Source organism: Amblyomma americanum, chromosome 3, assembly GCF_052857255.1.
Source record: "Amblyomma americanum isolate KBUSLIRL-KWMA chromosome 3, ASM5285725v1, whole genome shotgun sequence".
NCBI lineage: Eukaryota > Metazoa > Arthropoda > Arachnida > Ixodida > Ixodidae > Amblyomma > Amblyomma americanum.
In genome coordinates this window covers 61,858,680-61,930,768 of record NC_135499.1, presented here as the reverse complement: position 1 = coordinate 61,930,768, position 72,089 = coordinate 61,858,680, and the positions used below count along the sequence as shown (strand labels likewise).

General features: G+C 48.2%; 1 pseudogene; it reads right to left on the bottom strand.

Moving 5' to 3' along the window:
• Window positions 1-39,213: 39,213 nt before the first annotated feature.
• LOC144126342 (uncharacterized) lies at window positions 39,214-52,144 on the bottom strand (annotated as a pseudogene).
• Between the last annotated feature and the right edge of the window lie 19,945 nt (window positions 52,145-72,089).

The following is a 72,089-nucleotide window of genomic DNA, read 5'->3' as shown; positions in this document are numbered from 1 at the left end:
GCAGCACACTTTTTTTTCCTTATTCATGATCAGTCTCCCGCCCTACCGCCGACGAAGGACGGCCATAAGCTCTAATCTACCAACAGAGATGTCACTCCCGCCCTACCGCCGACGAAGGACGGGCGGGAGTGACATCTCTGTTGGTAGATTAGAGCTTATGGCAGCCATGGAAGAATCAGGCGAAAGAAGAAAGCCGGGACATGACAACAATCACTACAAACTCTTTAGAAACATAGCAGGATAAGCTGTTGAGGCCCTTTCGGGTGTGGTAAATTAGGTACAGTAAAGAGGGCAAATCGCTCAAGCCTGGAAGCACTCCGTCGTATTCCTGGTAGAAAAGGCTGGAAAACATGCCCCCAGCATATTGTAACGAAGACAGGACCGGCACAGATCACAGTTTCAGCGAAGTCCAGCGCACAGCAGGGAACTCACAAGATGGCTGTCCGAACCACACACACACTTCGTCTTTGTCCACCGGCACACGCACACTTCGTCTTCATCGTCGGCGCGCTCCCATGAGCACGCGCCATTATCCCCTCCATCAAGGCGGCGGCCCGACGCCGGAAACGAACACGGACAGCAAAGGTAATGTTCGGTATAGACGGCGGACGGCAGAGAATACAGAGAGCTGTTAAGCTGGTAAAGCGGCGGGTTGCAGCCTGTCATGGTAGGGCTTCATGCGCACCACGTGGACAGTCTCGGTCGGATGGCGCCGACGTGGTGAGGAGGTCGTGTCCCGCGGAAAAACTTCGTATGTGACATCACGTATACGACGAACCACCTCGTACGGACCTAAGTAGCGTCGGAGGAGCTTTTCGGAGAGTCCGCGGCGGCGCACAGGTGTCCATACCCATACAGAGTCGCCGGGCTCGTACCGAACGCATCGGTGTCGGAGGTTGTAGCGACCAGCGTCGAGTTGTTGTTGATGTCGAATCCGGCACCTTGCGAGTTGGCGGGCTTCTTCAGCCCGCTGGACGAATGTGTCAACGTCAGCGTAGGGGCCGATGTCTCCGTCGTTGTGAGCAGCGGGTAGCATAGCATCCAGCATGGTAGTGACACACCGTCCGTAGACCAGCTGGAAAGGTGTAAGACGGGTAGTCTTCTGTTCTGCCGTATTGTAGGCGAAGGTTGCATAAGGAAGAACTTCGTCCCACGTACGATGCTCAACGTCGACATACATAGCAAGCATATCTGCAAGCGTCCGGTTGAGGCGTTCAGTCAAGCCGTTTGTTTGGGGATGATAGGCTGTTGTCTTCCGGTGACTGGTGTGGGTGAGTTCGAAGAGAGATTGCATTAATGCCACCGTAAAGGCGGTTCCACGGTCCGTGATGACGACTAATGGCGCACCGTGACGCAAGACGATTGACGTCATAAAAACTGAGCCACTTCTGCAGCACTAGCGTGGGGGAGCGCCTGAGTCTCGGCGTACCGCGTTAAGTAGTCCGTCACCACAACAATCCATTTGTTCCCAGAGGAAGACAATGGGAATGGGCCCAGCAAGTCCATGTCCACTTGTTGGAAAGGTGTTCTAGGCGTTGGGATGGGCTGGAGAAGCCCTGCGGGTTTAACTGGTAGTGTCTTTCGTCGCTGGCAGTCACGGCAGGTCCTCACATATTGCTGGACTGATGAGAGCAACTTTGGCCAGTAATACTTCGCACGAATGCGGGCATACGTGCGCGTAACACCCAAATGGCCAGCCGATGGCTCGTCGTGGCAGGCGTGCAAGATTTCTGGACGGAGTTCGGATGGCACAACCAGAAGGTTTCCGTGTTATGGGCGAAGTTCCTCTTGTAAAGGACGCCATCTCGGAGACTGTAGGAACCCAAACCTCGAACGAAAAGCCGCGGAACAGCGATGTTAAGGCCCTCCAGATGCTCGATGAGCGGACGCACCTCTGAGTCAGCCCGTTGACGCCGGGCCATATCGGACGACGTGACGAGAGCAAAAAACGGGAAGTCGTCCTCCGTTTCGGCCGGAGCAACGTCGGCAGGTGCACGTGACAAGCAATCGGCGTCATTGTGCTTACGGCCGGACTTGTACACTACCGTGATGTCGTATTCCTGGAGGCGAAGGCTCCATCTCGCAAGCCGTCCCGAAGGGTCTTTGAGATTGGCTAGCCAGCATAACGAATGGTGGTCACTGACAGCTCGAAACGGGCGACCATAGAGATATGGTCGGAACTTGCTAATCGCCCACACTACCGCAAGGCATTCCTTCTCTGTGGTAGAGTAGTTTGCCTCTGCTTTCGAGAGGGAGCGGCTGGCGTACGCTATGACTTTCTCGTTGCCATCCTGCCACTGAACGAGAATAGCGCCGAGACCAACATTGCTGGCGTCAGTATGAATTTCAGTGGCAGCTCGTTCATCAAAATGGGCGAGTATTGGGACAGTTTGTAGGCGGCTGCGTAGCTCGTTGAAAGCAGATTCCTGATCATCATGCCACACAAAAGATACATTGTCTCTAGTAAGCATTGTAAGGGGCTCGGCAATTGTGGAAAAGTTTTCAACGAAACGTCTGTAATATGCACAGAGGCCCAGAAACCTACGAACGGACTTTTTGTCGGTTGGGCGCGGGAACTGTGCCACAGCGGCAGTCTTCTCCGGGTCAGGACGGACTCCGTCAGCGCTTATCACGTGACCAAGAAAACTGAGCTCTTCGAAACCAAAGTGACACTTTTGTGGCTTTATCGTCAACTGTGCCGAACTCCGCCTGTAACACCATTCGCAGCCGGTTGAGGTGTTCCTCGAAGCTAGGAGCAAGAATGACATCATCAAGGTACACTAGGCATGTCGGCCATTTCAGCCCAGAAAGAACGGTGTCCATCATGCGTTGGAAGGTTGCTGGCGCAGAACAGAGTCCAAAGGGTAGCACTTTGAATTCATAAAGGCCGTCAGGTGTCACGAACGCTGTCTTCTCTCTGTCCCTTTCGTCCACTTCGATCTGCCAGTAGCCATTCTTAAGGTCGAGTGAAGAAAAATATTTAGCGTCACGCAGTCGATCCAAGGCGTCGTCGATACGTGGAAGGGGGTAAACGTCACGTTTCGTGACACGATTCAACTTCCGATAATCGACGCAGAATAGCAAGGTGTTATCTTTTTTCTTCACCAATACCACAGGCGAAGCCCAGGGGCTCGTGGACGGCTGGACTACGTCGTCTGCAAGCATTTCAATTCAATTTCAATTTCAATTCTTTTTATTATCATTTCTTCAGTACAGTACATAACATCACTGTCTGGATCCTTAGCCAAAGGCTAGTTATGGATCCATGCAATAAAAGCAAAGAGATTAGTGAGGACAAATGATTTCTACTGCATGCCAAAATAATACACATAAGAATGCACTTGCACTTGCACTTGGGATCGTATAGCCTCCCGTTCCACCGGCGACACTCTGTACGGGTGTTGGGATATGGGGCTAGTCTCCTCGTTGACGATGATGCGGTGTTTGGCTACCGGGGTGCGCCCTACCTTTGATGTCGTGGCGAAGCACTCTGCGAAATCGTGAAGGAGCTCCAACAAGCGCTGCTTCTGACACACCGACAAGCTGGGATTAATGTCCACGGTAGACAGAACGGTTGCTGCATCGCGTCCGTCCGGCGACGGTAGCTCCAGAGCACATATTTCTGCGGGCTCAACGAAGTCGGTAACGTATGCGACGGCCGTTCCTTTCGCAATAGGCTGGAACTCTGTTCCGAAGTTGGTGATCAAGAGTGTCGCAGAGCGATCCAGTAAGCGAACAAGCCCTCTCGCAGCGCAGATTCCTTTCTCGAGTAGAAGGCTGACGTTTCTCTCTGCCATAACGTCTCGATCACCGGGCGAGTCACTTTGCATGGGGACCATCATGCTGCACCGCGGAGGCACCGTCACGTCATCAGCAGCAATACGCAGGGCGGGTATCCTGGAGTCGTCTGGGTCGGCTATTTCAATTGCTTGCGTCGGCGAAAACGTCACGCGTGGCTCTTGTAAATTGATAACGGCGCCGTTAGCTTGTAAAAAGTCCAGGCCGAGAATGACATCGCGCGAACAGTGTGATGACCCCCATAATGCGCAGGTCCACACGGGACGGAGAGGCAAAGAGACACCGTATGGCTCAGTTTAAACAAACAGGTATATTCAATAATTACACATGATTAAGATTATACATCAGAGGCTGGGGCGTCCGAGCTTACGTGCCGACGACTTCATGGGGGCGATGGAGTGGCTCCGGAGTTGGGCTCGAGCGGTTGCTGGCAGAAGCTGCACGCCGTCGGGCTTCGGCGCTGAAGGCCCTCTTGGCGAACGATGTCGTCCTCAGCTCAGACTGGACTGCATCCGTTTACATGTGCTTTTAAGCACTTGATTAACAAAGGACTAAGGGCGGTCATTTCCAGTGGCCCGCCCAAAGCATCAATTCTCCAATCCAAAATAACATGCGAGATGGGGACAACTCCTTGGGTTGGGCTTAGCCTCGAACCCAGAGTCTGTTAACAATACAAACTAAATAAACAACAAAAAAGCCACCACTCTCTCTCAAGTGAGAGTATACACAGGCTCTCTCTTCGGAGCTAATTCACTAGCGCATGTCTTTCCACATTCTTGGCGAGTACTGCCTGTCCGCCATGACAGGTGTCCGTCACGGCCCTTCTGGGAATGCGCTTTTGTTCACGAGGCACGGCGGGAAGCTGTGGGTGCCTTCCCGGCGATAGCCCACGTCGAAAGGGGAAGGAGGGAAAGAATGTTGTCTTCGCGGTAGCGCATAGCGTCGGCTGTGGTACGGCGCGCTCTGGCCCGCTGACAGCTCCCTTGTCCTGGAATGTGCCCGGGAGGGCCGCACCTGGATCGGCCACGCAAATTGGGGAGGATAAAGCCTGTTTCCCCGCGGCGGCGGCGGCGGGTCCGGTTGTTCTGGTCGTCACTCAAAGAGCATGGCCGGGTAATTGATGATGCCGCTGTCACGGCGGCGGGTCCCTTCGTTCTGGTCGTCACTCAAAGTGCATGGCTGGGTAATTGATGATGCCGCTGTCATCTGGGTCTCCGTCTACGCCGCGCCGTGGAACGCGGAACCTCGCAGCACACACAAGGAATGCACCTCGCAGCACACACAAGGAATGTACCTCGTAGCACACAAGAAATGTCACACTCGCTCACCCTCCAGAAGAATGTTCTCCGAACATTTGAGTCCCTGCAGCTCCCCTTGTCTTTCTGAATCGCCTCGCAGAGTGCGTCCGACAAAACACTTTTCGCTGCACTCAACACCACTGCACAACACCAATGCCTCCGCTGTCATAACTGGCGTCTCCAGGGGCAGCACTGATCTTCTTTTACAGATAAACATGAAACTCAGCACCCAAGCCTCTCCTTTCTAGTCCAAACTGGACGAAATAAATTTACCACAGTTACAAAGGAGCTCCCACTTCTAGCACGATCACGGCACAGACAAAAATATAGATAACGAAAGGAAGTAGGGCAGGTTCTGCATGCGCTCCGCATGCTCTCCTGTGAAGGTGTTACTTAATGACAGAAAGGTTTAACTATTAACTCCGATAACTTAACACATACCCATATAGCAATGTTATGAGCTGCGGCATTACACAATTCTAACCAGTTCACAACTCCGCTCTGTTTACGCCATTATTCCGACTTAGCTTTCCGATTTCGCAGCGGATATCGGCCTTCATGAGTCATACTAAGTAAGTCTGTGCCCCTTTGTCAGCTTTGGGACTCGCGAGGGCTCGTGGCAGGAGCCTCTCCTGGCGTTATCTGCGCGGCAACCTCGCGCGCTTCTTCTTCTAGCAATGCATGAAGTAAATCCGGTGGCATTCCGGCCGTCACCTCGGGCGCCTGCCGAACAAATGCAGGAGAGGGCGTTCCTTGCGAACTATCTGCGCGCTCCGCTTCACTTCTGTCCCCATCAAAATCCGCGCTTTCCCTTTCCTCATTTCGTGAATACTGAACCGGTGCCGACTTGAGGCGATTTGCGTGTATCCTTATCAAACGCCGGTTCACGTCTCGGACTCTGAAGTTTACCGGAGAAAGCTTCTCGACAACCTCGCACGGTCCTCTCCACTTCGTCTGGAACTTACGAGCTAGCCCAATCTGCCTTTGGCAGTTTTCAATGTACACGCTGTCCCCCACATTAAACGGCGCGTCTCTAGCACTGCGATCGTGCACCTCCTTCCTGCGCTTCGCCGCTTTCTTTAAGGCCTCCTTTGCGATGTCCCTCGCCACTTGCAAGCGCGATTCTAGCTCCACCATATAGTCGTCTAGTGAAGCGTAAGGGACACGACGGGGGCCCTCTGGCACTTCACTAGGCTGGTCCGGGTCTCGGCCGTAGAGAAGAAAGAATGGCGATTCGCCCGTGCTCTCGTGTGCTGCGGAATTGTAGGCAAACATTGCATACGGGAGCCACAAATCCCAGTCCCGCTGGTCGCGCGAAACAAAATGCGACAGGAACCCGGCCACGGTTTGGTTCAGTCGCTCCACCGCGCCGTTGCAAGCCGGATGGTACGGTGTTGTCTGCTTCTTAGCGATCTTAAGCAGCTCGCAAACTCTCCTCATTAGCTGCGACACGAAGTTCGTTCCCCGATCTGTCAAGAGTTGCCTCGGGGGTCCATGTCGGAGCACGATCTGTTCGACAAATGCTCTTGCAACCGTGTCTGCCTTCTGATCTGGGAGTGCTACCGCTTCCGCGTATTTTGAAAGGTGATCGACAAATACAAAAATGTACTTGTTTCCGGAAGTGGTCGTGGGCAATGGGCCCATTATGTCCATACCTGTCCGCTCGAAGGGAGCCGAAACCTCAGAGAACGGCTGAATTGGAGCTGGTCTTCGTCCCTTGGGTGTTTTTCTTTCGAGACAGGAATGACACTTCGCACAGTAGTCTCTAACATCCTGTCGCATGCCACTCCAAAAGTACAAACGCTCCACACGCCTGCGTGTCTTCGCTACGCCAAAATGACCGGCGCATGGCGCATCGTGAAACGCGCGAAGAACCCTTTCTGTCCACGACCGAGGTATGACGACTCTCTCCCAAGCGGTTTTCTCTAATCTCCCTTTCCTGGTTGGCCTCGTGCGCCGACACAGGGTGCCGTCTTTGTCAATGAAATAACCTAGCTGTTCGGGGTGAGACGGTGCGCCCTCTAAGCTTTCGATTATTCGCTTCAGGTCAGGATCTTTGCACTGCTCTGTGCGTAATTCGGCGGGGTCGACTGCGGGGACAAACTCATCTATAGCTGCCACGGCAGCTGTGCGGCTGAGTGCATCAGCATTCAGATGTGTCTTTCCTGACTTGTGCTCAACTTCAAAGCAGTATTCCTGCAGGTGTAGATTCCATCTAGCGAGTCGCGAGCTAGGGTCCCTGACACTCATCACCCATTTCAGAGGATGGCAGTCTGTGACTAGCTTGAATTTGCGGCCGTAAAGGTAGCATCTGAAGTGCTTTACTGCCCAGACAACGGCGAGGCACTCCCTTTCCGTAGCTCCGTACTTTTGCTCTGTGGGGCTCAGCTGTCGGCTAGCAAAAGCAACGGGATGTTCTTTGCCCTCGATAACCTGAGATAGCACGGCACCAACTGCGAACTTTGACGCATCTGTGGCCATAACGAAGGGCAAACTAAAATCCGGGTGGCGCAACAGCGGTGTACTCATTAGCTTCCCTTTCAGGGCCCCAAAAGCATTCTCCGCGTTTTCGTCCCAGCGAAAGGCGACATTTTTGGCTGTTAAGGCGGTGAGCGGCTTAGCGAGCTTGGCGAACTCCTCTATGTGCCTTCGGTAGTAACCGATCAGGCCGAGAAACTGCCGGACCTGGCGGACGCTAGTCGGGGATAGAAAATCCGAGACACACCTTAGTTTCTCAGGGTCCGGTCGCACGCCGTCAGCTGAAACAACGTGCCCGAGGTATTTCACCTCGTTTTTGAGGAATTGGCACTTAGAGGGCTTCAGCTTGCAACGCACAACAGGGCATGCCTCGTCGGCCACACAAACTACCACCACCGCATCATCCACTGCTCCCTCCCCACGCTCCTCAGGCTGGGGAGGACTAACTAGTTTTTTGTCTCGGTATCTGGAGCCCCGCTGTAGGCTTGCTTAGGGCGTGTCTCGCCTGCTTCTCTTTGTGGCTCCCCACGGCGCACGTTTTGGCAGAACCTGGCGATGTGTCCGCGACCCTGGCAAGCGAAGCATACGATTTCTTCAAAATCTCGCATACCGCGCCTGTAGCTTTGTGGCGGTCTCCGGTTTCCAGCGAATGGGCGCTGTAGAGCGCGCGCTTCAACCTGGCATTCTACCTGCTGAGATAGCAGCTGTTCTAAGTGATCTAACCGCTCTGTCAAGAGAGCAACCTCAGGGTTGAGCACCGCTCTCTCTATGACGCGTACTCTCGCTGCGGCTGTCGTTAACGCCTCATTTTGTTCCTCATCCAATGCGGCCTCCACGGCTTGGTCGAAATTGCTCGGCTTGCGCGAGAGCACGAACCGGCGCACGGGGTCTTGCAGACCAGCCACGAACAAAGCGGTCATTTCCTCTTTAAGTATATCCTCCGCGTATTTCTTCTTAAGCTGGTCTCCTTCCTCCTCCCTGCTTAACGTATCGCGCGCTAAGCGCTGAAGCCGCGACGCAAACGTTCGCACGTCCTCCCCTACCATCTGTCCGGCGTCACGGAACCTCTGTACTCGCACGTGACGTGGTTCAGTGTCAAAATGCTCAAACGCGAGCTTCTTAAATTCCGCAAATGATTTTGTGGATTTTACTTTTTCGTCTCGCCATGCAAAATCATGAGCAGCTCCTGCCATCTTACACCTCGCCATTCCCAGCATTTGAGCACCGGACCATCCCCCCATTTTCCCAATCTCTTCTAGCATGGAAAAGAAATCGCAGATTGGAACCCTTGTCTTACCTCCCGTAAACGTCGGAATGACGCTTCCTAATGCCAGCATGCTTGCTCCGAGCGACGGCTGTGGAGTGGGAGCTCCCTCAGATAAAGACATTTTTTTTTCAAGCCCTCCGGTGCCTCAAGCCTCTCAAATGGGGGAAAAAGTCCCACAATCAGTCCCGTGATTCCCTTTTGATTACAATTTTGAAGTCATGAATGTCACAGCATTCAGAGGACATTTGCTTTTGAGACCCCACTTCTGACACCAGTGTGATGACCCCCATAATGCGCAGGTCCACACGGGACGGAGAGGCAAAGAGACACCGTATGGCTCAGTTTAAACAAACAGGTATATTCAATAATTACACATGATTAAGATTATACATCAGAGGCTGGGGCGTCCGAGCTTACGTGCCGACGACTTCATGGGGGCGATGGAGTGGCTCCGGAGTTGGGCTCGAGCGGTTGCTGGCAGAAGCTGCACGCCGTCGGGCTTCGGCGCTGAAGGCCCTCTTGGCGAACGATGTCGTCCTCAGCTCAGACTGGACTGCATCCGTTTACATGTGCTTTTAAGCACTTGATTAACAAAGGACTAAGGGCGGTCATTTCCAGTGGCCCGCCCAAAGCATCAATTCTCCAATCCAAAATAACATGCGAGATGGGGACAACCCCTTGGGTTGGGCTTAGCCTCGAACCCAGAGTCTGTTAACAATACAAACTAAATAAACAACAAAAAAGCCACCACTCTCTCTCAAGTGAGAGTATACACAGGCTCTCTCTTCGGAGCTAATTCACTAGCGCCTGTCTTTCCACATTCTTGGCGAGTACTGCCTGTCCACCATGACAGGTGTCCGTCACGGCCCTTCTGGGAATGCGCTTTTGTTCACGAGGCACGGCGGGAAGCTGTGGGTGCCTTCCCGGCGATAGCCCACGTCGAAAGGGGAAGGAGGGAAAGAATGTTGTCTTCGCGGTAGCGCATAGCGTCGGCTGTGGTACGGCGCGCTCTGGCCCGCTGACAGCTCCCTTGTCCTGGAATGTGCCCGGGAGGGCCGCACCTGGAACGGCCACGCAAATTGGGGAGGATAAAGCCTGTTTCCCCGCGGCGGCGGCGGCGGGTCCGGTTGTTCTGGTCGTCACTCAAAGAGCATGGCTGGGTAATTGATGATGCCGCTGTCACGGCGGCGGGTCCCTTCGTTCTGGTCGTCACTCAAAGTGCATGGCTGGGTAATTGATGATGCCGCTGTCATCTGGGTCTCCGTCTACGCCGCGCCGTGGAACGCGGAACCTCGCAGCACACACAAGGAATGCACCTCGCAGCACACACAAGGAATGTACCTCGTAGCACACAAGGAATGTCACAACAGTGAGGTAGGACAACAAGGTCACAAACGTAAATAAATCCGTCGATTGTAACTCTCCCCGTACACCGGCCAAAAGGGGTAATTAGGTGCCCACCAGCTGTGCGAATCTGAGGCCCAGTCCACGCGGTTAAAACTTTCCTCATTTCTTTTGCTAGCTCGTTGCTCATAACCGAATAGTCCGCTCCCGTATCAACCAATGCCGTAACCGCTAAATCGTCGATATCGACCGGTAAGTTCGAAGCTGCACATCCTTTGTGATCGTTACGTGTCCTCGTTTGATAGCCGTCGTCTGGTCGGGAACGCGATGGAGGATGTTCGGCTGTTCGCTCGTCAGCGGCCTTACCTCCGCAGGCCGCTGGGTCTAGTTTCCACGGCGAGGACTCGGTGAGCGGCTGAAACGGCTTGTCGGAGGACGGGGACTCGGCGAACGATAGCGGGTAGAGGTTGGTGGGCGGTAGTCACGGCGAGGGAAATCAGTGTGAGTGTGATCCCGGCGCGTTGACAGGTGCTCCTCAATTTCGCGGGACCGTTCACCATTGGGCGGACAGGGGACTCGCGGATGAAATCCGCGAATTCCAGCTCGGCGATAAGGGCACCACCGCAAGATATGGCCAGCCTCACCGCAGTGGTAGCAAAGGGGCCGCTGGTCAGGTGCCCGCCACACGTCCGTCTTCCACAGCCTGGCTTCGGGCAACACAGGGACAGGCAGGGGCCGCGGGCTGGAAAGCAGATGCAGATGGGCTGGTGCTCCAAGGGGCGAGGTCGCAGTTCTGTCGGAGTACCGACGCGTACGTCTGGCGCGGGGGCGTCGGTGTAAGAGCAGCAGGGGCAACAGGTTCAGGAACCACCTGCTGCACTTCCTCTCGGATAATTTGTGCTAACGATGGACACTGCGGCTGCGACTGGGCAGAGAGGCGCATTTTGTGCAGCTCTTCTTTGACGATAGATCGAACCAGCTCCCGAAGGGTGTCAACGGAGTCGCTGGAGGCTGGCGCAAAGTCGGCAGTTGATACGGTGTTCACGGCGTGATTGTAATAGCGGGCGCGTTGTTGCAGGGTCTTTTCGACGGTAGTGGCCTCCGATAGAAACTCCGAAGTGGTGTTAGGTGGGTTTCGCACAAGCCCAGCAAACAGTTCTTCTTTTATCCCGCGCATCAGGTGGCGCACTTTCTTGTCCTCGGCCATGTTTGGATCCGCCCTTCTGAACAGTCGTGTCATGTCCTCATAATACATTGCGACGCTCTCATTGGGTCGCTGGTTACTTGACTGCAGCGCCGACTCAGCTCGTTCCCGACGGTCGGTGTTGACGTAGGTCGCCAGCAACTGGCTACGGAACCGTTCCCAAGAAGGAAACGTTGTCTCGTGGTTCTCGTACCACGTCCGCGCCGAGTCGTCAAGAGCGAAGTAAACATTGTGCAGCTTCCGCTCTGCATCCCAGCCGTTGTACCTGGCAACGCGCTCGAACTGGTCAAGCCAGTCCTCCGCGTCCTCAAACACTTCGCCATGGAAGGTCGGCGGCGTTCGCGGCTGGAGGACCAGGAAATGAGCAGCTGAGTTCCCGTTGTCAGCCATAGCTGCCGCGTCTCCGTTGCTAGCCATAGGTGCCGCGTCAGTCCTGCGCGTCGCAGCTGGAGCCCTGGTCCTAGGGGATAACGGACCGTACTCTGGTGACTGACCTTGGATTCGGCGGCTCGTACTGCGATGAATCGGAGTCAAATCCGTGTTCATAGAGAGCCTTCGGGGCACGTAGATGTTGGAAAGTTCCCAGCCCCTCCACCAAAAATGTAACGAAGACAGGACCGGCACAGATCACAGTCTCAGCGAAGTCCAGCGCACAGCAGGGAACTCACAAGATGGCTGTCCGAACCACACACACACTTCGTCTTTGTCCACCGGCACGCGCACACTTCGTCTTCATCGTCGGAGCGCTCCCATGAGCACGCGCCAATATATTCATTGCGGCCTATATCATTACCGCTGGCAATTCGTAAAATCTGTGGTGAGACGGTAACCACGCGCTTATTGTGGCGCCATCCGCGGCAAACTAGGTTCAGGTCCAGCCTGGGTACGGAAACAGGATTTGCTGCACAGGCTGAAGGCATCGTACAAGTGTCGCCTCATAGCCAGCTTGTAGGCACAATGGTGACTACGGTACTGGGGAAGATTGTGATAACGTGTCACCCGCGAAGATGCATAAGAACATGAAACACTGGGGCATTCCTTTGTAGGTTACGAAAATAGTACACAACGCGCTTCAAGAGAAGACTTCCTCTATTCGGCTCAATGGAGAAGAAATCGGTCAATACACTTCAAATGGAAGAGTGCCACAAGGCACAGTCTTAGCCCGTTTGCTATTTATTATAGCTTCTATCCCATCGGCTTGAAAATTAGCAGAATTACCACATATACAGTTCATTATTTATGCAGATGATGTCACCATATGCTCGACTCAGAAACATATTGAGACACAGAATCTTCATTCACAACAGGCCTTAAACACACTTGAGGAGTACGTCCACGAAGCGAGCTTGTAAGTGTCACCAATGAAGTCCAGCAGCATTCACGTTGCTAACATTAACGGAAAGAAAGAAATTGCAAGCCACTAGATTCATGTTAAAGATTGGTAGCCAGGCATTTAAAGATGTGGATGAACTGAGAGTCCTCGGGCAGACATACAAACGTCAGGCAAAGAAACATTATGGCTGCATAGAACAAAGAAAGCAGGAGCAAATGCATTGCACTTCACCAAACGCATTTCGACCAGGGGTGGAAGGTCCCGGACTGAGATTCCCAGACGACTTGTAAGTTTGGTACTTCTCCCAGTATACTATACGAGGCTCACTTCCATCGACTGATGATACAACAGTAGGCGGCGCTAGAAAGAGTAAATAGGAACGCAGTGCGCACGATGTTGATCTTGCCTAAACTCACACCAATCCCAAGTTTCCAGAAATCTGTACAGTTGAAAGCACTGACTGGACTTGTTGAAGACCGAGAGGCAACAACAACGAGAGAACTGAAGAAAAAATTGCTTAGGCCCATGGCAACTTTATACGTGAGGTGACAGCGCAGTCATAAGAAATGATAGGACAGTCTCCATGGCACACACGAAAATAACCACAAAAAACACGCCACAGCTCCGTCGTGAAGCAAAGCCCACCAATCCGACGATGGTTAATTAAATTCCAGGAACGTGTATAGCTTATGCAGGCGCATCGGCAATAGAAAAGTACGGAAGGACGGCTGCTACAAATCCTGCACTTTCTGAGCTAATCACACGTCGGGAACACATCTCCGACCACCGTACCCGCTTGTGATGGAGCTCTACGTTATCCGTGACGCAATGAAATCTAGAAAAAATACCTTATATAAGAGAAGTCTATATCTACACGGTCGCCTTAGCAGCTATTAAACAACTGAAGAGTTGCAAAACCACTAGGCTTCACTCAAGAGGTATATGCTCTCTATGTAAAAATAACCGAATGCATCCGGGAACATTGGACACAAGACGATACTCAGAATGCTCACCAGAGGAAAGCAAACGTCCGTAGACCCCAAACCTTAAATACGAATGCCTCGCGCATTACCGTTCGTTATAAATTTAGATCCGCTCTTCCATCTTGTCGCCTTGTATAAGGAGAAGTGCACGTGCTTTGATTCCCCCGTGAACTTACTCCCATTCTGATAACTTAACGAGATGGAAGGAGGTAACCCTTAGAAGGATAAGAGCTGGGGCGGCCCTTCCGAGTCGGTGACATACCGATGGGACTCTATGATGTTGGGCTGAGCAGATGTGCCAAGTGTTCCATGCCGTCCACTGAGGTCGATATGCGCCACATTTTGTGGACTTGCCGAGGAATGCAGGACTGAAGAAGAAGGAGACTACTGGAAGTTGGAATCTCGGCTGAAAGAAAGAGACGCCTGTCCTTGTGGCTAACGGGCAAGGCTAAGAGCTGGCGCCTGCTAAGGTTTCGGGAGGAGGATAGGCTCAGCGACCTACTCTATATTTTTGACAGCTTGTTCTTATCCAACATAGCAAGTCTTCGAACTAAAAAACGATCTCAGGGAGACAGCACATCTAAAAAAAATGTTTTAACTTTTCAGGAGATGGCCCCTCAGCCGAAGGTAACCAAGTAACTGGGTTTGCTTCTCAGCGACATTAATGAGCCCTTCCGACACCCCTGTTGACTAAAATGCTCCGAAAGGCGAGAAAAGGGGTTCTCCTTGCCACACAAAGATTACGAGATCGAGTGGTACCTTAGCTGCATTGATATACGGTTAAGAAGCAAAAACCGATTACTGGTTACTTTTGGCAAAGGAGGTACATTAATCTGTACACTGGCAACGCCGCAGAACCAGCATTCGCTTTGATTCACCATCTATTTTCTTTCTTCAAGCAAACGCACTTTGTGCAGGTACATGGTGAAATATTTTTGTCACTGTGCGTTTACACTCTATCACTCGTGCGCACGAGCCGTAGTGTGCCGCGTAAAGATTCCTAAATATCCCTTGAACTTTTTACGTTGACGGTATTGAGGGGAAAAGTTCGCTTCATGTCGCGGCGCAGCTGCTTTCTGTATTAGGGTACGCGAAAGGTCAGCGCTAGTACAGCTGGAGACGTCGCAAGCGAAGCGAAACGATTTGAAACGCGTGGTCTCGGACAGAAAAAACGCATTTTTTGCCATCTATATGAACAAAACCACAGGTCACCATGGATTACTTTCACAGTAATATGAAGAGCGTGGTATTGCTAATGTAAAGGGTTCACATGAAAACTTCGTTCTTTTTTTTCATAAGGACGTTTGATTTTTTTTTTCATAACGACATCTCTGAATCACGCTTTCTAATTTTAAATGCTTGTGTGCAATGCTCAGCGGAAAATGTGCGGCCTGATAAAACCATCTCTTTGTTGAAAGATTGAAAAATTAGCTGATGTACGCATAAACTCGGGACATCGTTCCAGCGGACAGTGACCTGATGCTAATCGGGATGGAACCTTGCCTCTCCGTTTTTAGAACATAATTAGACCATCTTCGAGTAGTTCAAAATTCGTGATTTAAGTAGTCTTCCTTCTGCACTACTCCACCCTCAAGAGCTTCGGAGTCGCGAGTGACTTTGGTTTTTCGATCAAACTGGCTTTACGCACTAAAGAAATCAAGCAGGCCACATTCAAGAGGAAGCCATTGCAGGATGCGAGCCGCCATATGATAAACGCCCATAACAGTGTAGAGAACCTGTTTCTTCTCTCCATTTCGACGCGGCACCGGCACAGCACCGGCTAGGCGAGGAGAGAAGTCTCCCTCATGGGGGAAGCGGAAACAGTGACGGGAGCGCCACCTCGTAGGTTACGCGAAATTCTGCGGAACCGGAGAGGGCCTCTTCGGTTTCCGGCCAGCGTCGTGAGCGGTTGCAACCGCACACTCCTCCGCCTCAGCCGCACGGAGATCCGTCGTGCCTTGCCCCTGGACTTACAATTCCGGGCAGCGAGCGAGCGCAGCAAACGCGCGCTCCCGCCACTTTCCCCAGCAAATGCTCGGGGATACCTTTGCCCCAAGAATCCAGCGCGCACGGGGAAAACCCGGCTGCCATTGTCGGCGAATACAAATGTTCGCCGCCGATACCTCCGAATTCGCGCCCCTGCCCCATCCGATAAGTCGGAAGTCTTTCTTACGTAGCCTTCTAGTTCCGAAGAATGCCTCGTTGATGTTTTGTAGCTAGCTGGGCCGCTCTGTGTATTAATTGCAAGTGTAATAAATAGCATATGAGTGTTAAGGCTTTCCCGTACCTTGCCTTTGTACCCTCGAGCACGAACCCCTCCGCGGTTAGCGAGCGGAAATGCTGCGTCCGCAGAGTGGGAGTGCGGGGGGGGGGGGTGTGGGGGAGGGGGGCAAAAGGCTGCCCGCCACATATTTTCACAACAGGCACTCCGCTATTGCTTATGTCTTGAAGTAGGTGCGGGAATTTGCAGTATAGCCATGGCGGCTGAACAAAAAAGCGCCTCCTATACGCCGACCGCTTCCGCATGAACGAGTTCATGCGACCTTAATCCCTTCTTCCCTGCTCTTACGAACGATGGCGCGAAAGAGCCCATTCTGCGAGATCTGAGCTGCTTCTGGACATGTAAAGTTATACAGCATATAGCAAGAGAGCTTTCTTTAAGTTTCTGAGGGGGTTTCTTTTGTTAGTCGTGTGATGGAGTATTTACATTCATGTCCGAAGCCGAAAACATGAGGCGATCTCGGAGAGCATGGCATCGAAGGTGGCATCTTGTCTCACACTGACGTAGCTCAGTAGCGGCGATGTTATCCCGATTTCGCAGCCTCGACACCTTATTTAATAGTTCAAATCAACAGCTTGGTATGAAGACATGACTATAAAATTCGTCGGACTTAAGCTCGGGCAGAGGTGACAACTCGCCATGCCTCAAACCATCGACTAGGGCTAGTATACAAATTTAGTTCTTGCGTTGTCGAGGCGGTTCGCTTGTTTTTGACCCCCTCCAAAGGTCCCGGTATGCTTTTTACGATCCTTACCAAAGCAGACTAGTGGATCCAGTTTTCAAGACAGCACGAGGATGACCTTGGCACTGCACTACGAGTAGACCAGAGTGGTTCGCGCGAGCAATTGAGTTTTTGCATTACTGATGGCAATGTATTGCAAGGAAAGTTCTCCAGCTTTGAACACTTGTTTATTACACAGTAACGCTTCAAAATTGTATTCTAGGTTTTCAAATTATGATGAGCGAAGCTTTGAACCAATGTACACCAAATGCCGTGTCATAGAAAACACCGCGACGCACTAACAAGAGAGATAATACAGGCTTTTATGGTTGTAAGATTGCAGGACGACTGCATAAGCGCACCATCAGTGACAAGGTCCTAAAAAGAAATCAGATACCTATAGTGTGAAATTTGACACGTTCCAGGTAACCGCCGATTGCTTGTGCCATTCGCCCAAGTTTTTGGTTTTTTCTTGTATGCTTTTACTTCCTGGTCGCGAGATGGTATAAAATACTGCTGGCCCTTGCATAAAATTTAGTTGACGTAAGCGCCGTTGTGTCCTCCCCTTCTTTTAAGCCGTCTTTGCGCTGTTAATATGGAAGTACGTAACCAACTCGATTAGAATATTATATCATAGATTTTCTACTTTCCTCATTCCCGACTAAATATATTTATTAGTTAAATAAACTTTTGTGCGAGTCTGAAAATCTTTGATTCAGAGATTTTTGACCCTCGTAAGCAATGCATATCATTTGCTTTCGTTAAGTCAGTAAAAACGGAGCTACATTAGATAGACTATGATGTGTTGCAATAAAGCAGAATATTGAAAGTTTTGGAGGTATAAATTTTTACGCGCATGACCCTAAAATCGCATGCTGTTCTGTTGTATGGAATGAATTAAATCTAAACTAGGTCGCCACGGCGGCTCGGCGGTTATGGCGCTCGGCTGCGGTATCGAAAGGCGCGAGTTGGATCCTGGCCGCGGAGGTCGAATTTGGATGGAGGCAAAATTCTAGACGCCTGTGTACTGTTTGATATCAGGGCACGTTAAATAATCCCAGGGGGTCGAAATTTCTGAGACCTTCTCTACGGCGGCTCTCATAGCCTGAATTACTTTGAAACGTTAAAACCCCTTAAAGAAATCTAGACTAGAGATGTAAAACTTCGGGAAATTTTAATACCAGAAAAAACAAATGAAAAGACTCCGTTTTTTTTTCGGAAATAATAGAAACATTTGAAACAGACCAGATACAGGCCTAAAACAGTACGCACAGTTGTATTTTGAACATAGATTTTTTTTGCGCTTCATTGTCATTAAGTCCTATGTTGGAACACTCCTTGATTTCAAAAGTCGAAACTGCAGCTTTGAGTGTTTTAGCTCGTTTAGTATTGCTGATCTCTGTGGGAAGCCTGCTAGATTCCCGCCGTGGCGTCTGCGCGGCATCCTGCGTCGCTCTCTTTCCCTTTCTCCCGCCTCGGGCGGCGGAGAGACGGTTGGTGGTTAATCGCTGTCATTCGGCCGCAGCTCCGCCCCCGGCTTCCCAAGGGCCTTTGCCATTGGTGACTTTTGGCGGGAATTCGGGACCCGTTTGGGGTGGTCGCGCGACCTTCCGAGCGGGGCCCGGAGAGAGAGAGGGATTCCTCCGAGACAGCGTAAGGTGCGTACGTTACTGTTCGTCCGGGCCGGCCTCTGCCGTTCGGACCAGTTCATACTCGAGCTCGCCAGCGTGGGTCCTTGATCCGCCGCGGCTCGAGCCTGTCCAGGGGTCCAACGACCTCTGACAGGCGCACCTTGCGTTGACTGCCCACTCTCTCTCGCAAACGGCCCATCGGCCGACACGAGAGAGATCACAGCACTGCCGCGGGGACTATCTCCTGCAGCGGCGTGCTAGCGGCGCGCATTTCTCTTGTTGCCCCGAGCGCGCACCGGAGCCTTGCTCTGAGCGCGCCCCGGGACGGGGTGACTGTTGAGTGTGTGTATGTACCGCTGGAGGACGGCGTCAATAAACGTCTCCTTCGTGAACTTGGAGGCCTGTTTCTTGCGGCGAGCCGCTCTCCTCTCTTCAGAGGTTGAACGCCGCCGCAGCGGTGCCCCAGGGTGCGTGTGGTGACGGCTGATCGGGGCCCTTGGCTCGCGCGAAGCTCGAACCCGCGGTGGGTAGTGGCCTGTGCCTACTGAGAAACCCACATCTCGCAACAGTGTTCGCAAATGGCACCGTTGCAGTGAACTAGAATAGGAGTAATGTGCTCACTGGCCGGGCTGGAATGAAGTCAGTGCTGTCGTGTTCACTGCAGGAGGGCAGCGTATGCGGGATAAAATGCCGTGTTATTGTCAAAAGATCGTGCCTGCGCGGTCTAAAATAGCTTGCATCATGTGTGTTGTTCAGCATGTTGAAGGTTTAAAGAAAACTTCATTCGCGCCAACACAGGGAGAGTCAAGCGTGTTGAGCGTTGGTTGCCATCTTCATGCCGAAGATGGCAACCAACCTCTTTACACAGCCTTGTTCTGACCACATCCAGCACATCAAAGATGCTCTCTGAAGGAAGCTGGTTTTCGCTGAAGCATTCTGTAAGAAGCTTCGTAAGCTTCAGTGCAAAATAATAGAGCTGTGGGGAAGGCTAGATGAGTCCTCCCTTCTCGTACTATTTTGTGTATCTTGCAAGTTGAAAACTGTCATCAGTGGCTGGCATAGTTAGGAGGCTAATGCAGCTTTCACATTTTGCCTGTAAGGCACATTTTTGTGCTACGCAGCCTGCAATACGAAAGACTAGTGGTGAGTCACTCTTGACTACATGCTGACTAGGACCATGACACGCTCCAGCCTGATCAACTGGCAACTTCACCGTAGCTCCCGCTGGCATGCGACGTTCAACTATGTCAGCGGAGTATTTGTCTTCGACATCAAGCAAGGAGGCCAATATAGAATCTTCACAATTTCCCTTAGATATGCATTTTACCAAGCCATAAACTGAAAGGCAGTTTACTATGATTAAAAACTGCGTAGGTGCCGGGTGCTCATTGCTGCCAAATGATTGTCTTGTGATGCTGAAAAGGTTCTCTTATAGGTCTTGGCACAGCTTCGATGTCATCAAGCACTTATATTTCAGCTTTTCTGTGATGTACTTCAGCAATTCTAGAGGGCTTGAAATCGCTACACGAAGACCAGTAGGGGTACAGTTGCACATGAACCCACAGTTGTCCTTAGTATGTACGATCTTCCCACTTATCAATGAATACCAGAAATGCTTTAAGCACAGCAACTTCAGACGAGTTCGGGCGCAGGGCTTCTGCTGAAAGCATGAGGTCATTGCCTCAGCTAGTGGATTTTCCTGCAACAGAAAACAAATATTACATCAGATGCGAGAATAAGAGTTCCTTGGGTAGTGCAACTGTGGCCTCTGAAAAGCACTGTTTCAACTTGAGGAGTCACCATTATGTAGGCCTTGCATCTATTCTCAGCAAAAATGCTAAATATTCGTACTGTCAAACAAGAACTTGAAACAGCAGAATCCACCTGTTACTGGAAAATGTGATCACACTTACTTGAAAAAAACGTCTGTAGCCGATATGCTACATTTATCCTCCAAATCTGTCTTATAAAGATGAAGTCCTTGAAGTATCTTCACAGCGAACAGCTGGAAGGCTAGGTGACCCTCATTTTCTCGAAGTTCTTTGGCTGAATATGCCGTGCTGTAATTCCCGTCACCTACCTCAACATCGCATTCTTAAATTCGATATTGAAGGCTTGCTTGAAGTTATCCATAGAGAGCTGCAAACCAAAACTAATGAAAATACACAAGTCACAAGTACGCCAATCACGAGTACTCCTTCAAGATCTCATGTGTTGCTAAAACGCCAGTGCGAACAGCAGATAGTGAAATTTAACTTACGTGACCATCTGGAGTGTTTAATGAAGCCTTCAGAAGAGAATTCCGCAGACATTTGATCAGATGGGAGAAATCTGACACAAAGAATAAGCTTCTTGAATGGTCGACAGGATGCCGCACTTCACATTTCAGGGAGTATGCACTGCCCCCTATTCCCATTATGCTCCACATCGTCCTGTTCTACGCCAGTATTGTGGCTCCCGTGTTCACTTGTGCAATTCTTCTCCCTTTCATGTTGTTCCTGGTGGTAAAACAGCCAATTATTTGGTTACATTTGCCAACAAGTGGCACGGAATGAATAACCATGCCATGGTCCGAAGGCACATACTGCGGATCAGCCGATGTATATCTTCCCAAATCAAGAAATCCTTTAATAATGCCTAGTTTCTTGACAGATAAATGTTCAGAAAGCTTTACGTAATCAATTATGATCGAGCCCCATGCCTCTTGTCTGGTTTAATGCCAGCAGTCATGTCCTTTAGCTGCCTCAAAACGGTGCTATTAAGTGTACAAGAACTGAGGATTGGGCGAGTTGGTAGTGTAAGTTCAGCGCCTACCATGTGTCTCGTCTCGTCCTCTGTCTCCTTTTTAGCGCTAGTTTTTAATTCGATGGGTGCTATTAAAACCATATGGTGATCGGTAGCAGGCCATGTGGCGCTTTAGAGTGGATTGGCTTGGAAAACGCAGGATGCTGTTTTTTCTCAGGTGCTCGTACCGCCTTCGACTTATCATTTTCTGCATCATGCATTTGAACAGCCAATTTTTGTCTATTGAGCACCTTTTGCCTTTATCTTCGCAGCTGCAAAACACTGCCTGGCAGCTTCCTGCTGTTTAAGTGTAAGATTTTATATTTGTTGCTTTAGAGCACCCTCCTTTAAAGAAGGAGCCTTCTTCTGTATTTGCGAAAGGCTTGATGTTGAGTTCTGCAAACGGTCCGCCGTCGGCGCTTATTCTGTACAAATCTTACTTCCGGGAATGCGGTTCTATGCTTAAGGGCTGAATGAAGTTCAGTCGCGATTATAAGTAAATCAGAGAAGTGTTGGAAGATTGGCACTAGGTGCCCACGGGAAAACCACAAACGAGGCAGTACAGGGGGATATGAGCTGGGCAACGTTCGAAGCACAGGAAGCTCAAAGTAAAGTACTATACGAAGAACGCCTGAGGAAATTGGACGATAACAGGTGGGAAGCTAAGGTATTTAAATACCTGTGCGGAAAGAGCGTTGACACGCAGTGGAGGAAACGAACTAGAAAGCTGGCCAGTAAGTTTGCCAGGGACGAGGAAGGAGAAAGAAAGAGCATTAAATGAGAGGTTAGAAACGTCGAAGGTAAAAATTGGATAGATTCAATGAAAAAGAAGCATAGTGTAGAACTATATCGATGCTGGAAAAGGCAGGTCAGGAAGGAAACGTTTTATGATAACTCATGAGGCAGTGCCCTCATCTTTGAAGCTAGGTCAGAGTGTCTTAGAACGCGCAGCTACAAAAAGAAATTTAATGAAGAAGATGACAGATGTGATGTGTGTGGTAAATCTGTAGAAACAATAGAAAACCTCATTCTAAAATGTGGTGGTATCCATCCTGATGTCGATGCAGACACAGTCACTTTTACTGAGGCCTAAGGGTTCAGAGATAACAATAGTCATGTAAATAAATCCGCGGTGGAAATTAGAAAAACTGATTGGATAATTGGTGGCTCAAAAGCATAAAGATGACATCAGCTTTAAAGTGTAGGAAGACGTACCTTAAAGAAAATGGCGAATTTTATTAACTTACACCAGAGTGAAACTAAAATAAAGAAAAAAATTGAGCATGGTGGCAACTACCACTACCCCGTTTCAAAGGGCACGCTCCTACCTTCCATCCATCTATTTTCTCAGTTTGTGTGCTGCTGAGAGAATGCACTTCCGGCTTCTCCAATTCACTCTGAACCGTCGTGTGAGCAGAGCCTGTCTGATGTACCTACAAGAGGTGCACTGCCCATCTGAAAAAGTAAAACGCCACAACTTTATGTAGGCTATAGCTGCAGATCTGAATGTCTTGTAAGACTACATAAACTAAACTGCACATTCTCTGCATCATACGAGAAAGATTTGAATTAAAAAATGTCATTACCTACTACTGGAACGGTGGTAAGGTAGCTTCTGCTGAAGTAGACCTCCTCATGGGTGACAGCGTGTTCTTCAAGGTTAAGTCCACTAATCCTCTGCGTAGTCTTTGCAATGCATGGCGCCACGAAAGAGATGAAGAGCATCTGCTTCTCTCAGAACGTTTTCAGCTTCCGCATGTGAATTCGCAGGTCTTTCATTGAGTAAAACGCCCCTCAGATACACCTCGCAGTACAGCAGTCAGAAACGGGACGAAAAATGACAAATTTTCTGACACCACTTCATTCTTTGCGTTTAGGCCAGATGTGCAGTAAAGCGCTGCGTCGTTTTGGCCAGGAAGTGCATGCTTCGTCCAGAACGCTAAAGGCAGTGTGAAACTTGCTATGTCTTCTCACTGTAGCGATACCGAAGAACAAGAAAGGGCGTCGGATGGCACAGCGTCAAAAATAATCTGTTCTGCCAGTTCCGGCAACAAGGTACAGTCAGTGGTAGCAACGTTCACACCGTTCACACCTCCGGTATGTTGGCAACAGCTTTCACATGCTCCTTTGGATGTGGACCTTTCTTTCGTCTCCACCTGACTGTTTTCTCTTCCTGTCCTGTCTCTGCTGTGGCATTTTGTTTGGCAGGTATTTCGGCAGGTTGGTCAGGAAGGTCAGAATGGCATCAGTCGTTAAAGCTGGCTTGCCACGATCACTACGAACGTCTTCCCCTTCAACAATGTGGACGCAATCGCGGATGATGAAACGCGTCTCGAATTGTAGCTCACACGCAGCAGAGGTGTCGTCAAGCTTTTTGTCCGAGTGACGGAGCTTTCTTTCCCACTGCTCCTTCAAAGGAGCCTCCTACGGCACGCTGAAGAGGGCTACCTTCGAGTCATCGTTCTCGTAAGCATAGACGGTATTGCAACCCGGCGCGACGGAATAGTTCTGCCAGCGACCAGGTATTTCTTTTCCCTTACCGAACACTGTTGCAATCTATCCAGGTTCCTACAGCCTTGGCTGGCAGGTTCGTGGGACACGATAGAGTGCTCTAAGCACGCCACTGAATCTTCCAAAGCAATCACAACAAGAGCACAACGCAACGATGACCACAACACAACTCCTAAGCTCGTCACCGCGCCAGGCTGCGACATTCCAGTATAGCCAATGGGGACGATTTTTGAATGCAACGGTGGCGGTGCCTCGGAGCAGCGGTAAACGCATGGATTGCTCAAAACTCCCTGAGACGAGCTCAGCCAAGCCAATCCAGAAATCCAATATGGCGGCGCGCGTTCAGGCGGCTGGTTGCGGCCGGTTGCTCGCGCATTCGTGGTCACTAAATGCTCTCGCGCTGCTGTCCTCATGATTTACTATGTACTTACGTTATGTGCGGCCCGTGTTTCGACGTGTCTGTTCAGGTAGCATGGTGCATGGTGGCGGTCGGCGCGACTGCAGAGCAGCTGCTTATGGTGTTCGCTCGAGAAGAAAAAGCGTAAATAATTAAGTTCAAACGACAGTTCATTAAAGAATACATAAGTATTCACAATGGATATTCAAAAGTGGCGATTCTAGGCATCAGTGGCATGGCAAAATCTCTTTCAGCCACTCCAACCAGTATAGGAAAATGCCACTATGCTGCAAAAAGATATGGTACTATCGAGAAAATTATGATATTGTCACAAATGGACGGCGGGGGGCCATGTCATTACTCCGTTTGGACAGTGCACGGCTAGTGTCCAGATCAGCGACTCGACGTTCGTAGTTAGCTGCCTGGTGCTCCGCGACTGTTCTCGTGACCTGATTTTGGGCGTAGATTTTCTCCGTGAGAATGGTGGCGTTATTGACCTGAGGCACAGGACCGTTACGTTTTCGACAGCGGAAGCCGACGACACCTTCGACGTTCGGCAACGCAGCTCCGCCCTTCGTATTCCCACTGAAAGTGTCTTGATCCCTCCGCGCTGCAGTGTTTTTGCAAGCGTCGAATGCGATGATGGGCTACGTGATGGACCTGCAGTCGCCGAGGGCAACCTTTCCTTGCTGTTTACACATGGCATTTGCGCGGCCCGAAGTGTCGTCCACCTCCGTGACGGTCGGTCGAACTCCTGATTACTAATTTTACGAGCGAGCCTCGTCACCTTTTCCGAGCTACTGCCATCGCGTGGGCCGACCAATTGGCCGATGTTACTGAGTGCTTTGCGTTCGAGGCCATGGACCGTCCGGACACGTCTCTGGATTACATCGATATTAGCTCCGGAATCTCTACGACTCAACAGCGTGACCTCCGCGCCCTACTGCTCCAGTACAAAACCTGCTTCGCATCCTCCTCGAAAGTGCGGCAAACGACGATCACGAAGCATCAGATCATCACTTCCGATGATGTTTGCCCCATACGACAGCAGCCGTACTGCATTTCCCCGAAGGAACGCGACGCTATCCAAACGCAGGTTAAGGAGATGCTTACAGACAGCATTATTAAGCCCTCTAAGAGCCCGTGGTCGTCGCCCGTCCTGCGTGTTAAGAAGGATGGGACACTGCGCTTTTGCGTGGATTACCGTAAGCTGAACGCCATAACGAAAAAGGACGTCTACCTGCTACCCCGCAACTCCACCACAAAGTGTCACAAATGGGCTGCAGAATCAAGAGGCTAGGCACAGGCCGCAAGAAATCAAGCAGTGTCCAGCTGCCAAGAGCACGCGCGACTCACTTCTTTGTCCTCAAGGCGCCGCCCGGGGACACCTGGCGGCAATATAGATAACCAAATTCTACATCATTGAATATGTGTGCATACACAATAACTTTGTACAGATTCAGACAATCAAGTAAAACATTTCACACGTATTGAAATATATCAATGTGTGGCGATGAGTATACACATACAAAGTGAGCCAGCCAAAAGTTTCAACCTTCAACTCGTGCACAAAAATTCACAGTGCATAAGTAGACAGAGGACAACATAATATGCTGCAGTGTTACACCCAGTTACATGTATAGATACCAAGAAAAGTTCACCTTCTAACTCTGCTAACAATAAGCATGTTTACCTCTTGCGTAATGAGTTGCAGGCTTGCACGGTTTTGGCTTGGCGCGTCTGCCACGCTCTTTTTCGGTTGCTTGTTTAATGTAGACGCAAAGAAAAGGAAAATGTTACCAAGACAGGTCGAGAAACGAATTTTTGAAAATTCGCAGAACAATTGTCGCAGTGGCAGGCGCACAACAATAATAGGATGTCATTAATTCATTTATCAGTAATGACACACTGCACGGTAACCCAATATATGCATGCGTATAAATAGCTCATATAGAAATAAAAAATATAAATTGCAATGTGTATAACAAGTTGCTAATTCTGTGCATGGTATTATATTCCATCTAATACAATGTGGAGTGATTTATTAAATGGTAAATTTTATGTGGCCCTTGTACAGTACAGTATCCGCACATGTGAAGGGATGCAATATAACATAGTACTACGTCCCTCCTAGTGCATGTGTTGCTTGGAAACATAAAACACTCAATTTTACAACTTGCAGAAGAAATTCCTAAAACAGCCAGCATAAGTAGCACTATCATAGTTTGAGAATGCCTGTTTTTGACGCTAGAATACGTGTCAACCAAGTCACATCTCACGTGTATACCCTCTTAATTGTTACAGAGCCGAACACTTGAGCCAGCCTGTTTTTGCTGGCGCTGGATTCCAGATACTACTAATTTCCCCAACAGCTAAAGTGAGTGCAACTGTCATGGCCAGGGGATGGAAAATTATATACCACAAAACCCTCTGCTTCTGCGGAGTACTTTTTGGATTTTTTGAGCTGCTGAAGTCATGCATGTCTCAACATTTGGTTTCACTACTTTATTTTTTCAATAATCATGCTAAAACTGCTTATAGAGACTGATTTCGGCATACATCTAATCGTTATAATTGAATTCTGGCATTTCTTGAGTGGCTGTATTGCTATATGTGTGTTGAACAGGAGGAGAAAGAAGCCATATAACACGAGATTCCCTGGTACCTTTTGTAAGCTGGTAGTATTCGTCAGTACTAAGTAAATTCAAAACCACTGGTCATAACAATGCTCAGACTAACATTGCGCACAACAGGTCCAGAAAGCAACCTTGCATTTCCTAAAAAAAGTAACACAGCAAGAGCAAAATCAAGTACAGTATATGCACAACCAAAGCAGATTTATAAACTAGCATAGCAGCCTCGTAACCAACTGTGGTGAACTGTGTGTGTGAAAGACGCCTAGAAGTAGGGTCTTGTGGCTCAGCCGAAGAGCCACAACCCCCCCTTACATAACAAATGTAAAACACTTAAGTACATGACAAATAAATAGTTCAACAAAGAGAGAGCACATAAGCAGTAGGCAGCAATAAAGAACTAAATATTTAAATAATTTAGTAACACGATGCGTCATGAATATAAACAGTATATTTACGCTTGTTTCTGGTGGGAGCATCTGCTTTGAGTTTGTATCTGTGCTTCTGTTGACAAATGAGTTGTACCCAAGTAGCCTTGTGTGACGGATTCAATTAAGAAACTTCAGACTTCAGCCTACTTAACAAAACATACCTTGTTGGTTTGGCATCTTTTCAACCAGATTCTTACACACATTCGATATGTGGGCACTGGGCACGCTACGCGATTTCTTGTCTGAAGGTGGAATATAATTCGTTTAATAATATAGACATTCTTCAGAGGTTGCGGCAGCAAATATGAAGAAGCGCTCAGAACCACCATTATCTTTGAGAAGTATGAAAAGTTGGTGTCGCTCATGGACAGAGCCGGCGTCTGCTGCAAAATGTGCTCTCCTACATGTACACTCAGTAGCTCTCAGATCAAAAGAGGTCTTTTTTTTCACGCGATGTTTCTTGCCTCAGGGCATAAAGCTATCAAATGAGAGATGAGTAAGCTGCTTAAATAAATGAAAAAAGGTGGGCTGATTTGATGAAATCAAGAAGCGAACGATGATATGGATCCTGTGTCTAGGCAATTTAGAAATACGGATTGTCCGCTGAGAGACCCACCGCCGCCAGGCGGCGTATGTGAAAAAGAAAGGAGGAGAGAACAATGATGGGTCCAGAAAAGCTAAAAAAAAAGCGGCCCGCGCAAAAGGCGCTGCTCGCTTATAAAACCCTAAAGCGCCCTCGGGCTCCCATTCCCCCAAGCGGCGGAAGCGCCGTGAAACCGCGAAAAAGCCATAACAAACTAGGCGAAATTGTTTCTGGGAGCTTCACTGAAGCAGACACGACAGAAAGGAACGAGATAAGAGATACGTCACGAGATAGGAATACTATGGAGAGCTTGCTGACCTCCAGTATATGGTCAATCGTGCGCGCTTAGAGCGATAAACGTCAGGGACAGCCGGGGTGGAAGGCTGAGGGAAATTTAGAATGCTTAGTGCAGGCGGCAGGTTGTACCATGTAAAAGCTGTGTCTGGAGTGGCAGCGCTACGATACACAATAGTTTCGAGCAACGCTTCCGCGAGGCACACTGGGCAGTTCAGCACGAATATCGCCAATCAACGCTTCCTGTGCATCTAAAAAAACAACTCCTACGGCTTTTCTGTATGCAGCGCACAGCGCGCTTTGGATTTTCAGAGCGCTGCCCCAACCTACTTGTGTTAGTGAGGCCTAAGCGATAATTCTGAATGCGACGCTCTCATAACGGCTGCAAAAAACACACACACGAACAATACGCACGCAATATAGATGCAAGCTCTAAATTCCATAAAACTATACCTAACTGTAACAGCGAGACACTTAAGATTAAGCCAGACGGTGAGGCACAAACAAACAAATGTAAGCAAGCAAAACAAAGTAGCGAGCGGTCCCACACTTAAGAAACGCAATGCCAAGTCGGGCCATCCAGAACTGCATCACGGCTCCTTATCTTTCTTTTAACGAGTCCAAACGTACTTTTTAAACGTATCTCGCAAAAGCAAAGCCGCTGCAGCAAACGGCACCAGGCGAAATTCGTTGTATTCCATCGGCAATTTCAAATCGCAACGGTCAACGGCGACCAAAACAAAGACACGAAGGACGCAACGGTTATGTGAACTTGTTACGCCAAGAGGGATAAATATGCAGTGAATTCATAAATACCTGAGGTGGGCAGGAACACTGAAGAAGCGTTGTCCGCTCTTGTTGGATGTGCGGTACCACTCTGCGCTGCTCCCGTGTATACGTTACGTCGGCAGCGTCGGACAGGCTAGTTTCGTTTCTCCTACTTTCGCCTACGCTGCCCGCGCGGTCGTTTCCAGCTACGCCGGTTGCGCTGCTCGCGGCGCTGACCCGATGTGTCATTTTCCCAAGTCATTTTTTCTTATATTTTAATTTTATTAGTCATCACTGATTTTAATTTAGTTCAAAAGCATGTTTTTCTTATCTATTGTGGTCGAGAAATATCACTTTAATTAGGCTTAACTTCATCCGCGTTTACCGCCGATACTAGGATCGCTGCAATCGTTTCGACCGTGGCGGCACCCACGCCGTGGACGCGCAACTTGCAATATGCCACAGCTTGACCGCGCCTCCTTTTGCTGCGGCGACTGCAGTGTTCGGAACAGCGGCGGCACCTAGTGGGCAAGCCGGAAATTAAAAATTGTCGGCACCGGCGGCTTCACAGCGGCCTATGGGGACGCGGCGCAGTGAGAACACTACCCATTACTCTTGTTCACTCAAGCACCGTCTAGAAACGTTAACGCGCGCTAGTGCGCGCTTTTTGAGAGCGATCCGGGGACAGCGAAGTGAGTTTTGATTCGTGAGGTGCGCTCACTTCTCCTGGATTGCCGTGGTGGCGTGCGGCATTGGTCTTGAATTCCTTGCCGTCGCAACCATGATGATACCTCGTCCGAACATCTGGACGAACTAAGACGCATTCAACAGCGGTAAGGGATCAACGGTCGGCAGATTCTGCTGCGCCAAGTACGAGTTTCCGAATGCAACGCGTTTGAGGAGCCACATTGCAAAGTGCCGGAAATATCCACCGGACATTAGATCCTCTGCACTATCGGTACAACACGAAGCTTCGGAAACGTCATCTGGGTACAGTTGCTCCAAATGCACACACGTTGAAGTTGTGAAGTCGTAGAGCCTGTCATCAAAAAATGACAGCATGGCGTAGAAGAAAGAGGCTAGCGGACTAGCCACTCAGAAAGTTTCCATAGCAGCATTCTTTGACAGGGTTACACCAGAGTTTAAAAACAAACTTGATAAGGCACTGGCACGAGCGATAAACTCTAGTGGAGCACCATTGCCGCTCGCAAAAACAAGTATTGGCGGGAAGATTTCGAGCTGCATTTGCGCCGCCGTCAAGGTATTCGCTGGACGGGCGGCTTTTGGAAGCTTACTACGTCTGGGTGATGGCACAAATGGAAGAAAAATTCAGTTCTGCGCTCAGCACCTCATTGCTTACTGACAGCTGGACCAATGTGCGCGCGGTGAGCGGCACGAACTTTGTTGTGGCTACACCGAAACCAATCTTCTACAGTGCCGTGGAAACAGATGATTATTGGCACACAGGACAGTAGATAGCAGGGGAGGTTTCGAACGTAATAGAAAAACTTGGGCAGCAAAATTTTTTGCCTTGCTTACAGACAACGCTAGTAACATGAAGGCCGCATTGGCGATCGTAAAGCAGCAATATCCCACGGTCACTACGTTGGTTTGCTGCGCCCCGGCATCAAAATTCCCTTTGTCAGGCATGGTTAAGATGATGACTCTTCAAGAATTTAGGAAGGCTAAATATGTGATAAAGCATGTGAAGCACTCTCATGCGGTATCTGCTCATTTTACAAAGAAACAGCTAGAGTTCTGCGATGGAAATAAGACCATTCTCGAACAACCTCCTGAAACACGCGGGGCAGGTGTTGTGATGCCGCTCCAAAGCCTTCTGAAGAACAAAGAAGCTCTACAAAAAACCGTGGTTACCACTGAACTGGGAGTGAGCAAAGAAATCAGGACAACAGTATTGGATGAAGACCATTTCTGGAGCTATTTTCAGATTATTTTTGACATGCTGAGCCCGATTCTTCATGCAATTTCCGAAACTGAGTCTCACAGCGCTCGCTTATGAGACGTTCACGAGATCTTGCTCAGTGTGTCTACATAATGGGAAAAGGCCTTTCCTAATCCTATTCGGACGACAATCGAGAAAAAACTATTGAAAATTCTCATTATCAAATGCGATTTCATCTTCCGTCCAACACATGCAGCGTCAAATTTGCTTGATTCGAGGTAAAGAGGACGATTTCTAAGTCAAGAAGACGTGCAACATGCTTTGACTATATCACACATACAGCAGAGGGCCTCGATCTGAGCGTCCGAAAAGTGATTTCGAATCTCGCCGAATGCAGGACCCGCTGAGGCGCCTGGTCCAGGAAAGGGCTCGACGACTCGGCGAACCACGTCTCGCCATCCCCTTTGTAGCAAGGCAATTCTGCTACCGAGCCTCTCACATTGGTTGCGTCTCGCCTTCTACAAGTTCTACCCTCGAAAGTTGCCTGTGAAAGTACGGTTTAAGGTTCGGCAGTGTCCCCCCTAAGAACTGGTATAAGATCAAAGCGCGTAGAGTGCAGAAACTGGCTTTCATCCGCTCCAACCTAGAGCTTAGAAACTGGGGTTTTGATAAGTGACGACGGAAAGGACTACAGCAGGAATTCGGAGTAATCTTTGCTGACAGCAATTTCTGCACGTATTTGCATGTTAATCCTCTTATCACGCTCTTATCACCGTGTGTACTCGCAGTCGATTACACTTACGATTGAATATTTATCGCTTTTTTCCTAAAAGCAAACCTTTGGCAATGTAGCAATGCCTTAACCGAAAATGTAAAATAAAATATGAAAAGATGAATAACATTCTTTATATTTTCCGTTTCAGGCTACGTTTGTCAGGACTGATTGACCTGAGAGATATGGTGATAATTGCTTCCCAAGCGCCACAGTATCTTCTTCAAAGTATGGCACGTGATACGGCGCAATTCGTAATTGATGTCGCGAATAGAACTTTTTGTATCTAATATCACCATCCTGGACAATCAGCTACATGAGGCGTATGCTAATACCAAAAAACAAATGAGCGCTTTATTGTTGCCAATGCCAGAATCTAAACCCATCTTCTCTGTCTTTTCAGAAGAGGTGAACGTGATTTACGCATTAATATGTGGTACACAACTAATACATTGATAAGAATGTTATCATAGCTGCGGTAAAAATTCGCTTCCAAAATATTGCCATGTATACCCACGTTCACATATGTAAAGCGGAAGTGCAAAACAGTACGGTTCAGCAGTGCTCGTGGTGGTAGGTAGCCGCTCCCGACGAACGCAATGCAAAAGGGGCAATACAAGAACACAGCATACTAAAGCCCCTCAGTAATTTAGGCTCTCTTCTAAAATGGTTTCATAGCGAATTGCTGCCAAAACTAATCACAATAAATGGAGAATGGCACGCTTGCTGTGAAGTTTTCTGTGATTCTTTTGACGCAACCGTTTAGCAGAATTTTATTGCTCAGCACATAGATTTTCAATAGTTTTCTGCTGATTGGCACCAGTCAGTGCCTGGTTTCTTTCCTGTTTTCATACCTTGGGAAAAAAAGAAGAAAAAAAAACAGTTCTTTAAATTTTATTTTCGAGCCCTCCCATCTCTAATCTAGACGTCCCATTTAGGGCAGACGGCAGGGACAAGTAAATTACGTTTCTTTTTAGCCCAGCTATCGTATCTGCCGTCTATAAAGCTAATTCTCGAAGTAGCATGCACTTTACTGGAAAACAGCGAGTCTGCCATGCGGCGAAAGATACCGGGCCGTTTCAGCGATGACCTCTCCCAGTGACATGTTACGGCGCAGAATGAAACAGGAATGCTATGAGCGCGCTGCAGGTGCTGTGTCCCATGCCCGCTACGTTGCTAAGGCTTTTCGGCAGGTTTAGTCGAGCGATGTTAAGGAGTATCGGAAATATAATGGCGCCCTACGGCGTTCCGACGCTCCCAATGTATATGAAGCATTGTGAGCGAGCATATGCCGAAGGTAGATGTGTATCCGGCGAGCAAGTCACAGACGTAGCAGTCCATTTGGGGTTCGCATTTGCCTTCTTGCACGTTTATTTTTAGGATGGCAGAGTGATTTAGGTTGTCGAGATCACCTTTGAGGTCAGAGGCGAGAATGCCCTCGGTGCCCATTCGATTGATTTCTTATGAGATGTCAAGTCTGAGTTGAACTAGGACGTGTTAGGTAGATATTCAAGGTCGAAAACCTTACATAGTGGTGGGCAGGATGTTTTCCTTGTTCAGGTGCTTTGTAGCCAGTTGAGGACTACATGCTCTATGGTTTTCCTGATATATGATGTGAGGGAGATTGGCATCTGGTTGGAGATGAGGACGGGTTCGTCTGGTTTCAGGATGAAGCGGACGTTGGCTGATTTCAGTTATTGTGTTATTGTTTTCCTGCTGACCACCATTGAACAATGTAGTGTGTGAGAGCTTTGATGGACCTGTAGTCTACCCAGGCAGCACAGGCCATCTGACCGATATTTTAAATCTGTTGACAAATGTCGGTCCTACAAAGGACCAAAGTCGCAACTGTGCTCTCAATATAGGCAATGCCACTGTCTTACAAGTTAAATGATGGCCCTACCTGCCCGATGCGTCCCCAACATAGGCAAGGCCACTATTTGACGGTACGAATAATGGCCCTACTTCACCTCCCTTCTCCCAATACTTGCTGTGCCGCTTCGTTACACTGCCAACAATGGCCTCTGTTGACCACTATTTCCCCAATGTTGGCAATGCCACTCAGTTACATTTCCCATAGTGGCCCTAGTTATCCACTATGCCTCCCATACTAGCACTGCCGCTCCGTTACACAGTCAACAATGGTCCTCGTTTTGGAATGTTTCTGCATGATTCGCAAAGCCATTTTAACAGGCTGGGCAAAATAGGCCATTGCTCTCCTCTAATCATCTGACATATCAAGTGTAAGACGTAACTTCAACCAAGGTTTTTAAAAATAAGTGGCGTACCGGAGCTACCTGAAAACAACGACCCACTCTTTCCCGTCATGGGAGTCTTCTCACAGCACTTTTTAAGTTCCGGGTTATAAGTTAGTTAGCTAAAGTTAATTATGTGAAATCTGAAATAATCTCTTCAGGGTGACGTGCTTTCCGTCAAGTTGCACAGGCGGTTAAGAAAGATCCAATCAATTTTTTTTAACAACGCCTCCTACGTATAATTTTTTCAGGTGGTTAAAGTCCGCAAAATATAAAACAATCATGGGACTGTGCTCATGAGCTACCATATTGAACGAACGGAGGTAATGTGAACAAACTCCACGTGCGCTTCAACCATGCCCCAGTGAGCGGCCGCTGCTCAGTTCGCCGGGCTGCAAAATGACAATAATAGAAAAGGAGCCTACTTTAAATATGGGACTTTACTGCTTCCTTTACATTTTTTGCTTTGTCTATGTGATGTCTCAGTAAATGCCCCGTCTTAAATGGCTGTCTGTGACCTGCCTATCACATATATAGGCACCCTGCAATCGTCGGGCGGCGCCACCAGCGCGCTGCCGTCCGCGCCACCACACGGAAGTGTCGCCAAACACGTAGGCGCTCCGTGGCTCCGTCCAGTCTTTCTTCCCGTGTTGCCGTCGTGCTAGCGTTGCGTTCCGTTGTTCTTGCATCTGTTATTTCATCGGTTCTCAACGGTGCACAGCGCAGATTTTTTTCGTCGGCATCGTTCTGCTACGTTTTGCAGCGAACTTAGCATCGTTCGTAAGCATTCAGTTGAGACCGCTAACACCCGAGATGTCGCGGGTCCTTCACTGCGGTTTCAGGTCTGTCGACGGTCTCGACGAATACTTTCGGCCATCAATACTGCGTAAAGGACGCCGCTTGTTTGAAAGCGGCCATGTGTATGGTGTCCTCGAAGTGGAATGAACTGAAATATCTGCAAAATGTCTTTCACAACAGAGCAAGCACGTGTAGAGCGTTAGTCTCAAGGTAAGTAACACGTGGCCTAGCTGTACGGATGTGTGATATTAGCTTGCATTTAAACAAGGCTCGAGAAAATCATTTGCAATCTCTTGCTGACGTTCAACATTTGTTACGACTTCATTTGTGTTTACTGGGTTTCGCGCTTTTTGTTACCTTCCTTTTCCGCCGATTTCAATTCACAGCTGACGATGCAGCCCCGAAAAATAGAAAGCGGCGAGTGCGCTTGTCGGTACGGCAGCATGAACAACTGAAAGCACTGCGCCGCAGTTGCTTTTTATTTAAATGACATTGACCCGGAATCTTGCACGAGTGCGCCACAGGAATGGGGCAAGTCGGCAGGGAAGCCGCTGCTAAATGATAAGGCCAGCATCGCAGAACTGTTCGGAGGTATGATCAACTTTGTTTTATGTTGTTACATTGTGCATATGCTGCCGTTTCAGGGGACAGCTCTGCTTGCATGAACCTGATGTAACCTTTTGCCTTCCTTGCAAAACCTAGTTATCTATTATTGCATCTGTTCTATCGCGTTTCTAGCTATCAGTTTTTATGTGGTTCTGCGGTCAACCCAGAGTATCCATTACATTTCTATTGCCTAATATGTAGTTAATTTCGTCATTCTTGCTCCCAGACTACAACAGCCTCTTTGTAGGGAACAGAAAGCCTGCAGAACTCTCTCTATCTTATGCCTTGGAGTACTTTCCGGGCATCATTTCGCCTTTCACAGACACTCTGACAGAGATGGCTAAGAGTAAGATTGACTTAGTTACCATCGAAGCCGAAAAAAAGGCCAAACAGTTGTTGCAGGTGCAAAAAATTATGCAGCTGCTTCCAGCACCTAGCACGGCTTTGCACGACCTGCAAGTATCGGGCACATACCCAAAGCAAACTATTAAGCCCAAAGACCACGTAGAGAGGATGACTCAGCAAGAGAAAACATTTTATGATGAAAATATTGCCTGTGGGTCAATATCTGACCTGTGTGTTGGGACCATGGGCCAATCAAGCTGTGTCAGGCATAGAAACAGTGACAGCAGACATCGTTGCTCATCTGTTAAATAGGTACATGCGTACTTCATGCCTGTGATATGTATGTGAACTCTAATTTAGGTGGCACAAAGAAAAAAGGTTCAGAATCAGCAGCACCACTGGGCACACAGTACTGCATGCACGACGGAAGCCTGATGAAGTTGCAAGGACCGTCTTGCATACGAGGCCATTTTCCTCCGAGGCTACAGCATATGGTACGTATGCAGTTGTGCATTTTTTCTTGCGGAATACAGAGCAGAACATTATAATGAGAGAAGCCATTCACCGATCCTTGCAATGGCTCCAATCGCCTTTGCTTCCTGATTTAACTGCTGTATATTCAATGCAACACATTGACAAAGCTTCCAAACAATATTTTTATTTTATCTTCTCACATACAGGACTGCGCACAGAACCGCTGGCTCGGACAAAGTTTGAGAGTCAACAAGGTGTTGAAGTTGTGGAGGTGAGTGTGTATGAGTGTGAGTGTGGTTTAGAGAAAAAAAGCACTGCCCAAGCTGAAAAATCCTGAATATTGACAGTTGTTGGGCACTGCGCATTTCAGCATGGGACAGACATTTGTTTTTATTTGATGATTGAAAAGATATTCTTGTCCACGCCACTGAAATAAAACATACTTTGTGGAACTGCCCTGCAGTAAACTTTGAAGAGATTGACAGACCAGTGTCTTATTTGGCCTTAATTATGGAAGCCATTGACAAGCTAGATATTGCTCAAGCATCTGTTCTGTCTGAATGAAACATAACTGCTAATTATTTCAGATGGGTCTGGTCATCCACTCCGACCAGCCTTGGCTGTGTGGCAGCCCTGATGGCATATTTTCCTTGGATGGAGAAACGTGCCTCCTAGAGATAAAGTGTCCCCATAAATGCAAAGAGAGTGATATGTTTAGCAGCTCAGGGGAGAGCATCCTCGATTATATTCAAGGTACTTGCAAGGAGCCAAGACTGAAAAAGTCCCACAAATATTATACTCAAGTACAAATTTTAATGTACCTTCTCAATGTAAAGAAATGCTTTTTTTTGTGTATTCCAAGAAAGAAGATGTAACTGTACATGTCGGCAGAGATGACTGCTTTCTACAAGAGGCAATATCAGGCCTTGAAAAGTTTTATTTCAGCTTCCTTCTGCCTGCTGCAGCCAAATACAATGTTTACTGAGATTTCCTTGTAGTGCCAGACTTTGCTGCCCACAGGTAACGAAGAAAACATTTCACATTTCCAACTCTTCCTGCGCGACACAAAATGCCAAATGTCAAGCGTACATAATTGGGAATATTACAAAGCAGTTAGGGAGTTGATAATCATCACCACTATTTACCACATCTCCAACTTCGGGGTCATGCAACATAATGAGCAGTTGCACTAAAAGCGAGAAAAGAACTAGACACACTTTTTGCAGATATACAGCTAAATTCCACAGTAGTGGAATGGCCACAAACATCTTCAAAACAGGCAAAAAGGCTGTTTGTACCAAAGGCAAAATGCCAAGAATTCATAAGGACAATGCAAACAGACACAAAGTCTACCACACACACAGTACAGTGTCATCCCCTTCTAGCTACAACATCCAAATGACATTTGACTGATACACATGAGTCAATGCGCAGGTGCAGAAGTGCTGAGAGGTGCCATGGTCTCCAGGCTTCATGCATGTGGTAGGTATATGTGACCCTTGGCACAGCTTAAACATTACATAATTTCACTCCTGTATTCCAAAGGGTAGGCATGAAAGAACATGTAACTAAAATGCTAACTTCAACTCCTTTGCCACTAACATTCTCAAAAGCTCGACTTCCACTGCCCAGCAGACCCAAAATGATGCATTGCAGGAGCAATAATGTCCAGTCTTCACTGCACCTCCCTGATGAAATAATTCAAGTTCTTTCTTTTATGCGACGGGAAAGGAATCAATCATCTTCAGCACTGCTACTAATGAGAGTCAAAATGGCAAATGACACTACTGTCAAAAAGCAAATTTGAAGAGCATAATTTAATTTATGAGCAAGGCTCGTACTCATCATATGAAAGGAAGGCAGGTCATATCGCATTCAAAAGCTACAGAAAAGTTCTTAGTGGTAGAGCTGCACAAAGCAAACAAGTTGATCATTTCTTAAGCTTTCAATGCACTTACTGTGGAATCTCCGTGAGTCGTATGGTGAGCAAAACTCCTCCCGAACCATAAAATGAAAGCTGTTCCCACGGTGCCCCACATCACTCGTACCGGCCACTGTACCATTACCTGAATTAATTGCCACAAAAGGGGCAACTAAATATAAATTACGGTATGGGGCAAGAATATTTTTGTAGCCAGAACGATATAGTTTTCATCTTGCATGAAGCCTTTGACAAAGCAACACATGCACCAAGGTATTATTGTGCAGAGCTGCAGAAAATCTATGCCACCTAAAATTACATTTTCAAGCATCCTATTACAAGAACTCTGTTTGCAGCTCAAGTGGATTGACAAGCTGCGAAGACGCCAGGTAGACAACGTGCTGTGAAAGGACAGCAAGGCCATGATGACACCTCAGCCTGCTAGGTTTCCAAGGAGTGATGGTGTCATAAGTTTTATGTTGAGACCAAGTGAGCACAAGGAATTGCACCACGACCTTGTTCAAGAGAAAGGCTTGCTAATCAGAGTGGCAGTCAGGGTGGCCAGCATGCTGGGTCACAAACTTGGTTACAACAATACAATAAATGCATTTTCATTGTGAGCACAACTCATGTTCTTCTTTCCCTCCGCAATGTGACAGAAAATGAAAAACACGAACTCCTTTACATATATATAGCCAACGTTCAATTTCAAAACATTCAAATACAAATACAGTATATCAAGAAGCATGCACAAATAAATATTCTGACCCCAGCCACGACCACAAAATATTGGTGGAGGTGAAATGCAGGAGGTATGATACAAAACTATGTTGGTACTATGTAAACAACACCTCGTGGCTAAAATTCTTCTGGTCCTCAACCGTGATGTCCCTCATAGCTTAAGTTGCTTCAGGATATTAAACATCACCAACCAAACAAAACAAATATTCCAATGTGAATACCCGTGGCAGACAAGCAGCAAAAAAATCCGTAACAACATGAAAAAACATGAACAAATGTTGGGACGCTCAGTCCACTACCAAACATTTCAACAAGACCTTTTCAACCTCGGGCAGCACAGATCAAGCCTGGTCCATGTGAGCCGCTGTGGGGCTCAGTGGCTATGGCACTCAGCTGCTGACTCGAAAGATGCGGGTTCGATCCTGGCCGTCGCGGTTGTATTTTGATGAAGGCGAAATGTTAAAGGCCCATGTACTGTACGGTGTCAGTACACATTAAAGAACCCCGAGTGGTGAAAAGTTGCCAGAGCCCTCCACTATGGTGTCCCTGATAGCCTGAGTCGATCGCTTTGGGCACACGCAGAACCCTAAAAACCAAACTAAATGAAGTCCTCTTGTTGAAGCAATGGCTAGTGGACTGATGCCTCTGAAGTGTATGGCTCATGATGTGGACACTGCAGATGGCTGTGGATGCTCTTTGCGTTTAATTATCGGTAGCTGGAGGTTAGCTAGCACGCAGCAGATATTAAAAACATCAGTCATGCATGGGATGAGCTCAGTTGGTACTCTGTTATTCAAGATATTATATATCTTAATTCTCTGAATCATTCTCTCGACATGTATCCTCACTTGAGCAATATTGTATGTGTCCCTAAGTTCTTCTGGCATAAACTGAGAGCCATGGAGAAAGGGGGGCATGACAAGAACAGCATTTTGATTCCCCAGAACTGGTTGTATGCCTGGGAAACCCTTGTCAGCTAGAATTGTATCCCCAGGCTGCACAAGGTCAAGGAAAGCAGAATCTACAGTTATATGGGCATCAGACAGTCTACCACCGTAAGCTTTAGAGCAAAAACAAATCATGCCTCTCGGTGTTATTCCCACTAAAAACTTTACAGTGTATGCCCCTTTATAGTTCGAATAGAGGACTCTCTCCTGCTGCGCAGTTGCTGGCTGCTCTGTACGAATTTCTGTGCAGTCAATGATCATTGTGCATCCTGGATAGCTTTAAAACTTTCTGGCATCATGGCCTTGATCACATTTGAAGGGGGGCGAAAAATCCATTATGTCGTTGCTACAGCAAGCGTCTTTAAAGCACTTTTGAAGTGACGGGATGCTGATGTTTCACTGACAGTGAACTGGACAGCAAGTGAAGAATAGGTAATCCCGAGCTTTAACTTCATCAAGAACAACAGAAGCCTATTCTCGGAGGTCAAATCACATTTTCTTTCCGATGAAGCGGGCAACATGCTCAACAGCATTGCAAACACTGTTGTGCTGACACTGCACAAATCCTGCAATGCATTTGTAGACTTTGTAACACTGTCATAGCGAGAAAAGTAGCTGGTTCTGTGGTCAGGGCCACAGTGCCTACTACTAACCTCTGGCGTGTGCTGAATGCGGTTGTCACACGACTCAAGATGGGTCACTTGGGTTGATGCACCAGATTCATTCACAAGGCACACGAACACTGAAAAGGTCTTTCTTGACAAGCTTGGGTCTTCAGTTTGCGTTCCCTGTGTAAAATTGAAAAAAAGGCAGACTTGCTGAGTTACAGTGAAAAGCTAATATTAATCGCTAATAATGTGCACAGTTACTGACAGTAGATGATCATTTTAGGCATGCAACTAAGAAACATTTTTTGCAGTAAGTGTTACACAGAATGAAAAAGGGAACAAGCAAGATAGAGGAATAGCAGAGCTAACTTACTGCTTGTGCTACACACAGATGCACTGCTTGAAATGGGATGTTACAAAGCACCACATTTTGCTGTAAAATTCCACACATTGAACTCAAATGCATACCACCGAGGTTGCTGCAATCTTAAGCTCAGTAGCAACAGCTGACAGCAGTTCCAAATTAGAGCTTCCCTCCTGCAACTGGTCTGAGATAGTTGAGATATAAGCTTTGGCAAGGAAGTTGGTATTGCTGGCTTCTGCTGCCTCAGATGAGTTGGTCGAAACAGGGACGGGTACAGCAGATGACACCGTGGCAACAAATGATAAAGCCCCAGCAGGTGTTGACATAGAATGCCGCTGTTTCCACCTGCACATTTAACAGAATTTAATGTTACTGATTCATATGAAAAACCTGACCACTGTGTTGGCCACATTTACAAGCATATGCTCATTTATTTGGCAGGGCCAAATGTTCCACGCTAAACGGGAAAGGATATAGAGTATTGTTGTGTACCAAATTTCTCTGCAAATCAAAGCTCATGCAGTAACGCAGCACATGAAAGGTTACCTTTTAAATCTAGCCACTTGACCAGTAGGCGAAGTGGGCCGCCTGTTGTAGACCTTTGGAAATATGGTAGGCAAATAACCTGGGTGATTCTCAATTGTGCTTTTTCTCCATTTACAAAATGTTTGGAGCACACCCTTGAGTCACGACTGGGCTGCCATGCTGAAGAATCTTCCGAACTGAAATAAGTAAAATATGAGGAATGACATCTGTGGTGCTTTATGATGACGCTGTGTCAATCAATGAAAACGAGTGGTTAAAAAAAATTGGCTGCGCATGCAATTATTCGTCTAGGCTTTAATACCTTACGCGCTTTACGCATTTTCTTTCTTGCTTGGATGTCGCTACATTTTTTTCGTGTTTAAGAATAAACCACACATTCTGCACAAATGCTACAGTTCCGGTTAAGCAGCATGAATGAAAAAGTAAGCCGCGGATAAGAAACGCGGGCGACTGCGCTGGACCCTGTATTTATCTCGGCCGCAAACGCCAACCGTGTGCACCATGAAGAAAGAGCATGTAGTATCAGGTAAAATGATACTTGATCAAAGCAAAGGATCGATAACATCAAACATGCATTTTTGCTAAGCACTTAAGGTGAGCACGTCTCGAGTAGCCGGGTCACCTTTCGCAAAAACATCAACAAGCACACAAGCATGAGCAGAGAGAGTAGAACACACGGGGTAAAGCATGATGTCTGCGAACCCGACAAGTTATTCAACTACAAACAGTTAAAAAATAACCAAACAGAATCAACTGCGACGTCGAGGCGATTGCCTCGGGCCAAATCCCGACTGCCGCTGAACAAGGAATGATTGGCGTCCTTGAACGTTTTCGTGAAACGCGGCGATTTCCGCTCACAGATAGATTTCACTTCACTCGTCGCATGGCGACAATCCATTTCTGCCTCCGTGTCTTCTCCCACGGTTTCGAAGGGAAGCTGTAAAGCTTCAGTCCTGGCGTGCCTTCACGACTGTGACAGTCTTTGACGCAGCAACATCTGCGTCCACGTTTTTTCTTTGTGACTGTCGAGTCACTGCACGATTGCGATTACGCCACTGGGCCATAAACTCCAGAAAAGGGAACGCGAAAGACAAAAGTCAGGCAAATGCCGAAAACGTCCACGCTAACACAACGGCAGCAATGCGAGGAATGAGCGAGCGATCAGGAAGGCGCGCCTCGAAGCTTATTGCTTCAGCCGCTAGACGGCGCTACCTGCTCGTCAAACTGCATCGCACACCACAAGTTTTCCATGTTCACGAAGAATGTGCTAACGCACTTTGAAGATTGATGGATGGATGGATGGATGGATGGATGGATGGATGGATGGATGGATGGATGGATGGATGGATGGATGGATGGATGTGGATGGATGGATGGATGGATGGATGGATGGATGGATGGATGGATGGATGGATGGATGGATGGATGGATGGATGGATACGGCTGAACCCTTTACATCGGGCGGTGGCTCAAGCCAACTATGTTGAGAGCGGCGCCACCACTTCCAGACGGTGAGCGCGCGCGCATCTTCCATTTAGAACGCGCTTGGCAGTGCTCCAACAGGGTAGCCTAAGTGCTCAATCATGTGTTTTTTTTTGTCATATTTCGCGGGCTCTAAATTCTGGAAAAATGACCACGCCGACGATACCTTGCTACAAAAACCGGATTGGTTCTTCGATCGTAACCCCCTCTACAACCTAAAGAAACGCACGTGTCCCTTAAGTGCATATTAAGTTTTTCATAATTACTCTTAGCTAATTAATTAAGTGGAATTTAAAATTTCTCTGAGGAGTGCCACACGACGGAAAGCAATACGTCGTTGGTTTCGCCTGCCTACTGCACATCACATTTTTAATCCTCTTTTAATGGAATGTGAAACACCCTTTCCGATGAAATAGATGGTGTGAATAAAGCGAGATTGAGGCTTTATCGAAAATGAACAGCGGACATGATCACTTGCTGTACAAAAACTGCGTTAAGAGGCACATGACGAGAAAGAAAAGAGGTATAACTTAAATTTAAAAAACAAAAACAGAAAACGCGTCTGCCTTGTCAAGCCGTGAAGCTAACGTGGCTAGCTTTCTTATGGTTGCAAATTGGTTTTGTCACCTTACTATGCGTTGGATTGTTTTGTACTTATGGCTCTTGCATACGTTTTTGCTCATAAACATCGCCTTTATTTAATAAAAGCATCGGAAGCTCTTACCGCTCGCAATTGCACTCGTTTCTCTTTGCTTTCTCTTGGCTACTTCAAACACGTGTGGGCAGGCCGCATGGCCATTGCTGAGACCGGCATGTCTACCTTGTGGTGCTTAAAATGTACAGGATTGTTCTGTCTGCTAGCGAATCATTGTATTGAAAAATTGTGTTGCTTGGACGTGTATTATTCTACTTTGATTGCCTCATGTGTCACATATGAAACACTCGCACACATATTGTGCATGCTATTTTCAGTTATTTTTGCACATTTTTTTGCATTTTCATAGAACCACTTTTATCAACATCTTGAGCCAAACAGGCTACAGGAAACGAGCGCAGACATTACGCTTGTATTTGGAGCCTTTTTGGTGAAATCGATGACCAAGCTGCAAATTTTTTGCTTTGAAAATTTCCGGCGCCGAACACGAGGCTCGTTATTCATTCTTGTTGTTCCTTTTGCACTCAGAAAGTATTAGACATCCTCACGTCGTCTCTCTTTTTTTCTTATCGTCTCGTCAACACCTTATCGTCTTGTCAACAGGACGAGCTTTATCCACACCAAAGCGTTATTCACACCAAAAAACACCTATGACGCATCCCCCAAGCATTCCGGAATCCTGTCGCTCGTTTCCTTCCCTCCCCGTTCCTTCAAGTCTCATAGTACCCTTTTTTCAAGACCGTGCACTTCTGTACATCTGTACATGCCGATATCCGCGCCTGCGCACGGGCATTCGCGCGCGCGTCGGAAGCGGGGTCCGGTTTACAACAATCGGAGGACCGCGGGGCTCTCGGGCACTTTTGGTTCATGGCTTAGAGCTTTTTCAAGTTCCTCACTTTTCTTCGCGGTTTAAGTTGTGCTTTCAGCGCCCCCCAAACCCCTTTTTTCACGCTTGAAATTATTTCCGTGGGCTCGAGAGGAGGAAGGAGCCAGTACCAGGAACATGGAGGTGTATGCTCCTTTTCGACGCCCGACGCTGCCATTTCTCTTGCTACAACAAAATTTCTCAAAAAAAAAAGGAATGAGCCTTTCCCCTCGCTGTCTCCTCGTCTCCCCGGCACTCGCTATGGTGGAGCGCGATCCACTGAAATGCCGCAGCTACGACTAGACGTGTTTGGCCTGTGGTTGGCATGACGGCGATTAGGCACCCTGCAATGCAGTTTGACTGAACAGGCCGCGCCCTCTGACAACCCATACAAGAAGCACGAAGGCGTCGGCGTGCACGGGCCTTTCATGGCTGCCGTTGCTTAGGGTGGGATTTCTGGGCTCTTCTTTTTCGATAGCATAATCGGAATCGTGCCATCGCTCTCCTGCCAAAGCTGCGAAGAAAGGTGGGCGCAGGTATTGCTCTGTCAGACTGCCACAGTCGCGAAGGGACGCCGGGCGTGAAGCTGTACAGCTTTCCGTCAAAGTCTTGGGAGAAAACACACATGCAGAAATGGATTAGCGCTGTGCGACGAGTCAAGTAAGTGAATTGCTTTTTATGAATGTTAAATTCTTCATGTTACAAAGTAGCCAAAGACGAGGTTTCGTTTTTCAGTTGTCTCTGTAGGGTAACAATTTTGTTTGTCAGGGTACGGGTGGTTTGCACGAGGAGGCATATCGTCCTGTCGAAATAAACGAAGTGCACCATGACCTTTGGCACGAGTTCGCGACGCACTGTGCTTCGTCGTTTGTTATCTGAGAATGACGACCAAACTACTTGCAGATATGTTCACCGCAAGTACAACGAAAGAAGCCGTCCTCTGTTTGGTGATACTTTATTTTTCTTGATACTACATGCTCCTCGCGGCGATGGGGGGTTGACGCCAGCGGGCAAAAACTGCTGAGAACGTTTACTACATCTGAATCAGTACAAAAGCACGGATTTGTGCCACGTAGAAGACGACGATGAGCGGGCCGTGTTGCGGGACGGAGCGCTCGCGCTAGGCCAGCTGCGAGCAGACAACACGGACGATTTTGCTGTGGGTCGGTACCCACCGAATTAGTGCTTACGCACTAAAAAAAAACGCCCAGTGCCTGGCGCTGTCAGGCGCCTTTAATATCCGCTTTTGCTGTTCGTTTATGCGATTTATTCCTAAATGTTGCATTAGTGCGTAATCTGCTCTCTGTTCTTGAAAGCGAAAAATTGTTCCCGCATTCAAGCAAGGAAGAAAACTGTTTGTGAGGTGTGTGAGGTATGCAATGCCCAGATAAATAAATTCTATGCGTAGCGCATTTTCCTGTTTTAATAATGACCCTTTCGATGGTTGACTCAGCTGCATCTGTTGCAGCAAATTGATGTTAATTACATGTGTTTTACTCGTTTCAGTTTGGGGACTTCTCAAGCTGGCAGCCAAATAGGGATTCTAGAATTTTCGTCAAGCACTTTGTGAATGGCGAAAAAAGCACAATTGAAAGCCATCCTGGCTACGTACCTAAGATTTTCCCAGCAGTGTACAAAAAACGTTCCACTTCGCTTTCTGCCCAGCTGGCTAGATTTAACAGGTAAGCTTGTCTCTGTTGGGCCACTTGGGCTCTTGCTTGCTGCGAAAGCTGGGGATCTCAGATGCATGTCTCCTTTTATTTAGCCTCACCGTAAAGCGGCTGGTCTCTACCAGGAAATATGAATATATGCGTGTACCAAAACAAAAGCCATGTGTGCTCGCAAGTAAGTTTTAGTGGAATTAAAGCTTCAGTTTAATGTGCAGGTGGAAAGAGCGGCAGTCGGTGTCGTCAATCACCTTTCCTGCTGCCCCTGAATCGCCTGTTGCCACTGCAACACCATTTGCTGCCGCATCATTTGATGGTCTCGGATCAGCTTTTACCAACACAGCTCAGGCAGCAGGAGCAAATGCCACCACCAGCTTTGCCACAGGTGTTGAAGCAACTGGTCTGGACGAGTTGCATGAGGGGAGGTTATCGGAGGGCTTGGATCTGCTGTCCACTGTTGCTGCTGAGCTTCAGACTACAGCAAAATCCATGGTAAGCTTCTGAAAATTTTGGGAGCAGAAGTTGGATTTGTACAGGATACTAAGTTTGTGCTTCTGTATTATACAAAGTTGAGCTACGCACCCCTGTGTAGCATGGGCAACAAGTTAGCAGTGTTGCGCTATTACTGCTCATTGCCTTCTCCTCGCTTTTCACGATAACACGATTGCAGCAGTGGTTGCAGTCATCGAACCTACCGCTAAGCATCGTTCTTTGTTCACTTAGGTTTCCAAGCCCCTGCAGATCCCAAAGTGCCTGCCAAGCGTCTGCCTGGTGATTCCAAGCTGGTCTCATTCCTGCCTCGCGTCAACGGGGCGGTACTACGCTATCTTTATTGATACGTATACCACGGAACCGTGCCTTCACTGTAGCGTTTGCGCAAGCATCCTTCTTCTGGCCTTAAAAGCGGTCACCTCGAGACCCCCAGCTTCATTGCAGCAGTGGTTGCAGTCATCGAACCTACCGCTAAGCATCGTTCTTTGTGCACCCAGGTTGGTGCCTTTAATCTTTTGCAATTTTGACTACCTTGACTGCAACCACTGCTGCCGCCAAGTTTGCTTGCTTCGCTGTTTTAATTGTCTTCGCTTTTCTCATGATGCCCACTAATGTCGAGCTGGCTAAAAAAAATTGAGAGTTTGGAGTCAATATTTGAGGCCAACATGAATTATTTTGTTAATCAACTTGTCACAAGAGTAACTATCAAGCTTCAAGAATCTGGTCTAGACGTTGATGGACTGGCTAAGGAAGTGTCTGACATGGATGCTAGTCTCACGCTCTTGAATGACATAGTCGAAAAAGTTCAAAGTAGTCAAGCGGATCTCTTGGCCGCAAACAAAGCGCTTAAACTCGAGAATGAAATGCTAAAAAATCAAATCGCCAATCAGGATCAATATTCCAGAATCAATAATGTTGAAATCAAAGGTGTCCCTTGCACACAGGGTGAGGACTGTGTTACAGTTGTAGCGTCGATTGGAGAGAAAATAAGCTGCCCTGTTGACACTGCCTTGACATTGTTCTTCGGGTGCCCGCGCAGACAGGGCAGAACATCATTGCTCGCTTCATTTCCTGCGCTAAAAGAAACGACTTCATGAATAAAGCTCGTAAGTCACGGCTTGACACCGCTACGTTGGGTTTCCCAGGGGTAGCAAAGGAGCCAGTTTATGTAAATGACCACCTTAATGCGGAAAACATGAAACTTCTAAGTAAGGCACGAACACTCAAGAAAGAAAAGGGGTGGCTGTTTCTCTGGACGAAAAACTGCCAAATTTTGGCACGTAAGACCGAGACCAGTCATGTTTTCCGCATTAAATCTGAATACGACCTTTCCATTTTCACTTGAGATTCTGCATTTTTCTTCTAATCTCTTCCGTCAGTATGACCTCATACTTCACGCCTTCTAATCTAAAATTTTATCTTACCCCTTCTTGCAGGTATTTTATTCATTTCAATGCGCGAAATCTACGAAAACATTCGGACGACTTTACTAACCTATTATCAGCCACTCAACACCAGTTCTCCGTAATCTGCATGAGCGAAACTTGGCTGTCGGATGCCGACAATAACCTGTACACGTTGCCTTCATATAGCACTGAATACTGCCATCGTAGCGATAGCGCGCATGGTGGCACAGCGATCTTTATTTCTTCTTGCTATCACTATCGTCGCCGACTAGATCTATCGCTAAAAGTGGAAAGTTGTGAATCTGTATGGATCGAAGCAGACGAATCTTTCTTTTCACTAGATAGAAAAAATGTAGTCATTGGCTGCATATACCGATCGCCCTCGTCCCATGTTAAAGATTTCTGCTCAGCTCTGCACTCAGTCTTAGGGGTATTGTCAATGGAACGCAAAAATGTTATAATAATGAATGACATCAATATTAACACATTAGATCCCGACTGCTACTCTTATGCAGATTATATGGAAGTTTTAAATATTCATGGCTTCGAAAATCTTATCAACATTCCCACACGCATTTCCGCTACTGGCTCAAGCTCCCTCATAGATCATGCTTTATCAAACCTAATGTCCGCCCCTGATGCAGGTGCCATAAAAGCCGATATAACAGATCACTACCCTATTTTCATACAGTTGGATAACTGTGTTAACTATGACATTAGGCATACTCAGTTCATTTAAAAAACATTGGACTCTGAATTATTCCTTGAACGGGTTGCTATTATTGACTGGTCAGTGGTTAAGGCTCTTGATGACACCGATAGTGCATTAAATCAGTTCTTTCTTATTATCTCTAATACTATCGATGAGTGTTCTACTATATATAATTGCAATAAGAAGTATTCAACTCCTAATAATCCCTGGATGACTTCTGGCCTTTTAAGCAGTTGGAGAGAGAAAGATAACCTATATAGAAAATGCAAAAAGCAACCATTCAACTTAAGGCTTTTAGCGCGTTATAAGAAACATTCTAATGTATTAGGTTTGCTCCTTGGAACAGCGAAGAGAAATTACTATGAAAGAGAAATAAATCACGCTGGAAATAACGTTCATAAGCAATGGAAAGTTATTAATTCCTTCCTAAACAGAAACAACTCGAAAGCTCCTATATCAACAATTACTTCCGGTAAGGTAACATATACCAAACCTTTAGACATTGCTGAAGCCTTTAGTGAATCATTTGCTCTAGCCTCAGGAGTATTAAAACGGCCGCTAATCAAACATTACAACGATCTCCTCATAGCATTTTCCTTTTCCCTGTCTCCCCTGATGAAATCGGCAAAATAATACGCAACCTGAAAGACGCCAGTCCAGGTCTCGATAATATTCAATCATCCCATATTAAGTTAATTGCGCATCTCATTTGCGATGTCTTCGCCCATATTGTCAATCTGGTCTTGAAATCGAGCACTTTCCCTCCTGCATTGAAAAAGGCAAAGCTAATTCCAGTTTTCAAAAAGGGAGATAAACAAATCATTTATAATTACCGCCCAATCGCTATGTTATCGTTTTTCAGTAAAATTATTGAGAAAGCCATTGTTATCAGAATAAACAATTACCTAACAAAATTTGACATTCTCTCACCTAACCAGTTCGGTTTCAGAATGGGATTTTCCACCGAATTAGCTGTGTTCGCCCTCACCGATAAAATTAAATCCTACATCGACGCAGGTATCTTTGCAGGTGCATTATTTATTGACCTTTCAAAAGGTTTTTATTCCCTCAACCATGCTATTTTATTCAATAAGCTTGACGCTGTCGGTATAACTGGGCCTGCACTTTCGCTAATCAGAAGCTATTTATTCAATTGAAAACAAGCCGTGTTCATCTCGGGAACATACTCAAAATTCAAGACTACTAATGTTGGAGTTCCGCAAGGTTCCCTTCTTGGCCCTCTTCTATTTTTATTATATATCAATGACCTCCCTAGGTGTCTTTATAATTCCAACTGTTTTCTTTATGCGGACGACACAACAATCTTAACCTCAGATTCACATATAAATAGAGTGGCCGATAAACTTAACATTGATGCACAGAATGTATTCGATTAGTGCAGAAATAATTTGCTGTTCAATAATGCATCCAAATCCAGCTTTATAGTTTTTAGGCAACCTCAAAAAATCTTTGCGAAAACCCGTCGGTTAGCATAGGGTCAAACTCAATCCTTTCAGCTGATCACGTATCCTTTTTAGGACATCTCATCCATATTCCGAAAAATGGCGTATGGTATTAGAGTATTAAAGTTCGCCCGTATTTCCGTGTTCCCATTCTCATTTCCCTCTATTACTCGTTCATCCTCTCCTATATTCAGTATTGCATTTCATCTTGGGGAAACACGTATCATTCGCATTTATCTTCTCTGCAAACTATTCAAAATCAAGCAATTCGAATTATCACTTATAGTCACAACTCTGCAAATGCCACTCGTCTGCTCCTAACACACGATATTTCATCACTGCCCAAAATAATTGACTACAAATTGTGTACCCTTATGTACAAATCTGTTAGAAATCTACTTCCTTTTTCGTTAACTAGCAGTGATCAAAATCTGCGTCGCAACGACACGCGTTTTGCTAATAACATTAACTTTTCACTCCCTAAACCTAACACTAATTATGGAAAGCAAACAGTTCGTTTTACTGCCACCACATTATGGAACTCATTACCAGTTAGCATTAAGCAATCACCTAATATCTGTGCCTTTAAATCCGCTCTCCGTCAGTTTTTACAATCCCCTAATAGTATTTTACTTGGTATACAGTACTAGTTTTGTCATTTATATTATTCAATGAGTTGTCTTTTGTATTGGTCTGGATGATATTATTTGTGTAATCATTTTTCATTCAAATAAGGGTTTGCATTATTTCTCGTATTTCACTCACTGCTCATTTATGATGCCAAAAACTTTAATTTTTTTGTGCCTCTGCTGTCTGTAATTCATTTTTACAATTGTTCTTACAGGAGGTACCGTCTACAGTCTCTGACTTTGGGACCTCCTTCTGTATTCCAATGCTTTTCTCTAACCTTGTACCATAAACATGTAATAAACGAACCTTGAAGCTTGAAAACACAAATGTGACAGCGCTTTTCTGGTTGGGGCATATATAGATGTTTATTTATTATCGATAACTTGCACCACATTACGATTAATGAAAATAAGGTTCCCATTGTAAGCTGGTATGTATCTATTCTTTCTTATCGCCTTTTTCCACAGCAATCCCAAAATGAAGATGCAAGCTTGTCCCAAAATATTTTTACAATATTCATATGCCTCATCAATGAATCAGGTGCATCAACTCAAGTAACACACCTGGAGGCATGCGACAGCAGTGTACAACACCATCCAGAGGTTACTACAAGCACTGTGGACCTGACCACAGAACTAGCCACTTCTCTGGCTATGACAGCATTGCAAAGTCAGCAAATGCGTTGCAAGATCTTTGTAGTGTTAGCAAAGTAGCCTTTGCATTGCTTCTAAGCATACTGCCACCTTCATCGGAAAGAAAATGTGATGTCACTGCTCAAAATAGACTTCGTTTATTTGTTATGAAGTTGAAGCTTGGCATCAGCTACTCTTCACTGGCTGTTCTTTTCTCTCTGAGTGAAACATCCGCATCGCGGAATTTCAAGAGTGTTCTGAACACGCTATTTGTGGCAACTAAGAAATTGATTTTTCGGCCTCCATCACGAGTGAGTGAGGCCACAATGCCAGACAGTTTCAGGGCGCATTATCCCGGATTCACAATGATTATTGACTGCACGGAAATACGTACTGAGCAGCCATCAACAATGCAGCAAGAACGAGTCCTGTACTCAAAATAGAAAGGGGCACACACACTTAAGTTTTTTGGTGTGCATAACAACAAGAGGGATGATAAGTTTTTGCTCGAAAGCTTATGGTGGTAGGGTATCTGATGCACATATAACAGTTGATTCTGGTTTTCTAGACATTGTTCAAGCTGGGGATACAGTTCTTGCATGCAGGTGATTCTCATGCAATCCAACAAATTCTAGGCAACCAGAATGCTGTACTAGTTATGTCCCAATTTCTCCATGGATCTCAGTTCACATCAGAAGAGGTTAGGGACACGTACAATATTGCTTAAGTGAGGACTCATGTTGAAAGGATGATTCAGACGATTAAAATATAGAATGTCTTGACCAACAAGCTGCCAACTGAGATCGCCCCTTTTATGACTGATGTTTTCCATGTCTGCTGTGTGCTAGCTAACCTCCAGCTCCCAATAATTAAACGCTAAGAGGATCCACAGTCATCTATCATGTCTTCATCCTGAACCATCCACGACATTGGCCTCGCCCTTGATAACATGAAACAAAGGTTATGCAAAGTCCGATACCACCAGCCACTGTTTCAAGATTTCTGGGCTGCCGAAAATTTCGACGTCATCTTTGTCAGAATATTAGCTAGTGGACCGACACACCTTGGTCAGCTTGTTCTGTGTTCTCAATAGTCCAATCTTCTTGTTGTCTCAGTGCCATGGATACTAATTATGGATTGTTAATTGTTTGGGTGGGCTCCTGTTCATTAAGAGTATTTGCATTTTATTACTTAAAGTTGGACATGAGAAATAATGGAGCAGTGGGCTCCGGATTATCATATTGATTTCAGTGGGGTTCTTCAATGTGTTCCGATATCACACAGGCACTGACCAGTTTTTTGGACTGTGGGGGCGGTTTCAATGCATGTTAGGACTTTAATGACGTTTCGGTCCGAAGCTTGTCCCACAGTGTGTTTATGACCTGCATGAGTTTAAGTAGGTGAGATGAGGTCAGAATTGTATATGATGTGTGATGCTGTACTGTGGAATATGACCCGTTTTTATTTTTGTGTGCATAAAGTTATGAGGCTGGCTTCAGCTATTTGCCATAGTTTGGTGTAGACAAACAGAACAACTCATCAATGTACTGGGAGCATCTTTGAATGATGCATTGTCACCTGACTTTACCTGTCAGTGGATCTTGTGTGCAAGGGAAGAGTTAATTTCCAGTTTTATGTCCTTTATTGACTCCATAACCTTGCAGCGATGGCGTAGAGGTAGAACATCCGCCTCGCGTGCAAGAGGACCGGGGTTCAAATCCTGGTGCCGCGCAATTCTTTACCGGGTTAAAAAAAAAAAAAATCCGCGTGTTGATGGAATTGCATAACCAGGCCTGGAGTGCGGCCTGATCTCGGTGACGAAAAACGACAACGCACTCCCTCACCAGAGCAGGATTTGGCCACCCTGGTGTAGTACTTGGCCACAACCTTCTATGATCAAACCAATTAACCCTCGGCCCTCAGTCCCCAGCGGCTGCAGAGCAACTGACCACGGCGGCGGTCAGACCTGTGACGCAGCGGAGGGTGCTAAGAATCTCTGGCTCTGGACAGGCCGCCATTGGAATCTGAACCTGGCAACGTTTAACGCTAGAACTTTAGCTAGTGAGGCTAGCCTAGCAGTGCTGTTTGAGGAACTAGCGGGAATTAAATGGGATGTGATAGGGCTTAGCGAAGTTAGGAGGACCGGTGAGGCGTATACAGTACTTAAGGACGGACACATACTGTGCTATCGCGGGTTAGAGGATAGACGAGAACTAGGTGTGGGTTTCCTCATTAATAAGGATATAGCTGGTAACGTAGAGGAGCTCTACAGTATTAACGAGAGGGTAGCAGCTATAGTAATTAGGCTGAATAGGAGGTACAAGCTGAAAGTGGTGCAGGCCTACGCACCCACATCCAGCCATGATGACCAGTCCGTTGAAAGCTTCTATGAGGACGTAGAATCAGCAATGAATAAAGTAAAATCGCAGTACACTGTACTGATGGGCGACTTCAATGCGAAGGTGGGCAAGAAGCAGGCTGACGACCACGCAGTAGGTGACTATGGGATAGGCTCTAGAAATAGCAGGGGAGAGTTATTGGTCGAATTCGCGGATAGAAATAATTTACGGATCATGAATACCTTCTTCCGCAAACGAGAAAACAGGAAGTGGACCTGGAAGAGCCCCAATGGTGAGATTAAAAATGAAGTCGACTTCATACTATGCGCTAAACCTGGCATCATTCAGGATGTGGCCGTCCTCGGAAGGGTGCGTTGCAGCGACCATAGAATGGTAAGGTCTAGAATTAGCTTAGACTTGAAGAGGGAACGGAAGAAGCTAGCGAAGAAGAAGACCATTAACGAGTTAGCCGTAAGAGGGAAAGCACAAGAGTTTAGGATAGCGCTGCAAAACAGATATTCGGCTTTAACTGAGGAAGATGATCTTGATGTTCATTCAATGCACGATAACCTGACATCAATAATTACGGAGTGCGCAGTAGAAGTAGGCGGTAGGACAGTTCGAAAAGATACCGGGAAGCTATCTCAGGTGACGAAAGATCTGATTAAGAAGCGCCAAAGCATGAAGGCATCTAACACTACCGATAGAATAGAGCTAACGGAGCTATCAAAGTTAATAAATAAGCGCAAGGTAGCCGACATAAGGAAGTTTAATATGGAGAGAATCGAGCATGCTATAAAGAACGGAGGTAGCCTAAAAACAGTGAAGAGGAAACTAGGCATAGGTAAAAACCAGATGTATGCATTAAGAGACAAGCAGGGCAATGTCATTAGCAATATGGATAAGATAGTTAACGTAGCCGAAGAGTTCTACACAGACCTGTACAGTAGCCAATGTAATCGGAGCGCTAATGAGAACAGCAGTGCACAGCAATGCGTCATCCCGCCAGTAACGAAAGATGAAGTAAAGAAAGCCTTAGAAGCAATGAAAAGGAGAAAAACAGCTGGGGAGGATCAGGTAACAGCAGATCTGTTGAAGGATGGAGGGGACATCGTGCTAGAAAAACTAGCCACCCTGTATACGCAATGCCTTATGACCTCGACTGTACCAGAAGCTTGGAAGAATGCAAACATTATCTTAATTCATAAGAAGGGAGACGCCAAGGACTTGAAAAATTACAGGCCGATCAGCTTACTATCCGTTGCCTACAAAGTATTTACTAAGGTAATCGCTAATAGAGTCAGGGCAACGTTAGACTTTAATCAACCAAATGATCAGGCAGGCTTTCGTAAAGGATATTCCACAATAGATCATATTCACACTATCAATCAGGTGATAGAGAAATGCGCAGAATATAACCAACCTCTCTATATAGCTTTCATTGATTACGAGAAAGCATTCGACTCAGTGGAAACCTCAGCAGTCATACAGGCATTGCGTAATCAGGGGGTAGAAGAGCCTTATGTCAAAATACTGCAAGATATATATAGCAACTGCACAGCTACTATAGTCCTCCATAAAGTCAGCAATAAAATTCCAATAAGGAAGGGTGTCAGGCAAGGAGACACGATCTCGCCAATGCTGTTCACCGCATGTTTGCAGGAGGTTTTTCGAGGCCTGAATTGGGAACAGTTGGGAATAAGAATAAATGGAGAATACCTAAATAATCTGCGATTTGCTGATGACATTGCCTTGCTGAGTCACTCAGGAGGTGAACTGCAAATCATGATCAACGAGTTAGACAGGCAGAGCAGATCGATGGGTCTAAAAATTAACATGCAGAAAACCAAGGTAATGTTCAACAGCCTAGCAAGGGAACAACAGTTCACAGTTGGCAGGGAGAGCCTAGAAATTGTCCCGGAATACGTCTACTTAGGGCAGGTAGTGACAGCTGATCCGGATCATGAGAGGGAGATAACTAGAAGGATAAGAATGGGGTGGAGCGCATATGGCAAATTCTCGCAGATCATGAGTGGCAGTTTACCAATTTCCCTCAAGAGGAAAGTGTACAACAGCATAATCTTACCGGTACTCACCTACGGGGCAGAAACGTGGAGGCTAACGAAAAGAGTTCAGCTTAAGTTAAGGACAACGCAGCGAGCCATGGAAAGAAAAATGATAGGTGTAACGTTAGGAGATCGGAAGCGGGCAGAGTGGGTGAGGGAACAAACACGGGTTAATGACATCCTAGTCGAAATCAAGAGAAAGAAATGGGCTTGGGCAGGGCATGTAATGCGAAGGCAGGATAACCGCTGGTCTTTAAGGGTAACGGAGTGGGTTCCAAGAGAAAGTAAGCGTAGCAGGGGGCGGCAGAAGGTTAGGTGGGCGGATGAGATTAAGAAGTTTGCAGGCAAAGGGTGGATGCAGCTGACAAAGGATAGGGTTAATTGGAGAGACATGGGAGAGGCCTTTGCCCTGCAGTGGGTGTAGTAAGGCTGATGATGATGATGATGATGATGATTGACTCCATGAAATTTTAGGTTTTTTGATGTTATCGCTGTTGTGCAAATATGTATTATACTGAGCTATTATGCTTCAGACTTCCTAACAAATGCATTGCTTGCTTGAGCAAGCAACGGTAACTTTTTGTAGTGAAGTTCTTGACATTTTTGTTTTGTCAGTTTTACCTGTACATCAGTTTTGTAGATTTATTCGTTGGCATACATGTATAATCTCTTTATATTGAATATAAATATTCATGGTAAACTAACTTATCAGCATTCTTCTCCAGCTACAAGTTGCCTTTTTGCCTGTTCTGAAGAGCACAATTGTTGGTCTTCTCAAATGATGCATTCAAGTGCTTTTAAATGAGCTTGTGTTTTAGTGAGGCAGCTTTCAGTGTTGTGTACGCATGAAGCAACAGAGCTGGTAAGCAGTGATCACAATTGTTAGATCTCTTATTTTCCTGACATTTTCAATTTCATAACCACACTATGCACTTTGGGGATATTTCCATTTGCTTACTGTGTGCAATAAAAGATGGAAACGTGAAATGTTTTCTCCCATTGCGTATGGGGCCAAAGTCTGATAGTACATACAAATCTCTATGAACCTGTTCTTTATTTTGCTGCATCTCGCAGAAAAAGAGCAAAATAAAACTGTTCAAGGGCTGGTATTGCCTCTTGATGAAAGCTATAATTCCTCTTGACCTCAATCATAACATTTTCTTTTCTGGAATAAACATAGAAAAAGCATTTTCTTACATTGAGTAAGTACAGTAATATCTGCTACATGGCTATAATAACGGTGCATCATCTTGAATCTTCGGTCGCTTCCAGTCCCCTAGATGTCGGACTTTGGCAGCAGCGGTGGAGCGGGGCGGATGTCGAATCACCCGTTCTTCGCTGTGTTTTCGGTCGCAGATGCTGCAGTGTTCCGGCGGTGCTTCGGGCAAGAATTTCATCGTGGCCTGTTTTCCTTGGGAAGACTGAACTCAAACACTGTTTTCAAGCATCGTTTCCCTATAAGCAAGAACGAGCCAATCAACGGGAGCCGACGGCTGTGACGAAAGCGGCGTAAACTTTTGCAACGGGGGCGTACTTAGCCAGGCACTTTGGCAGCAGCGGCGGAGCGGGGCGGATCTCGAATAATCCGTTCTTCGCTGTGTTTTCGGTCGCAGATGCTGCAGTGTTCCGGCGGTGCTTCGGGAAAGAATTTCATCGTGGCCTGTTTTCGTTGGGAAGACTGAACTCAAACACTGTTTTCAAGCACCGTTTCCATACCACCAAGTCCGAGCCAATCAACGGGAGCCGACGGCTGTGACGAAAGCGGCGGAAACTTTTGCAACGGGGGCGTACTTAGCCAGGCACTTTGGCAGCAGCGGCGGAGCGGGCCGGACGTCGAATAATCCGTTCTCCGCTGTGTTTTACAGTCGCAGTTGCTGCGGTGTTTCCGCGGTGCTTCGGACAAGAAATTCATCGTGGCCTGTTTTCGTTGGGAAGACTGAACTCAAACACTGTTCTCTAGCATCGTTAACCTATAAGCAAGACCGAGTCAATCAACGGGAGCCGACGGCTGTGACGAAAGCGGCGGAAACTTTTGCAACGGGGGCGTACTTCGCCAGGCACTTTGGCAGCAGCGGCGTAGCGGGGCGGACGTCGAATAATCCGTTCTTCGCTGTGTTTTACACTCGCAGATGATGCAGTGTTCCCGCGGTGCTTCGGACAAGAATTTCACCGTAGCCTCTTTTTCTTAGGAACACTGCTTTCCTTGGGAAGACTGAACTCAAACACCGTTTTCAAGCACCGTTTTCATATCATCAAGACCGAGCGAATCAACGGGAGCGGACGGCTGTGACGAAAGCTGAGAAAACTTTTGCAACGGGGGCGTGCGTACTTCGCCAGGCACTTTGGCAGCAGCGGCGTAGAGAGGCGGATGTCGAGTAATCCGTTCTTCGCTGTGTTTTACACTCGCAGATGATGCAGTGTTCCCGCGGTGCTTCGGACAAGAATTTCACCGTAGCCTGTTTTTCTTAGGAACACGGTTTTCCTTGGGAAGCCTGAACTCAAACACCGTTTTCAAGAACCGTTTGCATATCATCAAGACCGAGCGAATCACGGGAGCGGACGGCTGTGACGAAAGCTGCGAAAACTTTTGCAACGGGGGCGTACTTCACCAGGCACTTTGGCAGCAGCGGCGTAGCGGGGCGGACGTCGAATAATCCGTTCTTCGCTGTGTTTTACACTCGCAGATGATGCAGTGTTCCCGCGGTGCTTCGGACAAGAATTTCACCGTAGCCTGTTTTTCTTAGGAACACTGCTTTCCTTGGGAAGACTGAACTCAAACACCGTTTTCAAGCACCGTTTCCATATCATCAAGACCGAGCGAATCAACGGGAGCGGACGGCTGTGACGAAAGCTGCGAAAACTTTTGCAACGGGGGCGTACTTCGCCAGGCACTTTGGCAGCAGCGTTGTAGCGGGGCGGACGTCGAATAATCCGCTCTTCGCTGTGTTTTACACTCGCAGATGATGCAGTGTTCCCGCGGTGCTTCGGACAAGAATTTCACCGTAGCCTGTTTTTCTTTGGAACACTGCTTTTCTTGGGGAGACTGAACTCAAACACCGTTTTCAAGCACCGTTTCCATATTATCAAGACCGAGCGAATCAACGGGAGCGGACGGCTGTGACGAAAGCTGCGAAAACTTTTGCAACGGGGGCGTACTTCGCCAGGCACTTTGGCAGGAGCGGTGGAGCGGGGCGGATGTCGAATAACCCGTTCTTCGCTGTGTTTTCGGTCGCAGATGCTGCAGTGTTCCGGCGGTGCTTCGGGCAAGAATTTCATCGTGGCCTGTTTTCCTTGGGAAGACTGAACTCAAACACTGTTTTCAAGCATCGTTTCCCTATAAGCAAGACCGAGCCAATCAACGGGAGCCGACGGCTGTGACGAAAGCGGCGTAAACTTTTGCAACGGGGGCGTACTTAGCCAGGCACTTTGGCAGCAGCGGCGGAGCGGGGCGGATCTCGAATAATCCGTTCTTCGCTGTGTTTTCGGTCGCAGATGCTGCAGTGTTCCGGCGGTGCTTCGGGAAAGAATTTCATCGTGGCCTGTTTTCGTTGGGAAGACTGAACTCAAACACTCTTTTCAAGCACCGTTTCCATACCACCAAGTCCGAGCCAATCAACGGGAGCCGACGGCTGTGACGAAAGCGGCGGAAACTTTTGCAACGGGGGCGTACTTAGCCAGGCACTTTGGCAGCAGCGGCGGAGCGGGCCGGACGTCGAATAATCCGTTCTCCGCTGTGTTTTACAGTCGCAGTTGCTGCGGTGTTTCCGCGGTGCTTCGGACAAGAAATTCATCGTGGCCTGTTTTCGTTGGGAAGACTGAACTCAAACACTGTTCTCTAGCATCGTTAACCTATAAGCAAGACCGAGTCAATCAACGGGAGCCGACGGCTGTGACGAAAGCGGCGGAAACTTTTGCAACGGGGGCGTACTTCGCCAGGCACTTTGGCAGCAGCGGCGTAGCGGGGCGGACGTCGAATAATCCGTTCTTCGATGTGTTTTACACTCGCAGAAGATGCAGTGTTCCCGCGGTGCTTCGGACAAGAATTTCACCGTAGGCTCTTTTCTTAGGAACACTGCTTTCCTTGGGAAGACTGAACTCAAACACCGTTTTCAAGCACCGTTTTCATATCATCAAGACCGAGCGAATCAACGGGAGCGGACGGCTGTGACGAAAGCTGCGAAAACTTTTGCAACGGGGGCGTGCGTACTTCGCCAGGCACTTTGGCAGCAGCGGCGTAGAGAGGCGGATGTCGAGTAATCCGTTCTTCGCTGTGTTTTACACTCGCAGATGATGCAGTGTTCCCGCGGTGCTTCGGACAAGAATTTCACCGTAGCCTGTTTTTCTTAGGAACACTGTTTTCCTTGGGAAGCCTGAACTCAAACACCGTTTTCAAGAACCGTTTGCATATCATCAAGACCGAGCGAATCACGGGAGCGGACGGCTGTGACGAAAGCTGCGAAAACTTTTGCAACGGGGGCGTACTTCACCAGGCACTTTGGCAGCAGCGGCGTAGCGGGGCGGACGTCGAATAATCCGTTCTTCGCTGTGTTTTACACTCGCAGATGATGCAGTGTTCCCGCGGTGCTTCGGACAAGAATTTCACCGTAGCCTGTTTTTCTTAGGAACACTGCTTTCCTTTGGAAGACTGAACTCAAACACCGTTTTCAAGCACCGTTTCCATATCATCAAGACCGAGCGAATCAACGGGAGCGGACGGCTGTGACGAAAGCTGCGAAAACTTTTGCAACGGGGGCGTACATCGCCAGGCACTTTGGCAGCAGCGGAAGAGCGGGGAGGACGTCGAATAATCCGTTCTTCGCTGTGTTTTACACTCGCAGGATATACAGCGTTCCCGCGGTGCTTCGGACAAGAATTTCACCGTAGCCTGTTTTTCTTAGGAAGACTGTTTTCTTTGGGAAAACTGAACTCAAACACCGTTTTCAAGCACCGTTTCCATATCATCAAGACCGAGCGAATCAATGGGAGCGGACGGCTGTGACGAAAGCTGCGAAAACTTTTGAAACGGGGGCGTACTTCTCCAGGCACTTTGGCCGCAGCGCCAGAGCGGGGCAGACGTCGAATAATCCGTTCTTCGCTGTGTTTTACACTCGCAGATGACGCAGTGTTCCCGCGGTGCTTCGGACAAGAATTTCACCGTAGCCTGTTTTTCTTAGGAAGACTGTTTTCCTTGGGAAGCCTGAACTCAAACACCGTTTTCAAGCACTGTTTCCATATCATCAAGACCGAGCGAATCAACGGGAGAGGACGGCTGTGACGAAAGCTGCGAAAACTTTTGCATAGGGGGCGTAATTCGCCAGGCACTTTGGCAGCAGCGGCGTAGCGGGGCGGACGTCGAATAATTCGTTCTTCGCTGTGTTTTACACTCGCAGATGATGTAGTGTTACCGCGGTGCTTCGGACAAGAATTTCACCGTAGCCTGTTTTTCTTAGGAACACTGCTTTTCTTGGGGAGACTGAACTCAAACACCGTTTTCAAGCACCGTTTCCATATCATCAAGACCGAGCGAATCAACGGGAGCGGACGGCTGTGACGAAAGCTGCGAAAACTTTTGCAACGGGGGCGTACTTCGCCAGGCACTTTGGCAGCAGCGGCGTAGCGGGGCGGACGTCGAATAATCCGTTCTTCGCTGTGTTTTACACTCGCAGATGATGCAGTGTTCCCGCGGTGCTTCGGACAAGAATTTCACCGTAGCCTGTTTTTCTTAGGAACACTGTTTTCCTTGGGAAGACTGAACTCAAACACCGTTTTCAAGCACCGTTTCCATATCATCAAGACCGAGCGAATCAACGGGAGCGGACGGCTGTGACGAAAGCTGCGAAAACTTTTGCAACGGGGGCGTACTTCGCCAGGCACTTTGGCAGCAGCGGCGTAGCGGGGTGGACGTCGAATAATCCGTTCTTCGCTGTGTTTTACACTCGCAGATGATGCAGTGTTCCCGCGGTGCTTCGGACAAGAATTTCACCGTAGCCTGTTTTTCTTAGGAACACTGCTTTCCTTGGGAAGACTGAACTCAAACACCGTTTTCAAGCACCGTTTCTATATCATCAAGACCGAGCGAATCAACGGGAGCGGACGGCTGTGACGAAAGCTGCAAAAACTTTTGCAACGGGGGCGTACTTCGCCAGGCACTTTGGCAGCAGCGTTGTAGCGGGGCGGACGTCGAATAATCCGTTCTTCGCTGTGTTTTACACTCGCAGATGATGCAGTGTTCCCGCGGTGCTTCGGACAAGAATTTCACCGTAGCCTGTTTTTCTTTGGAACACTGTTTTCCTTGGGAAGCCTGAACTCAAACACCGTTTTCAAGCACTGTTTCCATATCATCAAGACCGAGCGAATCAACGGGAGAGGACGGCTGTGACGAAAGCTGCGAAAACTTTTGCATAGGGGGCGTAATTCGCCAGGCACTTTGGCAGCAGCGGCGTAGCGGGGCGGACGTCGAATAATTCGTTCTTCGCTGTGTTTTACACTCGCAGATTATGTAGTGTTACCGCGGTGCTTCGGACAAGAATTTCACCGTAGCCTGTTTTTCTTAGGAACACTGCTTTTCTTGGGGAGACTGAACTCAAACACCGTTTTCAAGCACCGTTTCCATATCATCAAGACCGAGCGAATCAACGGGAGCGGACGGCTGTGACGAAAGCTGCGAAAACTTTTGCAACGGGGGCGTACTTCGCCAGGCACTTTGGCAGCAGCGGCGTAGCGGGGCGGACGTCGAATAATCCGTTCTTCGCTGTGTTTTACACTCGCAGATGATGCAGTGTTCCCGCGGTGCTTCGGACAAGAATTTCACCGTAGCCTGTTTTTCTTAGGAAGACTGTTTTCATTGGGAAGACTGAACTCAAACACCGTTTTCAAGCACCGTTTCCATATCATTAAGACCGAGCGAATCAACGGGAGCGGACGGCTGTGACGAAAGCTGCGAAAACTTTTGCAACGGGGGCGCACTTCGCCAGGCACTTTGGCAGCAGCGGCGTTGCGGGGCGGACGTCGAATAATGCGTTCTTCGCTGTGTATTACACTCGCAGATGATGCTGTGTTCCCGCGGTGCTTCGGACAAGAATTTCACCGTAGCCTGTTTTTCGTAGGAACACTGTTTTCCTTGGGATGCCTGAACTTAAACACCGTTTTCAAGCACCGTTTCCATATGATCAAGACCGAGCGAATCAACGAGAGAGGACGGCTGTGACGAAAGCTGCGAAAACTTTTGCAACGGGGGCGTACTTCGCCAGGCACTTTGGCAGCAGCGGCGTAGAGAGGCGGACGTCGAATAATCCGTTCTTCGCTGTGTTTTACACTCGCAGATGATGCAGTGTTCCCGCGGTGCTTCGGACAAGAATTTCACCGTAGCGTGTTTTTCTTAGGAACACTGTTTTCCTTGGGAAGCCTGAACTCAAACACCGTTTTCAAGCACCGTTTCCATATCATCAAGACCGAGCGAATCAACGGGAGAGGACGGCTGTGACGAAAGCTGCGAAAACTTTTGCAACGGGGGCGTACTTCGCCAGGCACTTTGGCAGCAGCGGCGTAGCGGGGCGGTCGTCGATTAATCCGGTCTTCGCTGTGTTTTACACTCGCAGATGATGCTGTGTTCCCGCGGTGCTTCGGACAAGAATTTCACCGTGGCCTGTTTTTCCTAGGAACACTGTTTTCTTTGGGAAGACTGAACTCAAACACCGTTTTCAAGCACCGTTTCCATATCATCAAAAACCGAGCGAATCAACGGGAGCGGACGGCTGTGACGAAAGCTGCGAAAACTTTTGCAACGGGGGCGTACTTCGCCAGGCACTTTGGCAGCAGCGGCGTAGCGGGGCGGTCGTCGATTAATCCGTTCTTCGCTGTGTTTTACACTCGCAGATGATGCTGTGTTCCCGCGGTGCTTCGGACAAGAATTTCACCGTAGCCTGTTTTTCTTAGGAACACTGTTTTCCTTGGGAAGACTGAACTCAAACACCGTTTTCAAGCACCGTTTCCATATCATCAAGACCGAGCGAATCAACGGGAGCGGACGGCTGTGACGAAAGCTGCGAAAACTTTTGCAACGGGGGCGTACTTCGACAGGCACTTTGGCAGCAGCGGTGTAGCGGGGCGGACGTCGAAAAATCCGTTCTTCGCTGTGTTTTACAGTCGCAGATGATGCAGTGTTCCCGCGGTGCTTCGGACAAGAATTTCACCGCAGCCTGTTTTTCTTAGGAACACTGCTTTCCTTGGGAAGACTGCACTCAAACACTGTTTTCAAGCACCGTCTTCATATCATCAAGACCGAGCGAATCAACGGGAGCGGACGGCTGTGACGAAAGCTGCGAAGACTTTTGCAACGGGGGCGTACTTCGCCAGGCACTTTGGCAGCAGCGGCGTAGCGGGGCGGACGTCGAATAATCCGTTCTTCGCTGTGTTTTACACTCGCAGATGATGCAGTGTTCCCGCGGTGCTTCGGACAAGAATTTCACCGTAGCCTGTTTTTCTTAGGAACACTGCTTTCCTTGGGGAGACTGAACTCAAACACCGTTTTCAAGCACCGTTTCCATATCATCAAGACCGAGCGAATAAACGGGAGCGGACGGCTGTGACGAAAGCTGCGAAAACTTTTGCAACGGGGGCGTACTTCGCCAGGCACTTTGGCAGCAGCGGTGTAGCGGGGCGGACGTCGAATAATCCGTTCTTCGCTGTGTCTTACACTCGCAGATGATGCAGTGTTCCCGCGGTGCTTCGGACAAGAATTTCACCGTAGCCTGTTTTTCTTAGGAACACTGCTTTTCTTGGGAAGACTGAACTCAAACACCGTTTTCAAGCATCGTTTCCATATCAGCAAGACCGAGCGAATCAACGGGAGTTAACGGCTGTGACGAATGCTGCGAAAACTTTTGCAACGGGGGCGTACTTCGCCAGGCACTTTGGCAGCAGCGGTGTAGCGGGGCGGACGTCGAATAATCCGTTCTTCGCTGTGTTTTACACTCGCAGATGATGCAGTGTTCCCGCGGTGCTTCGGACAAAAATTTCACCGTAGCCTGTTTTTCTTAGCAACACTGTTTTCCTTGGGAAGCCTGAACTCAAACACCGTTTTCAAGCACCGTTTCCATACCATCAAGACCGAGCGAATCAACGGGAGAGGACGGGTGTGACGAAAGCTGCGAAAACCTTTGCAACGGGGGCGTACTTCGCCAGGCACTTTGGCAGCAGCGGCGTAGCGGGACGGACGTCGAATAATCCGTTCTTCGCTGTGTTTTACACTCCCAGATGATGCAGTGTTCCCGCGGTGCTTCGGACAAGAATTTCACCGTAGCGTGTTTTTCTTAGGAACACTGTTTTCCTTGGGAAGCCTGAACGCAAACACCGTTTTCAAGCACCGTTTCCATATCATCAAGACTGAGCGAATCAACGGGAGAGGACGGCTGTGACGAAAGCTGCGAAAACGTTTGCAACGGGGGCGTACTTCGCCAGGCACTTTGGCAGCAGCGGCGTAGCGGGGCGGACGTCGAATAATCCGTTCTTCGCTGTGTCTTACACTCGCAGAGGATGCAGTGTTCCCGCGGTGCTTCGGACAAGAATTTCACCGTAGCCTGTTTTTCTAAGAACACTGCTTTAATTGGGAAGACTGAACTCAAACACCGTTTTCAAGCACCGTTTCCATATCATCAAGACCGAGCGAATCAACGGGAGCGGACGGCTGTGACGAAACCTGCGAAAACTTTTGCAACGGGGGCGTACTTCGCCAGGCAATTTGGCAGCAACGGTGTAGCGGGGCGGACGTCAAATAATCCGTTCTTCGCTGTGTTTTACACTCGCAGATGATGCAGTATTCCCGCGGTGCTTCGGACAAGAATTTCACCGTAGCCTGTTTTTCTAAGAACACTGCTTTAATTGGGAAGACTGAACTCAAACACCGTTTTCAAGCACCGTTTCCATATCATCAAGACCGAACGAATCAACGGGAGCGGACGGCTGTGACGAAAGCTGCGAAAACTTTTGCAACGGGGGCGTACTTCGCCAGGCAATTTGGCAGCAGCGGTGTAGCGGGGCGGACGTCAAATAATCCGTTCTTCGCTGTGTTTTACACTCGCAGATGATGCAGTATTCCCGCGGTGCTTCGGACAAGAATTTCACCGTAGCCTGTTTTTCTAAGAACACTGCTTTAATTGGGAAGACTGAACTCAAACACCGTTTTCAAGCACCGTTTCCATATCATCAAGACCGAGCGAATCAACGGGAGCGGACGGCTGTGACGAAAGCTGCGAAAACTTTTGCAACGGGGGCGTACTTCGCCAGGCAATTTGGCAGCAGCGGCGTAGAGAGGCGGACGTCGAATAATCCGTTCTTCGCTGTGTTTTACACTCGCAGATGATGCAGTGTTCCCGCGGTGCTTCGGACAAGAATTTCACCGTAGCCTGTTTTTCTTAGGAACACTGTTTTCCTTAGGAAGCCTGAACTCAAACACCGTTTTCAAGCACCGTTTGCATATCATCAAGACCGAGCGAATCAACGGGAGAGGACGGCTGTGACAAAAGCTGCGAAGACTTTTGCAACGGGGGCGTACTTCGCCAGGCACTTTGGCAGCAGCGGCGTAGCGGGGCGGACGTCGAATAATCCGTTCTTCGCTGTGTTTTACACTTGCAGATGATGCAGTGTTCCCGAGGTACTTCGGACAAGAATTTCACCGTAGCGTGTTTTTCTTAGGAACACTGTTTTCCTTGGGAAGCCTGAACTCAAACACCGTTTTCAAGCACCGTTTCCATATCATCAAGACCGAGCGAATCAACGGGAGAGGACGGCTGTGACGAAAGCTGCGAAAACGTTTGCAACGGGGGCGTACTTCGCCAGGCACTTTGGCAGCAGCGGCGTAGCGGGGCGGTCGTCGATTAATCCGTTCTTCGCTGTGTTTTACACTCGCAGATGATGCTGTGTTCCCGCGGTGCTTCGGACAAGAATTTCACCGTAGCCTGTTTTTCGTAGGAACACTGTTTTCCTTGGGATGCCTGAACTTAAACACCGTTTTCAAGCACCGTTTCCATATCATCAAGACCCAGCGAATCAACGAGAGAGGACGGCTGTGACGAAAGCTGCGAAGACTTTTGCAACGGGGGCGTACTTCGCCAGGCACTTTGGCAGCAGCGGCGTAGCGGGGCGGACGTCGAATAATCCGTTCTTCGCTGTGTTTTACACTCGCAGATGATGCAGTGTTCCCGCGGTGCTTCGGACAAGAATTTCACCGTAGCCTGTTTTTCTTAGGAACACTGCTTTCCTTGGGGAGACTGAACTCAAACACCGTTTTCAAGCACCGTTTCCATATCATCAAGACCGAGCGAATAAACGGGAGCGGACGGCTGTGACGAAAGCTGCGAAAACTTTTGCAACGGGGGCGTACTTCGCCAGGCACTTTGGCAGCAGCGGTGTAGCGGGGCGGACGTCGAATAATCCGTTCTTCGCTGTGTTTTACACTCGCAGATGATGCAGTGTTCCCGCGGTGCTTCGGACAAGAATTTCACCGTAGCCTGTTTTTCTTAGGAACACTGCTTTTCTTGGGAAGACTGAACTCAAACACCGTTTTCAAGCACCGTTTCCATATCAGCAAGACCGAGCGAATCAACGGGAGTTAACGGCTGTGACGAATGCTGCGAAAACTTTTGCAACGGGGGCGTACTTCGCCAGGCACTTTGGCAGCAGCGGTGTAGCGGGGCGGACGTCGAATAATCCGTTCTTCGCTGTGTTTTACACTCGCAGATGATGCAGTGTTCCCGCGGTGCTTCGGACAAGAATTTCACCGTAGCCTGTTTTTCTTAGGAACACTGTTTTCCTTGGGAAGCCTGAACTCAAACACCGTTTTCAAGCACCGTTTCCATATCATCAAGACCGAGCGAATCAACGGGAGAGGACGGGTGTGACGAAAGCTGCGAAAACTTTTGCAACGGGGGCGTACTTCGCCAGGCACTTTGGCAGCAGCGGCGTAGCGGGACGGACGTCGAATAATCCGTTCTTCGCTGTGTTTTACACTCCCAGATGATGCAGTGTTCCCGCGGTGCTTCGGACAAGAATTTCACCGTAGCGTGTTTTTCTTAGGAACACTGTTTTCCTTGGGAAGCCTGAACGCAAACACCGTTTTCAAGCACCGTTTCCATATCATCAAGACCGAGCGAATCAACGGGAGAGGACGGCTGTGACGAAAGCTGCGAAAACGTTTGCAACGGGGGCGTACTTCGCCAGGCACTTTGGCAGCAGCGGCGTAGCGGGGCGGACGTCGAATAATCCGTTCTTCGCTGTGTCTTACACTCGCAGAGGATGCAGTGTTCCCGCGGTGCTTCGGACAAGAATTTCACCGTAGCCTGTTTTTCTAAGAACACTGCTTTAATTGGGAAGACTGAACTCAAACACCGTTTTCAAGCACCGTTTCCATATCATCAAGACCGAGCGAATCAACGGGAGCGGACGGCTGTGACGAAAGCTGCGAAAACTTTTGCAACGGGGGCGTACTTCGCCAGGCAATTTGGCAGCAGCGGGGTAGCGGGGCGGACGTCAAATAATCCGTTCTTCGCTGTGTTTTACACTCGCAGATGATGCAGTATTCCCGCGGTGCTTCGGACAAGAATTTCACCGTAGCCTGTTTTTCTAAGAACACTGCTTTAATTGGGAAGACTGAACTCAAACACCGTTTTCAAGCACCGTTTCCATATCATCAAGACCGAACGAATCAACGGGAGCGGACGGCTGTGACGAAAGCTGCGAAAACTTTTGCAACGGGGGCGTACTTCGCCAGGCAATTTGGCAGCAGCGGTGTAGCGGGGCGGACGTCAAATAATCCGTTCTTCGCTGTGTTTTACACTCGCAGATGATGCAGTATTCCCGCGGTGCTTCGGACAAGAATTTCACCGTAGCCTGTTTTTCTAAGAACACTGCTTTAATTGGGAAGACTGAACTCAAACACCGTTTTCAAGCACCGTTTCCATATCATCAAGACCGAGCGAATCAACGGGAGCGGACGGCTGTGACGAAAGCTGCGAAAACTTTTGCAACGGGGGCGTACTTCGCCAGGCAATTTGGCAGCAGCGGTGTAGCGGGGCGGACGTCAAATAATCCGTTCTTCGCTGTGTTTTACACTCGCAGATGATGCAGTATTCCCGCGGTGCTTCGGACAAGAATTTCACCGTAGCCTGTTTTTCTTAGGAACACTGTTTTCCTTGGGAAGCCTGAACACAAACACCGTTTTCAAGCACCGTTTGCATATCATCAAGACCGAGCGAATCAACGGGAGAGGACGGCTGTGACAAAAGCTGCGAAAACTTTTGCAACGGGGGCGTACTTCTCCAGGCACTTTGGCAGCAGTGGTGTAATGGGGCGGACGTCGAATAATCCGTTCTTCGCTGCGTTTTGCACTCGCAGATGATGCAGTGTTCCCGCGGTGCTTCGGACAAGGATTTCACCGTAGCCTGTTTTTCTTAGGAACACTGCTTTCCTTGGGAAGACTGAACTCAAACACCGTTTTCAAGCACCGTTTCCATATCATCAAGACCGAGCGAATAAACGGGAGCGGACGGCTGTGACGAAAGCTGCGAAAACGTTTGCAACGGGGGCGTACTTCGCCAGGCACTTTGGCAGCAGCGGCGTAGCGGGGCGGACGTCGAATAATCCGTTCTTCGCTGTGTTTTACACTCGAGATGATGCAGTGTTCCCGCGGTGCTTCGGACAAGAATTTCACCGTAGCCTGTTTTTCTTAGGAACACTGCTTTTCTTGGGAAGACTGAACTCGAACACCGTTTTCAAGCACCGTTTCCATATCATCAAGACCGAGCGAATAAACGGGAGCGGACGGCTGTGACGAAAGCTGCGAAAACGTTTGCAACGGGGGCGTACTTCGCCAGGCACATTGGCAGCAGCGGCGTAGCGGGGCGGACGTCGAATAATCCGTTCTTCGCTGTGTTTTACACTCGCAGATGATGCAGTGTTCCCGCGGTGCTTCGGACAAGAATTTCACCGTAGCCTGTTTTTCTTAGGAACACTGCTTTTCTTGGGAAGACTGAACTCAAACACCGTTTTCAAGCACCGTTTCCATATCATCAAGACCGAGCGAATCAACGGGAGTGGACGGCTGTGACGAATGCTGCGAAAACTTTTGCAACGGGGGCGTACTTCGCCAGGCACTTTGGCAGCAGCGGTGTAGCTGGGCGGACGTCGAATAATCCGTTCTTCGCTGTGTTTTACACTCGCAGATGATGCAGTGTTCCCGCGGTGCTTCGGACAAGAATTTCACCGTAGCCTGTTTTTCTTAGGAACACTGTTTTCCTTGGGAAGCCTGAACTCAAACACCGTTTTCAAGCACCGTTTCCATATCATCAAGACCGAGCGAATCAACGGGAGAGGACGGCTGTGACGAAAGCTGCGAAAACTTTTGCAACGGGGGCGTACTTCGCCAGGCACTTTGGCAGCAGCGGCGTAGCGGGGCGGACGTCGAATAATCCGTTCTTCGCTGTGTTTTACACTCCCAGATGATGCAGTGTTCCCGCGGTGCTTCGCACAAGAATTTCACCGTAGCCTGTTTTTCTTAGGAAGACTGTTTTCCTTGGGAAGACTGAACTCCAACACCGTTTTCAAGCACCGTTTCCATATCATCAAGACCGAGCGAATCAACGGGAGCGGACGGCTGTGACGAAAGCTGCGAAAACTTTTGCAACGGGGGCGTACTTCGCCAGGCACTTTGGCAGCAGCGGCGTTGCGGGGCCTACGTCGAATAATGCGTTCTTCGCTGTGTTTTACACTCGCACATGATGCAGTGTTCCCGCGGTGCTTCGGACAAGAATTTCACCGTAGCCTGTTTTTCTTAGGAACACTGTTTTCCTTGGGAAGCCTGAACTCAAACACCGTTTTCAAGCACCGTTTCCATATCATCAAGACAGAGCGAATCAACGGGAGCGGACGGCTGTGACGAAAGCTGCGAACACTTTTGCAACGGGGGCGCACTTCGCCAGGCACTTTGGCAGCAGCGGCGTTGCGGGGCGGACGTCGAATAATGCGTTCTTCGCTGTGTTTTACACTCGCAGATGATGCTGTGTTCCCGCGGTGCTTCGGACAAGAATTTCACCGTAGCCTGTTTTTCTTATGAAGACTGTTTTCCTTGGGAAGACTGAACTCAAACACCGTTTTCAAGCACCGTTTCCATATCATCAAGACCAAGCGAATCAACGGGAGAGGACGGCTGCGACGAAAGCTGCGAAAACTTTTGCAACGGGGGCGTACTTCGCCAGGCACTTTGGCAGCAGCGGTGTAGCGGGGCGGACGTCGAATAATCCGTTCTTCGCTGTGTTTTACACTCGCAGATGATGCAGTGTTCCCGCGGTGCTTCGGACAAGAATTTCACCGTAGCCTGTTTTTCTTAGGAACACTGTTTTCCTTGGGAAGCCTGAACTCAAACACCGTTTTCAAGCACCGTTTCCATATCATCAAGACCGAGCGAAACAACGGGAGAGGACGGCTGTGACGAAAGCTGCGAAAACTTTTGCAACGGGGGCGTACTTCGCCAGGCACTTTGGCAGCAGCGGCGTAGTGGGGCGGACGTCGAATAATCCGTTCTTCGCTGTGTTTTACACTCCCAGATGATGCAGTGTTCCCGCGGTGCTTCGCACAAGAATTTCACCGTAGCCTGTTTTTCTTAGGAAGACTGTTTTCCTTGGGAAGACTGAACTCAAACACCGTTTTCACGCACCGTTTCCATATCATCAAGACCGAGCGAATCAACGGGAGCGGACGGCTGTGACGAAAGCTGCGAAAACTTTTGCAACGGGGGCGTACTTCGCCAGGCACTTTGGCAGCAGCGGCGTTGCGGGGCCTACGTCGAATAATGCGTTCTTCGCTGTGTTTTACACTCGCACATGATGCAGTGTTCCCGCGGTGCCTCGGACAAGAATTTCACCGTAGCCTGTTTTTCTTAGGAACACTGTTTTCCTTGGGAAGCCTGAACTCAAACACCGTTTTCAAGCACCGTTTCCATATCATCAAGACCGAGCGAATCAACGGAAGCGGACGGCTGTGACGAAAGCTGCGAACACTTTTGCAACGGGGGCGTACTTCGCCAGGCACTTTGGCAGCAGCGGCGTTGCGGGGCGGACGTCGAATAATGCGTTCTTCGCTGTGTTTTACACTCGCAGATGATGCTGTGTTCCCGCGGTGCTTCGGACAAGAATTTCACCGTAGCCTGTTTTTCTTATGAAGACTGTTTTCCTTGGGAAGACTGAACTCAAACACCGTTTTCAAGCACCGTTTCCATATCATCAAGACCGAGCGAATCAACGGGAGAGGACGGCTGCGACGAAAGCTGCGAAAACTTTTGCAACGGGGGCGTACTTCGCCAGGCACTTTGGCAGCAGCGGCGTAGCGGGGCGGACGTCGAATAATCCGTTCCTCGCTGTGTTTTACACTCGCAGATGATGCAGTGTTCCCGCGGTGCTTCGCACAAGAATTTCACCGTAGCCTGTTTTTCTTATGAAGACTGTTTTCCTTGGGAAGACTGAACTCAAACACCGTTTTCAAGCACCGTCTTCATATCATCAAGACCGAGCGAATCAACGGGAGCGGACGGCTGTGACGAAAGCTGCGAAAACTTTTGCAACGGGGGCGTACTTCGCCAGGCACTTTGGCAGCAGTGGCGTAGAGAGGCGGAC